Below are 72,089 nucleotides of genomic sequence, written 5' to 3'. Positions count from 1 at the left end.
TACTCGCATCGGAGATAATCAATTGTTTCAAGATTTAGGAATTAAGAATTTCTATGAATCCTTTTGTTAGAGTGATATACTCATACATGACAGAAGTTTGACGAAGTTTCTAATTAAGGCTTTTTTACTATACTTGATGCTTATTTTGTACGGTTACAAGTTCTTCAACTACAATAATGTTATCACCTTTTTGTGTTAAATCATTTGCTCACATGTTTGGATATATTTCCAATTAAATATTTTTTGTCGTACTTGATGTTTATTTTGTACCGCTAGAAGTGTGATGTTCTCACCTTGTTGTGTTAGAGTAGTTGCTCACACTTCTAGGAAGATAAGTAGTGATCAATACAAATTGTTTTTACCAATGTGATTTGTGAACAATCATGATAATGTAGCTACAATCCAAAATTGATCGTTGGTAACCATTCTATTGAGTTAGGGTATTATGCTCACACTTTGAGATGATTCGATGCGACAAAATATTGTTTAGGGTACGATTCTTATCATTTGTAGATGTAAAGTATCCAAAATTTATTCCAAATACCTAAACAGTGAATTATATTCTCTTTTTGAATATGTGTATATAATGCAAAACTGTTGTTGGATATGACTGACTATGTACTTTTAATTTTTTGGCATAATCAATTCATAAATTGTATACTTCACGTGTGAATAATAAAAGGGCCAATTTACAAATTACAATTGTCTATTTTTTATAGATCTCTTTTGTGCAACATGGTTCGTGGTCATGAGTGGACGTGCGTGCATGAAATAGTGTCAGGAGGAGCTGCATCTCGCTGGAAGTGCACGGTCACCATGTGTTTAGTGGCAATGCTACGAGGATCAAAGAGCATTTGCTCAAAGTGCCAGGCAATGTCATGTCTTGTACCTTGCCTCCACGAGACATATATGAAATATTTTAGGATTATGTACGAAAAGTAAAGGGGTAAGCAAAAGCGTTCATACTCTCAGAAGAGCAGATCCAATGGGTGAAGAAGGACCTGTTACACATCGAGGAGAAGGATTTGATGTGCATACTTAGAATAGAGATCATAATTCCTTTAATCCTTGTTTCCAGAGTGAAGTGTAGAGTACAACATCCGTCAAAGTAGGTTCATCTAGTAATGCATCTAATTCAAAGAGAAATTGTACTCATGGTATTAGAAGAGGGTTATCTATGAATCAAACACTCCATCAAGATTTTTTATAAACAGTGGTTATACATGTTGCATTTGAAGTGGACCCAAGCATTTCTCACATGTGGTATTCCATTGAATGTAGTGTGCAACCCTATCTTCAAAGATGCATTGATGAGCACCACCAAAAAAGGATTTATGATGTTAGATTATTAAAAAAAATGCACACAAAGTATGTTGATAGTCAAAGATAAGGTAGAAAGCACGCTTAAACGTGCAGTGTTGGAATATGTTCCTAATTTTGGATGTACTATAGCTTTGGATGAATGGACCAATTGTCAGAAGAAGCCTTTAATCAATGTGATGTTGATTTATCCCCGAGGGTCAATATTTTTATAAGCCATTGACACGTCCTTGAAAAACAAAACCATTCCTTTTATTTCAGAGATCTATGAACTTGTCATATTAAAAGTTGGAGGGCCAAGGAATGTAACAACCATCATCGCCGACAATGCTACAAATTACAAAGGTGCAGAACTTGCAATTCAAGCAAAGTACACAGAATTAACATGGGTACCATGCAGTGCACATACTATCAACGTGCTTCTGAAAGACATTGTCAAACTTGACAAAAATAAAGACTACTTTGTTGGAAGCAAACACAATAGTAAAGTTCATTAGAGAGCATCAATTTCATATGCTTTGTTCAAAACAAAATCGCCCAACAAGGCAGTACAAATCTTTTGTGCGACTCTATTTGCTACTGCATATTATGTATCATGAACACTAAAAGTTGGAGCTAGTTGCCGACAGGTGATGGCACGCATGGCTTAGGAAATATCCCAGCTACCAAGCTACAACATTAAGGGTTCATCAACTCGTCAATTCTCCAATGTTTTAGAGAAATGTGGAAAATGTTGTCAATGTTACTAAACCCTTTGTGGACTTGCTGCACTTGGTGGATAAAGACTCTTTGTCTTTGGAAATCTATATTAGTATATGTCAGAAGCCATTAAAAAGCTCAAGGACTTTCAAGGCTACACTCATAGAGATAAAACATTTCTAGTTTCATGTGCAGAATCTCGATGGGCATAAATTGCACACATCATTACACAATGCAGCATTTGCTTTGGATCCAAAAATTTCAGCTCCATGAACAATCCTCCAATTTAGAAGTGATGTGTGGTTTCAAAGCTGTGTGCATGCAACTTGTAGGGTCAAAAGAGGGGAGAGATGCATTTCATCAACATGTTGACTATGCAAATAGGGTTGGTATGTTTGGTGATCCTTGGCACATTGACGCCATCAAAAAAGTGAGTGCACCTATGTGGTGAAAAGAATATGGTGGAGAAAAGATAGAATTGCAACACGTAGCTATCAGAGTATTACCGGTTGTTGCTTCAAGTAGTACTTGCAAGAGAAATTGGTCTACATTTGAATTCCTACACACTAAAAAGAGAAATAGATTAAATCCAAAACGAGTCGAGGCTTTGGTATATGTGTTTTGTAATATGATATTGTTGCATGCTCCAACTAACATTGCGATGAGAGTAGCTAAACATTGCTTTGGTATAAAGAAAACACATGAGGCAGTTGTTGCTGCTGAGGTGCAAAGTGACGGTGAGGTTTGATGTTCCTTACCATCTCCGATACTTGGATTTCCTTTGGTTTCTTTTCCCTAAGAGTGCAGTTTCTCATCATCATCATCATCATACTCAAATGAGCTAGATTGCTTGATAGATATTCCAGATTTAGGTTTAGGGTCATATAATAAAATCATATCAGATTTCGGATGACTTAGTACCAAATTTTAAACACGTAAATGAATAGAAATGACAAACTTCAAATTATAAAACATGGAAGGAGACAACTGAGACTATGTATTCAGATTTAGAGTGAGGTTCAAATTACAATGGTTTAGAGTCAGAAATATGGAATGAGTGACTAAAAGGTATAAATGATACAACAATTGGCATTGAGTGCTTCTGAGCTCTCTCAAGTACAAAATACAAATTATTAGAGTAGCATAGTGTCCCAAAATAGGATACATGGGTCATATTTATAGGTATTTGTACTAGACTCTGAATGGTCAAAGCAATCTTACAGTATAACAAAATTGATGGTAACTTCAAGGACTTAGTCAATCAAACAAGCATGTGTCTTTTATGCTTCTGAAGTCATTTGTTTTAAATTGAATACTTCAAGCCTTAGTCAATCAAGCATGGAAAGTTCATGCCGCTTGAGAATTTATCTTTGAATTCAGCGTTTCAAAAACCTTAGTCATTTAAACATAAAAATCATCTCAAGCTTTAGGCAAGGTTCCCACAACCACTCTAAGCATCTTAGCACCTCATGCTTGGGTAGGATTCCCACCTCGAGGTTAGACCTAGCTTGCGTAAGGTCAATGGAATTTTTAACACTAACTTTTGAAGCTAACCCTAAGGTCTTTTAAGCTCCATTAGATGCATGTTGCTCTTTGATGTAACAATCTCTCCTCTTGATCCCTTGCTGAGGTAAATCTAGAAGCACTTATTGCACATTGCTCTTGAGATGTAACAATCTCTCCTCTTGGTCCCTTGCTGAGGTAAATCTAGAAGCACTTATTGCACATTGCTTTTTGGTAGACCGTCTCCTTTTGGACCCCTATTGAGATGCAACCATTTCTCCTTTTGGTCCCTTGTTGAGATAGGCCTAGAAGCACATATATATATCATAACTCTTGTTCCCCTTTTATCTTCCCATATTAAGTGATCAGTTTAATATGAGAAAATCATTTGGTAGAGTTAGATATTATATTTTATGACATTATCTCTCTCTTGAAATCATAGTTGTCCTCGACTATGAGGTACAGAAGATGAAGCCTAGTCATTAGTCCATGTTTCTTAGCGGGTAGAGGATCTCTTTTTACCCTATGACATCATTCCAGAATGGATGACTAATCCATTTGGTGCTCGGGCGACTTAGCTGCCGCAAGCATGTCTTCTCTTTAGTCCATATCATACTTCCAAAGTAGAGTGGCAAGTTCTACTTGGTGTTTGGGAGACGATGTCACCACAAATGTCCTAAGCATGCATACTTCTTAAATTTTGTACACAATAAAAGAAAGAGAATGAGTCTCATAAGACAAAAACATTGTTCATTTAAAATGCATTTTCATTTGCTTATTCTAGTGTAGCATTGTAAGTATTGACAAGGTTCAAATTATGCTTAAGCTAGGTTCCCTGCCCATCTAGTATTTTTAAAAGGATAATACTTAAACATAACAAGATATCATTTTATAATCTTATCGTTTCTTAGTACCTTGTCTTCGTGTGTCGAAGAATCAATTCGGGTTGCAACACCTCTTCTTGATCTTCAATCTCTAGCGGGTCCTCCATTATTGGTTCTTTTTGTGGCTCTCCTTTGTAAGGCTTGAGTAGGCTCACATGGTTAGCATTTTGAATGAGTGAATGGTTGGGCAACTTTAATTGATAAGCCATCTCATTGAATGGCTTAAGAATTTAAAAAGGACAATAGTATCTTTTTGCTAGTTTAGCATAATATTCTTGGTGGCCCATAGGAATCTTACCCGTAGTATGCCTTAGATGAGCCTTGAGAAACTTTAGCAAGACCCAATCATTTTTCTTAAAGGCTAAGTCTCTTCTGTGCTTATTAGCAGCAGCCCTTTTTGCCTTTGCTGTAAGATAGATATAACCATTTTTAATCTTTGGAAAAGATTCTTGTAAGTCTCGGCTATATCATTAACAGCGAAGATCTTCCCATGTATTTTAAGTAGTAAGGGACTTTTGGATCTTCGCTCTTTAACCGCGAAAGGTGCTTTTCGCATAGAAGTATGTACAATGTCATTGTACGCATACTCTATAAGAGGTAGGTACTTCTCTCATTGAGAATGCTGATCTACTTCCATGACATAGACTTTTAGTAGATTCAAAAATCATTAGATTATTTATTTCACTTTTGATCATCCGTTTGTGGATGATAGGCCGAAAGAGAGATTTAATCTACTTCCTAGCTTCTCAAAGAGACCCTTCTAGAAATTACTAGTCATTCTAGGATCTTTGTCCGACACTATGGATGTTGGCAATCCATGATACTTTAAAATTTGAGATCTAGAGAGGGTTACCATTTGATGTGTCTCAATAGTCTTTTTGACAGGCATAGAGTGTTTTTTCTTGCTAAGCATGTCGACTGAAACAATCTAATTTTCTTCCCTCGATCAAATTTCAATTTTTGGTATACCACGCATTTTGAAACATACTCTTGTATGTTTAATTTTCATGGTAGACCAACAAAAATACATTTCTACCCCTTGAAGAGTAGATTATGGAATCCCTTATTACCCCGCATAAGGAGAAGCATGGGATTTGTACATGACTTTCTTAGTGTATTGGTGAGTAACACATAGCCTATTGCTATTTGGAAGATAACCAACCTCCGAGGTGAATTGTTCTTTTTTTCTTCCCTAATGCAAAGGCTGTAATTACCTACTTAAAGTCTTGGTCAGTAGCATACTCATCTATCATAAAAGATAGATCATTGTGAGTTGCTAAAGACACCACATTTACCCTTGGCCGTTGTGAAAGTGCATTGATCACTTGATTGTGCTTGCCAGCAATGTGAGAATATAAAATTTAAATTGCGAAAGAAAATTTGCCCACCTCATTTGTTTGTCGGAGAGCTTGGTTTGCGTCATGAATTTCTTGAGGCTTTGTGATCCATTCGTAGGATGAATGGAGCCCCCAAGAGATAGTGCTTCCATGTGTCTAGGGCATGTAGAACAGCTAAAAGCTCTTTTCCATATATTGTTACCATATACATGTGGTAGTGATGTGTGTGAACACACTAGGACCGCCGGGGCATTTTTTCCCTCTTTAGAAGGTTTTTTTCCTCGTGCATTGTATATATGCCCATCAGTCTAGGGCTATCTATCTTTCCATTGCACACTCAGTAATACACTCTCAGTTGTGTGCTTTGAGCTCCCTTCATCTTCTCCAAGTTGTGTGCATTTCTCTGCAACCCTACTTCCAACAATTGGTATCAGAGCAGGTGTCGTCCTCTTGGGCTTAGTCGCTAGCAGCTCCAGCACACACCTACTCGCTTTCTCTAATTTTTGTGATTCGGGCTCATTTGTGCCTCCGTTTCCACTACAGGAAATTTCATCATTTTGTGCAAAATTTCTGTCAGTGTCGTTTTTTGCATAACACGTCCTATACAGTCTACTACAGGTTGTGTTATATAGCACGTGCTAGTCTCACTCAGTTTCTCCTCATTTCGGGCAGTTTTCACATCAAGTGCAGACATTTTCCATGGCTGACAACAACACAGATGTGTTCAAGATGATTGCTGTTGAGAACAGGTTGGATGGGGACAATTACCCTATGTGGGCTTACATGATGCAACATGTTCTTGTGTCAAAGGGTGTCTAGAATATTGTGCAGGGCATTGATGTACGTCCTGGTTCTGAGGATGTAGGCGATGTTGAGGATGTTGCAGGTCTTGCTATAAATTTCTGCTATTAGAGTTGTTTTGCCTATGGTAAACCAAGTTCGTTGGGATGTAAAAGATGTGCAGGCTCATGCATTGATTGTGTTGTTTGTGAAGTGCACCATTACTCCTCACATTCATTCAACGAAATCTGCAAAATAGGCTTGGGATATTCTAGCAGGTCTTTATGCAAGCCGCAATGAGGCTAAAATTGTTTTGCTGCATAAAGAGCTCGAATCGAAGATTATGCATGAGGAAGATGATATGGATACTTTCCTTGTTGGTGTTAAGGATATCAATGAGAATCTTATTTCTGTAGGTGAAGTCATTTCAGACAGTTCCCTTGTGCAGACTGTTCTTGATGCCTTACCAGATTCTTACCAGACTTTTCCTAGTACTTGGAGACTTATGACCCAAGGAAATCCTAAAGTTGTCAAGTTTGATGCATTATGCACATTGCTATTGCAAGAGTCACTTTCCAGAAAAAACAGGACTAGGCAGTGTGCAGTTGAACAGGCTTTTATTGCTTCTAAAAGAAAGGGTGGTAACAACAATGCAGCCACTTCTTATGGTTTTGCCTACGAGTGGGAAAAATTCTGTTCCTAACGCTTCTGTTGGTAGCAATTTGTCTAGAAATTCTCGTGATAAGGGCAAAAAGAAGATGTGTTACCATTTTTGTAAAGCAAATAATCACTTGATCAAGCAGTGTCCTAAGTTGAATGCCAAAGAGGCTAAGAAGAAAGAGGGTGGTTCCACTGTAAATGCTCGTTCCACTACAAATGCAGCCAAAGAGGCTAAGAAGAAAGAGGGTGGTTCCACTGTAAATGCTCGTTCCAAAGAGGCTAAGAGTCTTCCTAAAAGGAGACTGTGATGCTGATGTTGATGCAGAATGGGCTTTTAGTGCAGAGTGCACTTACAATCCTATTGTCCATGATGCATGCATGTCAGTTCCTGCAGATTCACATGTGTGGTATTTCGATAGTGGTGCTACAAAGCACATTACCTCACATCGTGAATTGTTCACCTCTCTCGAGTCGTTCCCTCATGGGAATTCAATCACTTGTGTCAACAATACCTCTTATCCTATTCAGGGAGTTGGAAAGATTGTGCTTACTGGTGCAAATGGTAGTTCTTTCACACTTTTTGATGCACTTTATGTACCTGAGATCAAGAAGAATCTTTTGTCTATATCTGCACTTGTTAGACTTGGACTTGTGGTCAATTTGTGGATGACAGATGTACAGTTCACGATCTTAGTTTTGGTGATGAAATTGTTGCATCTGGCCTTTTGTGTCGTGTGCTGTATAAGCTCACTTTGTATGACAAGTGTGGAAAAAATTTTGCAAATGCAGTTGCAGATTCAAGGGATGTTTCAAATGTAAAAATGTGGCATGCACGTTTTGGGCATCTGAATTTTGCCAGCTTGCTGCGTTTGCAAAAATCTGATATGGTTGCTTCTTTGTCGTCTCTTGAAGCACCTGTCAAACATGTTTGTAAAGGCTGTATTTTGGGTAAAATGCAACGTTCTAAGTTTCCAAAGGATGGTTCAATCAGGGCCACATGCAGGTTGCAGCTTGTGTGTAGTGATGTTTGTGGGCCCATGCAAACTCTGTCCTTAGGCAATTACCTGTACTTCGTGACTTTCATTGATGATTACTCCAGGCATGCATGGATATTTTCGCTTAAAGCGAAGTCCAAATCTTTTATGTGCTTCAAACAGTTTTTGGCTATGGCTGAAAATGTCTCAAAATGTACTATGGGCACCCTCCGTTCCGATCGAGGGGGGGAGTGTATGTCTCATGAATTTAATGCATTTCTGGCTAGTCGTGGGATAAAACACCAATGTACAGTGCCTTATATGCCTCAGCAAAATGGTGTAGCTGAGAGGAAAAACAGGTCACTTACGGAAATGGCACGATGTATGGTCAAAAATCAAGCTTTGTCGCATTCTTTTAGGCTTGAGGCCATCATGTGTGCCACTTATGTACTTAACTGGTGTCCTACAAAAGCTTTGCAGTCTATTACTCCATATGAAGCATGGCATGATAGAAAGCCTTCTATTGAACACATGCATGTTTTTGGTTGTTTGGCATATGCTTTGGTGCCACAAACACAACGCAAAAAATTGGATGATAAGGCTGTGAAATGTATTTTTGTTGGTTATAGTGTTAAAATCAAAGGCTACAGATTGTATCATCCGCAAACAAAGCATATTTTGGTTTCACGGGATGTAGTGTTTGTGGAAGATTCTGTTCAGCGCCATTTGCTGTCATGTACTAGAGACTGTAATGTAAGCTCACAAGACATTTATGACACTTTGTTGCCTCTTTTCAGTGGTGGAAGTTCAAATGTAAATTCCAATGAGGCAAATGTACAGCCTATGGGGGTTTCTGAAAATGTTACAGATCCGCCTATTACTGATGCAGATGTACATGATGTACTTGATGAGGAAAGGGCTAAAAATGAGCAGGCTAGAGGTATGCCAAAATGGTTGGTGCATACATTGCATGACAGTAAATTGGATGCACCTGTGTCTAGTCGTACTCGTTCAGGCTCTGGCCATGCATCTTATGCATCAGATTGTTATGCTTTGGATGTGTCTAGCTTACATGATTTTGAGGAACCTCAGAGGTCTTTTGATGAAGCATAGAATTCAAAAAATTGGATGGCTGCCATGCAATCAGAATATGATGCACTTATAAAAAATGACACATGGACTTTATGTGATTTGCCTCATGGAAAAAAGGCTATTGTTATGAAGTGGGTTTTCAAGTTGAAATGCAAGCCGGATGGTGAGATCGATCACCATAAGGCTCACCTTGTTGCAAGGGGCTATGCACAGGCAGAAGGCATAGATTATGAAGAGAATTGTGCTCCCACTTGTCATATGACTACTATGAATTTTCTATGTGCATTGGTAGCTCATTTTGGTTGTGATGTATATCAATCAGACATTGTTACTGCTTTCTTGAATAGTGACATATTTGAGGAAGTTTATGTAACGCAGCCTCATGGTTTTGTCAAGAAAGGACAAGAGGACAAAGTGTGCAGATGTAAAAAGGTTTTGTATGGGTTGAAGCAATCACCTCATGCTTAGTATGAGAAAGCTGACACTCACTTGGTCAAACGAGGCTTTCATAACAGTCCAACAGAAAGCACATTGTATGTAAATGTGAGGGTGATGTACTTCTCATTGTGGTTCTTTATGTAGATGATTTGCTGATCAGTGGACCAAATGAGAGACGTATTGCTGAATTTAAGGCTGATTTGAATGCTACTTTCAAGATGAAATATTTGGGGTTGTTGCATCATTACTTGGACATACAGTTTAAGAAGTGTGTGGTATTGCCTTGTGTCAAAAAAGTTACATAGAGACATTGCTATGTAAGTTTGGACTTGGCGATTCCAAACTATTGCCACTCCCATGGAAATAGGTTTAAAATTGAGTCTTCATGATTTTGGTGATCCTGCAGACGTCACTCTTTACCAAACTCTTGTTGGATGCCTCATTTATGTATGCAACACGAGGCCGGATATTCAGTTTGCAGTCTCACAGGCCATTAGATTTATGCATAGCCCATGCTCTAAGCATTGGCAGGCTGTCAAGAGGATTTTTTGCTACCTTAGTGGCACTTTACATCTTGGCTTGTTTAATCCCAAGGGGGGGTCATTGCCGCCAGACTTACATGCTTTTTCAGACTCAGATTGGGCTGGTTGTTTCAACACGCGAGTGTCCACAAGTGGTTTTTGTTTCATGCTTGGCAGTTCATGTATATCATGGTTGAGCAAGAAGAAACTGATTGTGGCCACTTCTAGTTGTGAGGCTCAGTACATGGTAGTCTTCACAGCTACGGTTGAGTGTGTATGGCTCAGACGCCTTATGCTTGATTTGGGTGTTGGACAAGACACTGCCAACACTATCTACACTGACAATCAGAACGCATTGGCAATTGCGAGGAACCCAGTTTTTCATGCTCACACAAAGCACATTGAGGTGCATTACCACTATGTCCGGGGAGAGGCTCTCAGCAGGAGAGATCAACTTGGCTTATGTGCCAACACAGGACAACCTTGCAGATCTTTTCACAAAGCCATTGTCTCGTGAGAAGCTCGAAGCTTTTTGCAAAGCTTTGGGCTTACTCCCCTTTGTGAACTGATCATGTCCTCAGGGCATGGCACTGTCCTTTACTGATGTGCCAGCTCTCGTTCACCGCATCACTCCAGGGGAGGTTTGTTACCATATACATGTAGTAGTGATGTGCGTGAACACACTAGGATCACCGAGGCATTTTTTTCCTCTTTAGGAGGTTTCTTCCCTCGTGCATTGTATATACGTCTATCACTCAAGGGCTATCTATCTTTCCATTGCACACTAAGTAATACACTCTCAGTTGTGTGCCTTGAGCTTCCTTTGTCTTCTCCAAGCTGTGTGCGTGTCTATGCAACCCTAATTCCAACATATATGCCCAAGACCCGTTCCTCGGCATTGAGCCTTCGGCTCTTGTATGCTATGGCATGCCCTTCTTGAACCAAAACTGCTCCGAATCAATCACCACAAGCATCACATTGGACCTCAAATGGCTTCGAGAGATCCAGAAGCATAAGGAATGGTTGGGAGGTAAGCTTCTCTTTGATCTTGTCAAAAGCATTTTGTTCTTTAGCAGTCCATGAGTACTTAACATTCTTCCTTGTTAAGTCATGCAATGGGCCTGCTATTTGAGAGAAGTTTGCTATGAAGCGTCTATAGTATGCACACATACCAATAATGTTTCTTAGCTCAAATAGATTCCTTGGATTAGGCCATGCTTTTATTACCACCAACTTTGATGGATTCATACATATACCATCTTGAGAGATAATGTGACTTAAATATTGAATCTCTTGTAGGAAAATTTCACTTTTCTTTTTATTAATGAAAAGCGTATTCTCTCTCACAACTTGAAAGATTACCTAGAGGTGTCACTTGTACTCCTCAAGAGAATTTGAGTGGCCTGAAGATTTTTGTCCATTGTGAGTCTGAATGTTGCCGGAGCATTTGTCAGGCCAAAACTTGCAAATAGATCTTCTACCCGCGACACGGGAAATCTTTTTTTAATAGTGATCCTATTTAGTGTTTTATAGTCCACACACATGTGATATCTTCCATCTTTATTTTGCACTAAAAGTACTAGTGAACAAAATGGAGAGGAGAAAGGCCTCACCATTCCTTTTTTCACCAATTCATGCACTTGCTTCATGATCTCCTCTTGTTGAGCTTGTGAAACTCAATAAGGAGGTTTATTAGGTGGTGAGCTTCCTAGTAGAAGCTCTATTGCATGGCCATCATCCCCTCATTTTGGAGGTAGCTCACTAGGATGTCATCAATGAAAACATCTTGGAATCAATTTAGGAAATTAGACAACTCTAATTCCTCTTGATTCCCATTATTGATACTTGTGAAAACATTAGAATCATTTACATACTCTCTAACAAAAGTCATATAGCAAAAATAGAGCTTTTTATTGGCATCATGCTCCCTTACTTTTCCCCAAGCATAGAAGAGGAATGAGCCTTTGCAATGAGTATCCTTTTTTGGAGCTTCAACCATGGAAGCTTCAGGAGTGTCATTGAGTACATGTCTTTTGGGGCAAGAACGATAACCATGTCCTTGCTCCCCACACTTAAAGTATTTACAGTCTTTAAGAAAGGCCTCCAATTCTTTAGGAGAGAGCTTATTTTTACCTTTGTAAGCTCCTTTCTTCTTGGCCTTGTTGTTGTTGTTGGTGGTGTTTTTGTTGCCTTGGGAAGAGTTTTGAGCATTGCTCTTCCCTTTAGCTTCATTTCGATCCTTGTTTTCCATGGGCTTGAAATTTCTTCTTGCCCCTTGTTGGAAATCGATCCTTGAAGCAACCATAGTCTGGTGGATGACTTCAGTGATAGTGCTAGGCAGTTGTGAGTTGACATACTCGGCCATTTCTTCAGGTAATACCGCACAAAATTGTTGCTTTTGTTCGATGAAGTCTATCCTTTGAAAGACTATAGCTTTGAGATGTAAATTCCAAAACTTGTTTACGTATTTTTGGATAGACTCGTTCAAGAGTAGCTTCAAACTCCACCATTTGGTAAGCACTTTGTCCTTTGCATCGCTTGCAAGGGATTGCTTCATGAAGGAAACTCGTAGAGTTTTCCATGTCTTTGGGCCTCGCCGTTGCCATGAAGGCTAGCCCACCATTGATGAGTAGATTTCTAGGAGTGCATAGCTACATGGCGTAACTTGGAGGACTCCGTGAAGCCCTTGTCTCCAAAGGTCTCATCAAATTGTTGGATGAAGGCCAATACTTTGTTGGTGGCACCAAAGGTGCCATCATAGGTGAGAAAAGAGATACTCTTTCCTCCCCCTTTGAATTTTTTGAGCTTTTGGGACCTTCGCCATGCAGGGTAAGTTTTGCAATGTCCTCTCCTCTTGTATTCTCTAGGAGAATAACTATTGCTTTCGTCGGAAGAGAAGGAAGGTGAAGAAGAAGGAGAAGAGGGTGACCGCTTTCTTGCCTTTTTCTTCCTTTTTTTCCTCTCTTCCCTTTCGGAATGACGAGGAGAATGACTATGGGTTGACCGTTTCCTCTTGGGAGGAGTTGACAATAGTCTAGACCGCTATCTTCATGGAGCCACATCTTTAGAGGAACTTAGGGATTCACTTCTTTCTCATTCTTTGGATTCCTCCTCTCTTATGGGAGAGAGTCTTCTTTTGGGAGTCTCATAAAGAGACCTCCTAAACTCTCTCTCCTCTTGGAGAGGAAGAGAAATCCCATAAGCACGAAGTTGTTAGGTAACTTCGGCTTGTAAAGTAGAGTTTCCCATAGCTTGATGCAACCTAGTAACAAGATAATTTATAAACATGGGGGAATCATCATTAGCACCTTCATGTGCAAAATCAAAGTTATCAATGTTCATTCTACTCTCTTGGTTATTGTCAGCCACACTAATTATACTTATGTGTTTACTTAGTGTATTTTTTGGCAATTCAAAACCTTAGTTGCTACTTCTCTTAGCCTTTGAAAATAAGCACTTAAGTATCTACACCCACGGCTCGAATTGGTTAATTATAGAGAGTAGTGGGGTGGGTCTAACATAGCAGAATTGATGAGGGATACCTCCTTTTGGCCTTCTTATGGCTCAATAATGGTAAATCCATAAGAAAGTCTAAAAAGACCCCAGTATTAAGACCAAAGCTCCCGAGGTGTACACCATATCCCACATAGTGGACTCAACAAAATCGATAATAGATCCCAGTCCCACTTACCCTAATATAATTAACAAAATCAACCATTTATAGGCTACTTAAGGATCCATTCCCACTTATCCTAATAAAATTAACAAAATCAACCATTTATAGACTACTTAAGGACCTCTCTTCTTAAGCAAGAAAAGAGAAACCAAATCCTCTGATACCAATGTAATGAAAATGGCCTATGAATTTTGGGAATAGCGGAATTAAGAGAATTAGAGTGAGCATTTTTGGGAGATTACTTTGAGAACATGGAGGGTGAACTTAATTGATGGTATCAACATAAACATAGTACTTAATTAACTTGACATGAACAATACTTTTGCAAGAGAGAGTATTAGAGAACATGATAATAGTTGAGGACCGGATTTACTTGGAGCCGGTCCCCCCTCCAAAAGGTGTTTGTATTATAGATTCTCCCATCAAGAGAGACTTGTTACAATACAATCTTTGTGTTCCTTGTGACCTTGGTGATGCTATGAAGATGGAAAGCTTTGTGCATCACAAGCATAACATAAACTTTGCAAAAAGCATTAACTATCCCAAGCCTCAGTCCCAAGGCCTCAAACACCTTCGAAGGTGGACAGAGCTAGCGGGGAATGAGGGTACATAAGAGGAAGAAGAATCATTCATAGGTGAAAGAATTAGTTCCTCACTCATCATCACTCTTCTTGCTTAGCATAGCATAATAGCATAGTAATGAAGATTGTTAAGAAATAAGACGTAGCTAAATAGATAATTGAGTAGATTACTTAATGGAGAGAGACAGGTTTACATACACGAGATATAGAGTAGAGAGAGAGAGAGAGAGAGAGTACACACGATATACGTGGTTCACCCAATGTGGGCTACGTCCACGGGAAAGCAGCCACTCAATGGCTTTAGTACTTCAAAACAAGAAGTAATTTACAAAGGGATTATACCCTTAATAGAGCTCCCGCCTTGCTTCACTCTCACCACCTCACACCCACCTTGTTGCATCAACTTCACACTCTAAAATGTGTGTAGAAATGGCCTCCTTTTATAGGCCAAAGGGGTTGTCCTCTCTCATGAGAGGCAGCCATGTGTAGCCGTCCTTGTGAAAATAAGTCCAAATCGGACCCTCCAATCCGCCCATGTGTGACCGCCCTTGTGTAGACAAATCCGCTTTTGAATTCGGCCACCGGCCATTGAATTTGGCCACCGGCCACCGGCCATTGACTTCCGACCACCAGCCACCGGCCATTGACTACCAGCCAACCGACCGGTCGATTTCCGACCACTTTCCGGCCGCCATCCGGCCATAATATTTCGGCGAAAAGAAATATTCCGACGAGGGAAAAAAAGTCTCGGGGGCTTCGCGGAAGCCCCCGAGGCCCCTAAAGTTGCCCCTGAATTTTGGCCGTGAAAATTTTGGTTTCCGGCGAGTGATTTTCCTTCACGCACGATGGCTTCTCCTCATAATGGGGGCCTTACAAATGTGCACTTTTACCAAAGAAAATTACAAGGGGTAAATCAGGCTCCATACTTAACAATCTCCCACTTGGAGACTGATCTCCAAACCAAACCTGTGACTGCTTTCCATCCTGGCTTCTTATCCTTGAATGCCGATTGAAGATGCGCAAAAGCTCAACTTCTCCTTGTTGACCACCTTTGTAAACATGTCTGCAGGATTTTCACTTGTATGCATCTTTCTTAGCTTTAGCTGTCCCTCTTCCAAAAGAGTGCGTATGAAGTGATATCTCACCTCAATGTGCTTTGTCCTTGAATGAAAATCTGAGTTCTTCGCAAGATGAATAGTGCTTTGGCTATCACTGTACAAGACACAATTGTCTTGTTTGAATCCAAGCTCTTCTAAGAATCTGTGAAGCCACAGAATTTCTTTGCTTTCCTCCGTCATTGCTACATACTCTGTTTCCGTGGTAGAAAGTGAGACCACTTTCTGCAACTTTGAAGCCCAGCTTATTGTTGTGCCTCCAACTGTGAATACATAGCCCATAGTGCTCCTTCAAGTATCTTTGTCACCTGCCATATCTGCATCAGCATGCCCTTGAAGAAAAATATCAGTTCCTCCAAAATACAAAGCATTTGTTGTTGTCCCTTTTAGATACTTAAGTATCCACTTCACAACTTGCCAATGCTCTTTACCTGGGTTGTCCATGAACCTACTCACAACTCCCACTGCATGTGCAATGTCTGGCCTTGTCCAGACCATAGCATACATTAGAGAACCTACCGCCGCAGCATATGGAACTTTAGACATATAGGCTATCTCCTCTTGTGTCTTTGGACACATATCCTTCGTTAGTTTAAAGTGACCAGCCAAAGGTGTAGAAACTGGTTTTGCATTTTGCATTGCAAACCTTTCTAGTACCTTCTTGATGTAATCCTCTTGAGATAGCTTTATTGTCTTCTTCGTCCTGTCCCTTGATATTTTCATATCCAGTATCCTCTTTGCAGCACCTAAATCTTTCATTGAAAAAGATTTAGACAGCTCCTCTTTTAGGTCTTTGATATCCTGCATGTTAGCACTTGCAATCAACATGTCATCAACATACAGCATTACGATGATGAATTTCCCATCTCCCAAATTCTTCGTGTAGATACAGTGATCTGAGTTGCATCTTGTGAATCCATGATCCAACATCCATCGATCAAACTTCAAGTACCATTGTCTTTATGCTTGCTTTAAACCATACAAGCTCTTCTTTAATCTGCAAACCATTTTCTCCTTACCTTTTACTTCATACCCCTTTGGTTGAAGCATGTAGATTTCCTCCTCTAAGTCACCATGAGGGAATGCCGTATTTACATCCATTTGCTCGAGATTTAGATCATGAGCAGCCACAAGGCTTAGGACAAGCCTAATTGAGTTCATTTTTACAACAGGAGAAAATATTTCATTGAAGTCAATACCTTTCTTTTGAGAAAAACCTTTTACCACAAGCTTAGACTTGTACCTTTTCTTCCCACCTTCTTCTTCCTTCACCTTGTACACCCATTTGTTTTGAAGTGCCCGCTTACCTTTAGGCAACTCAACCAACTCCCATGTTTGGTTGCGATGTAGTGAGTCCATCTCCTGATGCATGCTCTTCGTCCATTCTTCTTTGGATTCATGTTGCATAGCTTCTTCGTATGATTCTGGCTCTCCGGAATCTGAGATCAAAAGATGGTTGAAGGAAGGCATAAACCACTCTAGAGGTCTACTTGCTCTTGTAGATCTTCAGGGAATAGGTTGAGGCTCCTCATTTGGTTGACGTTGTTGCACATTGTCACCGTTTGCAGTCCTTGAGTCTTTACCGTCCTCAAGCTCCATGTACGCATCACCTGTTTCTTTTGTTTGTTTTCTTTCCAAGTAATCTTTGTACATATTTTGTTCATTAAAAATCACATCCTTACTCCTTAAGATTTTACCATCTTCAGGATTCCATAGACGATATCCAAAGTCACCTTCTCCATAGCCAATGAAGAAACACTTTTTGGACTTTGCATCTATCTTTGATCTTAAGCTTCTATCTATGTGCATAAAAGCCTCACACCCAAACACTTTGAGAAATGCATAATTCACCGGTTTACCTGTCCATGCCTCTTCTGGAACTCCCCCATCCAATGTCGTTGAGGGTGACCGGTTGATTAAGTACAGAGACGTACTTACAGCTTCAGCCCAAAGCTCAAGCGATAGCTCTGCATGTAGCCGCATGCTTCGTGCTCGCTCCATGATTGTCTTGTTCATCCTTTCTGAAATCCCATTTTGTTGAGGTGTCCTTAGGGTTGTCCTTTGTCTCCGAATGCCATTGCTAGCACAAAAGCTTTCAAAAGCTTGGTTGCAATATTCGCCTCCATTGTCGGACCTGAGGCATTTAACCTTGGTACCTGTTTCATTCTCCACAAAGGCTTTCCACCTTTGAAATATGGAAAATACATCGGATTTATTCTTCATGACATAAACCCATGTTTTTCTAGTCGCATCGTCTATGAATGTTACATAGTACAATGATCCACCAAGTGATGGTGTACTTGCAGAACCCCAAACATCAGAATGAACCAACTCAAGTTTTTTATTTTTTCTTTCATTTCCTGTTTTTTGAAATTTTACCCTCTTTTGTTTACCATAAACATAATCTTCACAGAACTCTAAGTCCACTTCTTTCAAACCTGGTAGAAGCTTCTTTGTTTGAAGGATTTGCATTCCTTTGGCACTCATATGCCCAAGCCGTTGGTGCCACACCGCACTGTCAACTTCTGTAGTTGTTGCACAAGCTGAAGGTTGCGTGCTAACAGTACACAAGTAAAGTGTACCAACCTTTTCTCCCTTGGCAACCACCAAAGATCCCTTTGAGATCTTCCACCGTTTGTTTCCGAATGCAATGTTGTGACCTTCATCGTCCAATTGTCCTGTAGAAATCAAATTTTTGCGAAGAGAAGGAACATGCCTAACATCTTTAAGCTTCCATTCATTTCCGTTAGCAGTTTTGACAGAAACTGTACCTTTGCCGACAATCTCACAAGCTTCATCATCTCCTAAGCATACATACCCAAAATTACCTTTGGTGTAGTCTTGGAAATGTTGCTTGTGTGGTGTCGCATGGAATGAAACCTCGGAATCTACTATCCAGGAATTAGACACATTGTCTAATGAGAGAATTAGAGCATCTTGCTCTACTTTACCTGCCACATTGGCCTCCGATGTTGGCTTGTTGTCTTGAGACTCTGTCTCCTTCTTCTTCTTGGACCAGCAATCCTTCTTGACGTGGTCCTTTTTGCCGTAGTTCCAACATTCAAGAACTGACTTTGTGCGTGACTTGCTCCGCCTTGAGCGATCACGACCCTTTTGGTTTTTGAACCTCTCCTTAGGCCTTCCTCTTGTTTCCACTGATAGTGCAGCACTTGATGATTCTCCTGTGCTTCTCCTTCGTATTTCCTCGCTTAGGAGAACACCCACAACATCATCAAACTTAAGAGTATTTGTGTCAGAAATAGAATTACTTACAGCCATCACAAGGCTCTCCCAACTATCCGGTAGAGATGATAGTATAAGAAGAGCTCGCACTTCGTCATCAAAATTGATTTTCACCGATCGAAGTTGACTTATGTTTGTGTTAAAGTCATTTAGGTGTTCTGCAACTGAACCAGTCTCTGTCATCTTTATATTGAACAATTTCTTCATAAGAAATACCTTATTGGATGCCGATGGTTTCTAGTAGAAGTCCTCAAGTGACTTCATGAAGTCCTCCGTGGTCTTCATCTCCGAAACATTGAAAGCCATCGTTGACGCCAAGCTTAACCGGATTGTTCCCAGTGCCTTTCGATCAAGGACAATCCATGCTTCATCTGCCATTGTTGCGGGCTTCTTCGCAAGACCGCCTAGTGGCAAATAGAGGTCCTTCTGGTAGAGATAGTTTTCAATCTGCATCTTCCAATGTTGGTAGTTTTTGTCGTTGAACCTTGAGATAATTTAGCTACGAGCAAACCTTGCTCTGATACCAGTTGTTAGAAAATAAGACGTAGCTAAATAGATAATTGAGTAGATTACTTAATGGAGAGAGACAGGTTTACATACACGAGATATAGAGTAGAGAGAGAGAGAGAGAGAGAGAGTACACACGATATACGTGGTTCACCCAATGTGGGCTACGTCCACGGGAAAGCAGCCACTCAATGGCTTTAGTACTTCAAAACAAGAAGTAATTTACAAAGGGATTATACCCTTAATAGAGCTCCCGCTTTGCTTCACTCTCACCACCTCACACCCACCTTGTTACATCAACTTCACACTCTAAAATGTGTGTAGAAATGGCCTCCTTTTATAGGCCAAAAGGGTTGCCCTCTCTCATGAAAGGCAGTCATGTGTAGCCGTCCTTGTGTGAATAAGTCCAAATCGGACCCTCCAATCCGTCCATGTGTGGCCGCCTTTGTGTAGACAAATCCACCGGCCATTGAATTCGGCCACCGGCCATTGACTTCCGACCACCGGCCACCGGCCAACCGACCGGTTGATTTCCGACCACTTTCCGGCCGCCGTCCAGCCATAATATTCTAGCGAAAAGGAATATTCCGGTGAGGGAAAAAAGGTCCGAGGCCCCTAAAGTTGCCCCTGAATTTTGACCGTGAAAATTTTGGTTTTCGACGAGTGATTTTCCTTCACGCACGATGGCTTCTCTTCATAATGGGGGCCTTACAAATGTGCACTTTTAGCAAAGAAAATTACAAGGGGTAAATCAGGCTCCATACTTAACAAAGATGAGGAGGATGGCAAGCTTAAGCATTGAAGCATGGCTCTTGGTTGGATTTACATTTCATAGCCAAGAGTGTTGGTGTAGGCTCTCCACTTCTCAACAAGCTTGAAAAAGGAGATGGAGATCTTGCACTCCACACAATGAGAGAATGTGTGTGTGTGTGTGTGTGTGTGTGTGTGTGTGTGTGTGAGAGAGAGAGAGAGAGAGAGAGAGAGAGAGAGAATATACCCCCCTCTCGTGCTTGGTCCACCTCTCTCTCTCTCTCTCTCTCTCTCTCTCTCTCTTATTATTTTATTATTTCATTTAGATATGTGTCTTCTTTTTCCTCTTTGAAAGAAAGAACTTAATTATTTATTTTTATGTATTTAAATTCTCATTGGACCCATTGAAAACCTATCCAATAGCATTCAAGCACATCATGAGGGCTACATGTGGAGGATCATTTGAACATGTGTCTTTTATGCTTATTAAGTTATTTGGTTGAATTGAATACTTCAAGGACTTAGTCAATCAAACAAGCATGTGTCTTTTATGCTTCTTAAGTCATTTGTTTTGAATTGAATACTTCAAGCATTAGTCAATCAAGCATGGAAACGTTCATGCCTCTTAAGAATTTATCTTTGAATTTAGCATTTCAAAAACCTTAGTCATTTAAACATAAAAATCACCTCAAGCTTTGGGCAAGGTTCCCACAACCACTTTAAGCATCTTAGCACCTCATGCTTGGGTAGAATTCCCACTTCGAGGTTAGCCCTTGCTTGCGTAAGGTCAAAGGACTTTTTAACACTTAACTTTTGGAGGTCTTTAATGAAGCTAACCCTAAGGTCTTTTAAGCTCCATTAGATGCACGTTGCTGTTTGATAAACTACCTCTGTTTGAAACCCTTTTGAGATGTGACAATCTCTCCTTTGTCCCTTACTGAAGTAAATCTAAAAGCACTTATTGCACATTGCTCTTTGTAGACCGTTTCCTTTTGGACCCCTATTAAGATGCAACCATTTCTCCTTTTGGTCCCCTGTTGAGATATGAGAAAATCATTTCTACTCTTGTTCTCCTTTTATCTTCCCATATTAAGTGATCAGTTTAATATGAGAAAATCATTTGGTAAAGTTAGATATTATATTTTATGACACTTTATTCACCGCAATCTCCACAAATAGAAGAGAAAGAACCGTAAAAATTTGCAGTCGTCATGGGAGCTTACCCCTTCCCAATATGTTCTCATACATGAAAAAGTTAAAAAAAGACATCACTTGTGTGTATGCACGTGAATTTCCATGCACACTCAACTATTTAACATGGCTTTGATACCAATGAAACATAGGTGTCATACACCTCTCATAAAGAAGAGCTCTCTAACAAAAGAACACTACTTAGAACTGTCCACCCAACCATATGAGTCTCATGCATTAAAGACTAAGTTTTATCCGTTCACACTTGACTGAACAAGACCCAAGTCTAAGGTATACCAAGCTGCTCTCTCTCTCTCTCTCTCACTCACACACACACACACACACACACACACACACACCGTTTAGGCCTCCGGAAATCCACCATGGACCCCAGCTCTATGCACCTATCTATGCATGCCATGTGTGCTCGTTGATCTCGATAATATAGATAACGTGTCAAAAACAAAAGAAAAAGTTGTGTCATCATTAGCTTGCCGTATGGTACTAATCTACAACCTATATCTAATGGTCCACAATTGCTCCCAAGAATTCCATGGTTTGATAAGACCTTATCTAAGCCAAAAAGAGAATGAAGCCACAACCCCCACAAGCATGCACTTGCACATGGAGACCAGTGACAATTCTGAGAACGAGCACAACACCCTCACAATTAGCAGCAAAGGTTAAGAGAAGCATTCTATACTTTTTCCCATGATAATTGTTTTGTGAAGTCGCATTATCAAAATTGCTCTTTTAATTCATTTTGTAAGATAACATAATAATACTACATACATACTGGGTCTATTTTAAAAGAAGGTTAATTACCTAGAAGATTCTCTCCGAGGCTTTCAAGGTGGCACTCCCACTCGACACCGTCCTCTAACATCCCCTCGTCAACATCATGCCACAAACCTTCAAGGGGAAAGAAAACACTTTCCTTCCCATCTAATTGAAACAACGCAAAGCTTCCCTTCATCTGCTGAAAACAACGCAGAGCTTCCCTTTGCATGTGCTGAAAATAACGCAAACCTTCCCTTCATCTCGTGGAGTTGCTGCCGCTTACATTTTAAAAAAGTGGACTCCCTACGACTGCCAATTGTGCCACCCGCATGCGTTTATTCTAATTGAATCTCCCAAGATTCCATTACAAAAACAATTCTCAAATTATGGCTACATAGTAGACAAATTTTCAAATTGTCAATAGTAGACATTCTAAAATTGTGGCTACATAGAACACAAATTTTCATTTTTTCGTCTTTTCAAACGATTGCTTTTGTAAGAAGTCTTTTAAATGCAACCGTAGAAAGCAATGCATCTGAATCATCCTGCCTGGAAAAGCTCATGAACAGAGGAGGAAGGGGGGGGGAGAGAGAGAGAGAGAGAGAGATGAAAAGTAACTTTGCATCTAAAAGGTTATTTAGCTTGTATCAATAACCAGATGTTATTTCTCATTGGGATTTTTCACCGATTAGCGGCCTTATTAACACTTGCTTGAGAGATAGCGAAGAAAGCTTCCAGCCATGGCATGTCCTCCGAGGGATACGCTGAAGAGGGAGGAGATGGGCACTCCCATACGCACGGCGTGCGCTTTCTCATTTTCCTTTTCTATCACTACAAAGAATTTGGCGTTACAAAAATCGAATGGAGCTGAACAGAAATCTAATTGAGCCACGGTAGAAATAATGTCTGTACAGCATCTACAGCACCGGGCAGCATCTCCGTCTCGTGTAATAACGGGAGGTGACTAATCAACAAGGCCTGCTCTCGTCTCTTCTTGATCGGCTTCAGAGGCACAGAAGACACCTCAGCATGCTCTCCCTTCAGGATCCAACCCATTTCGCCCAAGAAAAGAACCTTGCCAATCTGGGAGGAAGGCAGTAATCCTTGGCAGCTGCTACATCATTCCGGATAGTTGCTGGCTTTGACCAAATATAGGTGCCCCTCTCTTGCCGACTTCCAGCAACAGTATTGTCAAGAAAAAATGCGACAAGAAACGCAATCGCCATGCTCATGGAAAGCATTGTATTGAGAAAGAAATCAAGCTGCAAAATGGTACAAAAGCCATGAGACTCTCTCTCTCTCTCTCTCTCTCTCTCTGGAGTTTAGAGGGAACAACAAACGCATGTATTGAATGAAGTGGGTGGAGGAAAACCTCCCAGCCATAGAGCGGACCTGGCTTACCCCTAAGACCTAAGAGCTTGCAACTACTCAAGCGTAGTGCCAAACGTTTGTACTGTTACCCTTAATAATATATATATCGATTATTGCTTCCACTTTATACAATACCCTAAGACGTTTGTACAGTGTACGGAGAGTATGACCCGGGACCAACTCGGGATTTCAAGTGGAACATAGAAAGTAGTACTCAACTCTCCAATGCGAAAACATATATGAGCTTGCATTGTGACAGGCCTACAATCAGTGCTTTAAGATTGCGAAAATGGCTTATGTAACAACAACAAAGGGATCATGTTCAAGAAATAAAGGTTTTGTTTTGATAGATGCAAGAATTCGCTGGATCACTTTCTGATGTGCAAACACTCCGACGACCACAAAATTATATGTAACAACAATAAAGGTGTAATGTTCAAGAGGCCAAGGTTTTGTATCATTAGATGCAAGACCCATGGAGCCGAGCAACAAAGCATGATCGTGTATCTACAGCAAAGCATACATGATGCATAATGACAAACGCAAATCGAACAAACATGGAAAATCAAAGCTTGGCAATCAGCGTTAGCTTGCAAGGGTTGTTTTTAATGAGAAATTGTCACCTGCATATGGGATCAATCACCAATGTGCCTTATGGTCATGCTGCTACAACCCAAAGCCAACTCATAAACTAGGCAAGCCTAGAGGATTATGTGCAAGCATCTCTCTGCATAGAGCCTATCCACAAGGCCTGCATGTCCAGATAGATCCATTATATCAGTTTGGAACGCCTGCAGAACCCTCTTTGCAAAAATGCTTGTACATGGCTTAGTCGGGCAACCTGCAGTGCTGCCTAGTAGTCTAGACTAGTAGTACACGTGTTGGCAGTCACATACAGCCGGAATCATATAGCATGATGTGCATGTGCATGTGCATGTCATATGGAGGGTGTCTTTGCAGGCACACTAGGTGTTGAAGGTGTTGATCAAATGGAAGGACACTCCATCTTACCACCATACTCGCTGAAAGTCAACTTCTCAGTGACGGGATTGTTGGAGTCATGGTCTCTACCTGTCCTACGTGATGACTCGCCGGCCTCCTTGAATGGATCGCTCTTTGAGGAGAGCACTTGCAGGACCAAGTCTTGCATGTGTTGGCCTCGTAGCGCGTCATGCTCGAGCTACATAGCTACCCTCTTTTCTTCAACGGTTATGCGTTTAGCTTCGCGTGCCTGCTCCATGGCGGCTCGCTGAGCCTCTTGTTGTAGCATCATCGCCATCATAGACTTTACCAAAGCCTCCATAGAATTTGGTGCAATCCGTGGCGTAGATGGGGACGGAGGAGGATCTTGAAACGGTCCTCCTTGTCTAGGGACTTCTTCTTCTTCTTCAACTCCACTTTTATCATCTTCATGCAAAGTATACATCCCCCTTCTGGTGATGACCATGCACTGAGTACTAGAGATGAAGACGGGAACGTGCCCGATGCACAATGGACTAAGGGTGGGTGTGGCTAATCAGTCCGGGTCACGGACACGAAGATTCTTCAAAGAAAAAATTTGAGAGAGATTCTTTAGGGTCTTTTCTTGAGTGATGCTACCGAACACTACCAAAGAGCTCTGATACCAATGTAATGTGCAGCGGGAGTGATTGATCGTGAATGCTCAGGATGAGTGCTCAATATGTACACAAGGTTCCTTTTACTCGATAAGAGAGTTCCTTTTACTACATGAGAGATGTGCAAAACAGAGAGGATGATAAGGTGAAAGAAGGTTCTGAGAGAGAGAGAGAGAGAGAGAGAGAGAGATGAAATGAAATGAAATGAAATGTTATATTAAAATGACCTATGAGTCCAAACTGATACAATCCTTGTGGATCTAATCCAATCTCCGAGTACAAAAATGAAATGAAGTTAAGTGAAAGACTAAACTAAAAGACTAAAATCATCAGACTGAAATCATCATCATCATCATCTTTGATGCCCGAGGATGCCAAATGTCCCAAACCCCCCTCTAAGGGCCCCCCCATGCTAGTCAACAGCTGTGGTCCTCACTCAGCCTAGTACAGAGTTCAATCTGGATCGTCCCATTCATTATGCAAGCAGGTTGCTTACTAAAGCTGAGCACAATTACAGCACTATCGAGAGGGAAGGTTTGGCCATTGTTTATGCTCTTCAAACAATTCATCACTATTTATTGGGGGTTCACTTTACAGTTATTACTGATCGTCATGCTCTGTGTTATCTGCTAAATAAACCACAAGTTGCAGGCAGGGTTTGGCGGTAGCTCCTTCTGCTCCAAGAGTTCGATTTTAAAGTGGTACTTCGTCCTGGCAAACGTCATGTCATGGACGACCATCTCTCTCGCATTCAAACAGGTGAGGGAGCTATAGTATTGAGGACGATTTTCTAGATAGCAATCTCTTTAAGGTCGATACCACTCCAGAGTGGTATGGCGATATTTTGTATTTGTTATCCATTGGCATGTTCCCAGAAAATGCTTCTCTATTGCAGAAGAGAAGGTTACTGTTCAAATCTTGACCCTTCACTTTGATTGGCGGTCAGCTCTATAAGGCTGGACCAGATGGTGTTCTAAGAAGATGTGTCTCTCCTCATGAAGTGGAGCATATCTTAGAGGATGCCCACAATGGTCCCAATGGTGGCCATTATCCTCGTCACATCACGACTAAGAAAATTCTACATAGTGGCTTGTGGTGGCCATATGTGTTTCGGGATGCCATTGCTCATGTAAGAGTGTGATGTATGTCAGCGATGTGTCCCTAAACCGATTAAGCACTCAAACCGTCCCCTCCAGGTATCCATGGCATGGTTGCCATTTGAAAGATGGGATTTGGACTTTGTGGGTCCCATTTCTCTGCCGGCTCAACCAGGTAATCGAAAGTATCTCCTAGTGGCTACGGATTATGCAACCAAGTGGGTAGAAGTACTGGCATCAACAGATTCCACTAGCTCGACAGTAGCAAAGTTCTTGTATGAGAATATACTTTGCAGGTTTGGGTGCCCCTTGGAGATCACCAATAATAGAGGCAGTCATTTTGTCTTGATCACCACATTACTCGGCACCTACAAACTCTTCCATTGCAAGTCATGCTCTTATTATCCCAGAGCAAATGGCCAGACAGAGAGCACCAACAAAGTTCTCATTGCTCTACTTCGCAAAGCTTGTCATCTGCATCCGGCTTCGTGGGCTCGGGCAATCATCGGCATTGTCTAACATATCGCACTTCCTACAAAGCAACAGCGCTCTACACTCCTTTTCAACTGGCTTTTGGTTTGGAAGCTATTGCTCCTTTTGAATTCAACTTTGGATCCTCTAGGGTGGGCAGCCTCAGGGTCACATCTGAGACTCCCTCGGCCAACCTCTCTCGGCTCTCCCTGTTGGAAGAAAACCGCAGACTTGCTTCTTAAGCTTTGCAAGCAGAGCAACTTCGTCGAAAAGCATGGCATGATCGCCACCTTTGCAAGCCGAAAATAGAGCAAAGATCACTCATGCTACTGTATCAAGCTAGATATCATAAAAAAGCAAAGAAGTTGGTCCCAACATGCCAAGGACCATACATGGTACAACATGGTGCGGTCCACCTAGCGACTCTGGAAGGTGTTTCTTTGCCGTTGGTAAATAGCTCCAAGATCAAACGCTACCACCTCTCACCATAAACAATCCCAGATCATACGGCGACACTCTCTCAGTGACACTCTCCCCAACCTGCAGCGTGTCTTCTTCTTCGTTTAGTCTAGCAATAGCTGCAAAGTGCTCCCTACCAACCTGCTAACAATTCACCTCACCTCTCTCATTGTCTTCATCACTATCTTTGCCTCACTTTTCTCCTGGCCAACTGTTTCAGCAACGTTCTTCTAATGTCTACATCTGTCTTTTGCCTTGCAAGTTTTTCAATTGATTCCCGCTCTGTTTAATAGACACATTGTTCTCTCATGCAACATTCTCCCTTTTTGATACTGGATTTGTACCTTTAATCAGTGGCACTTAGGTCTCTATCTGTTTAATTGGCTACTTCTCTCTTTTTTCGTCAAGCCTTCTCATCTTCAACTGCTACACCACTTCCATTCCCTGCTGTCACTTTTTAAGCAATATGCCTAACCGCTGTTGTACTGTTCTTTTCCAGATTGTGGTCTTCACTTCACATGCGAATTATGTTTCTGTTTGTTCCCCTTGTGCACGGCGTCTAATTCATTTGCCAAATGTTGTACCACCCCATCTATCTCTCTAAGCCACATTAAGTCTGATATTCACTTCTATGCTCATCTCCTCACCCTCAACTGTTGGGGCCTTCCAGATTGCTGAGTATACCAGTTCTACTACGTATGGGTGGTGCCTGAAATCCCTTCCCCTTCCTCCCTATCTAACTTCGTAGCCCCCTAATCTTACCCCTCGCCCCTCTCCAATCTCCCTCGCCCTTACCCCAACCCACTCGTCCATGCCCTCTCTTTTGCGCCCCTCCCCCAACCCACTCGTCCATGCCCTCTCTTTTGCGCCCCTCCCCCAACCCTCTCGCCCATACCCTACATACTCGCCCCTACCCTAACCCCCTCGCCCCTACCCTTGCCCACTTGCCCCTCTCCAATCTCCCTTGCCCCTACCCTAACCCCCTCACCCCTACACTCACTACTCGCCCCTACCCTAACTCCCTCGTCCCTACCCTAACCCTCTCGCCTATACCCTACCTACTCGCCCCTACCCTAGCCCCCTTGCCCCTACCCTAACCCCCTGGCCCTCTCCAATCGCCCTCGCCTCCCCAGCAACAATTCACCCCTACCCTCTACAGCCTCTCGACCCTACCCTTTTCCCTCGCCTTGCCCAATTCCGACCTACCCTTTTCCCATCGCCCCTACCCAACCACGGCACCCCTTCATCATTAGTATAGCCCTGCCACTCTACCCTCTTCCGCCTCGCCCCGCAAGCCCCTTGCCTTACCTTTAACCCTACACTTTCCCTCTCTCTCGGTTGATATGGCTGGTACCAGCAAGCAATTGCGAAGGGCAGCTCTGTGCAGAAAGCCAATTGTGGCTGCTTGGGTCAAGGTCAGGGTCAGTGAGCGATGTCGACTCAATAAACAGTAGCAACGGCCTCGACGACATCACTTTCGGTGATGAAAGTTACAATGCCTAACCAAAAGACTCAACGTCTGATTCTGAAGCTAACTATGACTCGGATGCTTCCAGCGATCGAGAAAAACATCCGAAGGGAAGTCAAAAGAAAGGAAAAAATCAAGTCATCACTCATGAGATCAGGAGGCCTTCAACATCTAAAAGTCGCTCAACATTCTCCTTGGATTTTTTCCTACAGCCACCTCGTCCATCTCTGAGCGAGGTCCTTTCCAATGCTTAGCTACAGACTCTAGGTCTCACAGCACTCGCTGCTAGCGATCTACCAATCATAGTTATTGTTGAGATGATCCATGAGTTTTTTTTAAAAATTCCCAAGGTAAGGGGCCACAAACTCACTCCTACACGGCTTGGCCATGCCATGGGTATGATCAGCTTTCCATCTGTGAAGTCTGCGTACGGATAGTATGTCTCCGGGCTTGCCACCCATAGTCTAGGTTGTACCTGGTCTGGCTGCCCGAGTTTGGGGCCGACCGCCCACCTTGTTTGGGCGCCCTCATATATATTTCTTTTCTTGTTGGGTCGTGGGGGTTTTTATCTGGCATTGCCCTACCTCCCCTTGGGCACCTATTTATGGGGCCTTTTCTCAGTTGTCCAAGGATGCAACAAATTAGGCATGTCAAGAGATGCTCAGTGCGGATCATCCCGAGTACGAAAGGAACAAACAGCTCCTCGCAATCTTTAGGTACTATTTTCTGGTCAGAGATGCGAAAGCACATAAGGGGTAGTGTGACCTACCCACTACATTCTCCCACTTGGATGGCCTCTACTGTTTGATCAACACCTTACCCTATGGATTCCACCACATTCTCTTTACATCGAACACCCGTACCGGTGTGGGTTCGGTGGTATGGGACATCAGCCCTTGTGGCAGAGGCAAGCCCACTTGGCTGTAGGCTCAAGGGTGAGCCCGTATTGGCTCTATGGCTCAGAGGTGAGCTTGATGTCCGCTCGCTATGTATGTCTAGGTGTGAGTTTGGCTTGTGTCATGTCATGTGTGCAGGATGGATCCGGCTTGGGACTAACCCGCTCTGTTGCCGTCAAGGAAGAGGCACTGCTGACGTGTCAAAACGCACTCGAAAAACAGGGCGTCGTTGGAAGCAACGTTTTAAAACGCTTGCGGGAATGGGGTTCTGCGATGCCATCAGGTGCAAAGACGGCTAGCGTTTTAAAATGCAGCGGGTGGGGAGGTCAAGTGGACCGCGGTGCCGTCTAGAGTCTACCCTACAGCGTTTTAAACGCTAGGGCTTACTTCGACAGCATGCAAAGGGGGGAGGAGTTAAGCAACGCCGAGTGGGTACGTTGGCCCAGCGTTTTAAAACGCTACCAGTAGAGGTGTGGGAGGAGGGAGACGGCGGCGAGGGTGAGAGATGATAGATCACCTTGGGTTCTCTTCACAGTTGCTTCTCTTCTCAACTTGCTCTTCTCCACGCCAAGGGCTGTGATACCATGTCAAAGTCGACAATGCAAAAGCGTAGAGACCAAGGAGAGTGAGCACGAGAGAGAGAGAGAGAGAGAGAGAGAGAGAGAGAGAGAGAGAGAGAGAGAGAGAGAGAGAATGAAATGAAATGAAATGTTATATTAACGTCTTCAAAAGGCCAAAATGACCTATGAGACCAATCAGTTACAAAATAGTGAATCTAATACCATGTCTGGGTACAAAAGAACTAGAAAAGAACTAGAAGTGGAACAAAATACTACTACTACTACTACAATCTAAAACTACGTGGGTGTAGCAGCTGATACAATAGGTACCCGGTAAACTGGATGTAATAGTGTGTGAAACAAAGATGGAAGAAATGGTGAGGATCCATCCTCATCTGCACTCTGGATGTCGAGAGAGTATGGCTCGAATCTTCTGTTGTAGTCTCCGTCGATGCTGTGTAGCTCCTCTCCTCAGTCGCGGTCGTCTGTATCTCTGTAGCTCCAATGCTCGGTCGATGAGAGTGCCAGTAGTGGTCGAATGAGTGTGGGACGAGCTCTGCAATGGTGGCTGCTCCTCTGGCTGTCCCATATCTAGTGAAAAGAAATCTGTAATGTGTCTCTGGGACTGCCTCTCTCTAGCTCTCCCCAGTAAAGTGTCTCTACACCTGTGTAACTCAAGTAGAGATAGTCCAAGACATCTCTGATCCTCATAACTCATGACCCTAGATAGAGGACCAAAACCCTCTCTGAATAAGCAGTAGAAACGCCCCCGTATCTCATAGAACACTGTGCAATGACATATGTAGTGCAACTCTGTCTCTGGCTCTCTCTGGCATAATCGGCATATCCTGCTGTCTGCTGGTATCCCTCTGAATCTACCAGTCTCAATCTCGAGCTGATGTGAGGATGTGCGTATCTGACCAATGGCACAACGCAAACCATGAGACATATGTGTGTCCATGTAGCTGGGTCGAATCACAAACCCATCTCCTGTGAGGTGGAGAAGATGCTCTCTATAGAAAGCCATCTTCGTGCTCAACTCCTGAGGCGTCTCCTGAACCAATCAACCTTGGCAATGAATATACCCAGATGAATTCAGGATAAGCCCAGATTCACTCTTAAAAGGAAAGTCACATGGTAGTCACACACAAGACAATATAACCATCAGCTTCATCGTGCATAGTATTGACTAAATACCACGACATCCCCACTAACGTCGTCAGTGCCCAATAGTGGGTGTAGAACTAGGTACTAACATATGTTCCCAAACACAACACACACCACACACACACACAAGCATACATCAACACAAAGTTCAACGTACTAAGTTTCTGTCATGACTCCGGAGATCAAGGGCAGACTCAGCCATAATGAAGCCTAGCACTAAAAGAAGCATTAAATCGAAAAAATTTGCACAAAAATAAGGTAGTTGATAGGGCCTACGCACCACAAAAGATAGAAAGAATTAGCACAATATCAACTGGTCGGAACTCGGACGAAAACTTCACAATGTGAAGTTTGCATGTCCGCTATACGACTAAAAAATATACCTAGATGAATTCAGGATAAACCCAGATTCACCCTTAAAAGGAAAGTGGAAGGTATAGACCCATGGTAGTCACCCACAAGACAATATAACCATCAGCTTCATCATGCATAGTATTGACTATATACCACGACATCCCCACTAACGTCGTCAGTGCCCAATAGTGGGTGTAGAACTAGGTACTAACATATGCTCCCAAACACAACACACACCACACGCACATACACACGAGCATACATCAACACAAAGTTCAACGTACTGAGTTTCTATCATGACTCCGGAGATCAAGGGCAGACTCAGCCATAATGAAGCCTAGCACTAAAAGAAACATTAAATCGGAAAAATTAGCACAAAAATAAGGTAGTTGATAGGCCATACGCACCACAAAAGATAGAAAGAATTAGCACAATATCAACTGGTCGTAACTCGGACGAAAACTTCACAATGTGAAGTTTACATGTCCGCTATACGACTAAAAAATAACCTTGGCAATGAATAATTGATTGTGTAATACAATGGAGGCAAGGGGTTGCATATATACCAACCTCAGTAAATTGCCCTACCCAGACTTTGACAAATAAGTAAAATAAATACCTAAAAGCCAAAATAAATAATGGGATCACATTGGGCAGTTCACTTGAGATGCCAAGACTCTTAACACCTCATGCATTGTACCTTGCGAAGCATAATAATAAAGAAATACCGAGAATGGGCGCCAGTCTTTTGGGCCAGTACTTGTGGGCACATAACTCCATTGTGCCGTGTCGTCTCTCTCTCAGTTTTGTTCAATTCTTTCAGTTTATCTCCGGTGTGTTGTACTAGATCTTTGGCTTGGAGTGTCCGAGTCTATTACAGTGGTATCAGAGCTCAGATGACTCTTCTTTAAGGAGGATCCGATCCCTTTACCTGCAGCAAACATGGATTCAATCAACGAATCTGATCAAGAGGAAACTATTGCACTCGACCACTCTGGTACAAAAGAAAACAATGGAGACTCGAATGGACATCGACACCTTCCGATGATTTGGGAGAAGAGTCCATCTCCACCCACAGAATACGAAAGAATGGAGATGCAGCGTCAAAAGCAAGTCGACACCTGTGCTCGACAAATGCTTCAGTACTCCAAGGATCCCCAATATGCGAAATTTTTGGCGAAACACCCACTTGATGAGGTGCACTCTCGATGGCATGCCGCCCTTCGTTCGCCTCTCAAGGTAGCTTTGAGGAAGAAATCTACATTGGCAGTACCAAGACAAAGGGTGTACTCAGTGGATGAAGCTATAGAGCGACGAGTCAACAGACTCATGACCAAGAGGCAGATGTGGAAGAAGAGTCCGGCAGCAGACTATCCTAGCTACTTGGGTCAAAAATCTACCTTTGAGGCCGCAAGTATGCCAAAGAAATGTGTTCGATTTGAGGGTGTTCCAAGTTCATCCTCGTCCTCTTCCTCTGACTCCAACGATGAGGATAGAAAGAACAAGAAGAGGAGAAAGACTTAGAGGCATAACAAAGGCAAGAAGAGCAAATCCCGCAGAAGATCTTGGAAGCACTTTGACAATTCCAGTGAGGACTCCTCGTCCTCTAAGAGCTCGGATTCCGATGAGCCGATGTACACAATGAAGAGAGCTAGATCCTATACTGAGTCAACCAGTACCACTACCTGGAGGACAAGGCCAAGAAGCTCAAGGATCTCAAGGAGTGTAGGCAGGCTTTAAAGCTTGATACGTTTTCCCGCTTTAAGGATACCCACAGAGCCCTCGCTTTTATCCAACATTTTGACATCGCTTATTTGGGAGGATGCTACTCAGAGCACTCCAAGGTACAAAGAGTGGTGTCCTATCTCAAAGGGAATGCCCAGACATGGTGGTCTACCCTACTGCTACGCAGGGAAGCACTAGTACCACAACAAGGAAGGGTGGATGAGTGTGGCATCTGATCTCTATGCACCTGACATATACTTTTCACAGGGCTTGCGTCATTCTTGTTAACTTGAAGCCATCACAAGAGTAGTCTATGGGCAAAGGACCACAATAAACGGAAACATGCACATGCATGCTTGACACTTACCTCTTTCGAGGCACACCTCCTCTGTTGATGATGGTTTTCGAGTTAGAAGGTGGCTCTTCTTCTGTTAAATTGCAGCTTGACAAAAATCCCCGAATTGGATATGCCTTCAACACACACGCGGGCTGTATTTTTGAGCTCCCACTTTCTGGAAGCATTACTTTTCAAAGGTGAGCCCTTCAAACCATTATAAATGTATGAAAAAGGCTCGCACACTTCAAACATGTGAGTTAGCTATATCTGCTCCCCAGTGCTTTTTTTCTAACGAAAGAAAAGAAATACCGCAATGTGAGCTAGTTTTGGGGCCATTACTCTCTCAAGGGAAACTACCCTCTCCTATGCAAAGGGTTGGTGATTCTACATTTTTTGCAGACTGTCTAGTAACCTATTTTCCAAATTTGGTTGCACCAGACCAGTTACACAAGAAATCTAGCCATTAGCATTTACGACATCTTGCAAAGGAAGAGCAAGATATCTCCATCAAAAGCCTATTATGCTCCTGAGGCATCACTTCTTGAAGAGAAATCAAAGCTTCAGTGGAGCTCCTACACCTTCCAATATTTCTGGGCATTAGCAAAGTGCTCAGTCAGGCATTCTTCTCTTGTTGCTTACATCTTTTCCACATCAGCACCGTAACTGTTTACTTTGTAGAAGCAATTTTCATCTGTAACCTATTTTGATACCTTGAAAACAATTTCACAGCTCCTCGCTGCACCCATGCTGCCTGCCTCCCGCACTTACACCTATGGCTTGCTTCTACCTCACCTCGTGCTCATGCTTATGGGTCATACACGTCCAAATAAACAATAAAGCCCTCTCTCTAACTTAAGGTGCACTATTGTACCCTCAGCTTTACCCACTGCATGCTGTCAACACTGATTCACTCAGAAGTTCTCTTTGCACAAGCAAGATGGTGGGAGGGAAAGCAAGGAAGCAAGCCACACAACGCGCACATGCGCCTCCCAATGCACGTGCATGCATTCGCACATGTGCATACTAACCCACAAAATTAAAGGCTATCTCTGCCTACATTTTCCAAGTCATTAAGACCTAAAATTTTGGACTGGCACTACCAAAAAGTTCATCAATAAGCTATCAGAGCTAACAAACCTCAAAAATCAACTCTATTCATCACATCAATGCATGCACGCTTGCCCATTTCAGATTTTTATACGACGAGTTGAAAATCCTGAAAAGGAACCATTGTTGCAGGTGTGTAGATAGCACTTACCCCTTGAAAACCTGTTCGTATTGGACCATGTGCAGCAACTGTATATGGCAGAAAATAGCTTGGCACTGTGGTCACCCTTGAACCTAAGGCATACTGCTGGAAGTACACAGGAACGGACAAGGATAAAAACAGAGACAACCCCACAATTATGACATTCCGTGAGCTCCCCGTCTCACTGTATCGCAGATTTGACAAGCCGAATGCTGTTATCATTGTCCACATGACTAATAGAAGAGCTGCAACAATTACCGAAGGAATTGATGCGATAAGAGCACCAATCTTACCTGTAAAGATAGAAGATGCGAAGATAATTACATTTTAGTCAATTAATAGCCTCAATGCCACTTTGCCAGCAAGAATAACACTGAACTAACCAAAAAGAGACATGATCACGAGTGTACATGCCCCGACTTGTATGACTCTGCGACTCCCCATTTTCGTTACTGCAATAGTGTGAACATTTTCTGTTAGAGTACTTGCACCTGTGCCAATACCCCAAAGACCAGCCAAGATGCTGGTCAATCCCTCGAGCCCAATAGCTCTGCTAACAATTCCAGGAGTTGGAGCTCTTGCTGCCACAAGCAAGGATGATGCATGATATGACCCAACCTGACATCCGATTGTACTTTTGAACATAGAGTTACTGACAAAACATAGCTGTGGTGTGCAAGAACAGCATAAAAACAGCAGAACTCACCGAGTCTACACATCCAATAACATTGGCCACCATCATGATACTTGCAGTTTTCCACTGAAAAGTTGGTATACCCCACTGAAATGGGTAAGGAAACCACACCCAGGCAGCTGTTTTCAGGGCGGTAGACATATCTGTACGGCAATGCAACATGGTAAATGCATGCTTCTTGCATGCTTTAGAGACGATGTTAGATACAGGTACATGAGGATTGCAGCCACTGTAGTTATAGGCGCCCCCTGCTGTGAGAAGGAAGGCATATGCCCACACAATTGCAAGTCCCAGTGGTATCTGCCATAAGATTTGGTTTAAGTTGATCTTCATCGTGCATTAAAACAAAGAAATATTAAACTTCCTGCTAATTTCACCGCGATTCTTTTTTTTCAACTTATACAAATAAAATCAAGTTACCTTGCAGCATCACTAGCAGCTGATAAGAATGTAACATCCAGCATTTACACTACTTGCTGACAACGGTTTAATGATTTTGGTGCAAAGCAGAGTTTAAAAATCAGTTTTTCGCGAAGATTTTAATTTGTCACATGAAAACTAGTCAGTTTACATGATGTTCAAGTCCTTTGCATTCACTCCAACTATCTTATTTGATCTCACAGCCATGAGCACCCACTCTCATCAGCTGCAGAGAGATTGATTGATCTACTTCGATACCTGTGGGGTAGTGGATATGCTATCTATGCGACTTGCCTAAGTTGGAGGAGCATTACACATGTCAGTGCCCACTATATTACAAGATACAATGGAGGTTTCATTGTCTCTTGAAAGAGGACTTCGAGCCTCTGTGTAGGGTGATGGATTACGCTGCACAGAGATGCCTTGGACTATTCTTGCTTCACCTACGCAGGCTCAGACATGTTTTATTATGGAGTTCTACATTCCCTAGCAGAGGACCCACTTGGAGGCAAGTGACAGTGTCAGGTGCAACGGAAGAGAATAAGGATTTTCTCAGATCTAGTACTCCGCGCACAAACACAAGGGACACTTTACTTCACTTGAAAGAACTGATCAAACTGAAAGAAACAGAGAGACAAGAGAGAGAGAGAGAGAGAGAAAAAAGACGACATAGGGATGTCGGGTCCCAACCCTCAAGGGCCCCCTTGTTCTGTTTCCAGAGCAAGTACTTTCTTTATTCTTGCACAATGCTACTACAATGACTGGATGTTGAGATGCTGATGTTAAGGGGTACTGATGCTGTGGTACTACGACGACTGTGACGATGACATCGTCAAGTCCGGGATCTGCGACGATGGCAATGAAGGTGTCGTCGTCAAGATAGGGATCTACGATGAAGATGACGAAGGTGTCGTCGTCAAGATAGGGACTGCGATGACGATGTCGACGAAGAAGATGGTGTCGACGAGGACGGCGTCAATGGCTGAAACTGAAAACGCTAGATGCTCTGCTGGAGGTCTACTACTATGGCGGCACTGCGGCTTGGATCTACAACTGCTTCACCGGACTAGGGCTGAAATGCAAAAACGCTGGCTGATCTGGCTGGAATCTGAAAATGCCAGGCTTATCTGCTGAAATCTGGAAACGCTAGGTTAGTCTGGTGCTAGATGGGGAATCAAGCGAGGATCTGCAACCAGAGGATGCGGGTTCTCGCGAGGCTAAGGCTGGGAATCAAAAACGCTGGTAGTAGTTGTCACAAGACGGGCACCACGTGCCAATAGAAAAGAACAGACTAAACAGACTTTTAGCACTTCAATAACAACTAAACTGAAAGAGAGAGAGAGAGAGAGAGAGAGAGAGAGAGAGAGAGAGAGAGAGAGACGACACGCGACACGGAGTGGCAGAATTCCACCCCAGAGAGTATTGGCCCCAAACCTTGGCACCCCTGTCGGTACTTCTTTATATTGCATCAACATAGTACAAGCCGGTACCTCCAAACTCTGCACCTTCTCCAAGAAGCATGCCAGAGAATGAGCCCTAACCTCATATTTAAAGGCCCTTGGCCTGAAAAGCAGTTACAATAAAAAGCCTTTAAAACTCAAAAGCTTCTGGTCCCAAAAGCAATGCCAAAAAGCTGTCAGCGTAAATCACGCAAATCCGTAAAGCATGCCACGTCATCAACCAACGTGATTTTCGGAGATCTGCCACGTCATCAGCCAGCTTCGCGATTTCTTGTGAGTGTGTGTGTCCCGCTTTATTTTAATTCTTTGTCACTTGGGGCCCCATCGGACGGGGTCCCCATAAGTTGGTAGGACTTCTTCTTCTTCTTCTGCTACTTGTTCTTCTTAGGGTTTAGGCCCCTCGGCCAGCATCTGTAAGTTGGCTCCATTCTTTAGGCTTTGACACGTCAACAGTTTGTGGCAGTAGTGGCTGAAAACGCTGATTGCTTGAGGCTGAAAACGCTGGGCTGATCTTGAGAAAACTTTTTGGGACCTGTGGGTGCTTGCCTGCTCTACTGCGGGTGCCTGCCCTTCTGTGTCCTGCTTCTACTGAGTGCCCAAAGGTTTCTTTTATAGCTCTTTAGCAATTTGCCCTATCTCTTTTCCAACAAAAGTCACTTATTAATAAATAAATAAAAAATGTTTACTTTGGCAAAAAGGGTTCAATGCTCTGAAAAATGCTCATGCTGCTAACTAATTGTGTAAGAGAGGGTATGCAACGGTGACCGGCCAGGGCATGCACTCCTGCTAGAAGCTCACAAAGTGCCAGGCTCAGTCCTAAGCTAGGCTATGACTGATGCTAAACCATGGCAGAAGCGTGTCCACGTGGCGCAAGTGAAAAATGTGTACTTTGGCAGAAAGGGTTCGATGCTTTGAAAAATGCTCATGCTAACTGACTGTGCAAGAGAGGGTATGCAACTATGACCGGCCTGGGCATGCACGTCCTGTTAGAGGCTCACAAAGTACCAGGCTCAGTCCTAAGCTAGGCTATGACAGATGCTAAACCATGGCAGAAGCGTGTCCACGTGGCGCAAGTGAAGTGCGCACGTGACACCCCCCCCCCCCCCCCCCCAGTTTCAAAGTGAGGCACAACTGCCGAACTTCTATATGTACTTCTGATGCTGACTGAAGAATGTTTCTGATGCTATGGATGCACAAACCAATGCAGGTTCCTCCGAAACCAGGGACTAATGGTACTGCAGGTGCTGTGGGTGTTGTGGGTACTGCTGGCGATGCAAACACCGTGTAAGGGTCACTGTCCAGCCTTACTACGATTGCCGAATATCACCCTGGGCCCTATACCAAATAGTGTTGACTCTGCCTGCTGTAGCAAGAACTACGCCCCGAACACTGACTGTGGTGAAAACATTTCCAGTGTTGATGGACTAAGGTTTAGTTCCAGAGTCCTTTCCAAAGGTTCAATGACGAGGGAAATGGATGCACGCTACATGCAAACGCGAATGCATAAGAGGTTAGGGATCCTGTCATCAACTCCTTCCATATCCGCATACAAAGCTAGGAGATCTATGTTTTCGTGTATCCGATGTCGATCTTCCTTTAAAGACATGTCAATGAATATGGAATCTGGTAAGTCCATGGTCGGGACTCAAAGATTCTTCAAGTAAAAAAAAATTGAGAGGTTCCTTGGGTTCTTGGTTCTTCTAGGGTTCTTCTTTAGGTTCTTCCCTTGAGTTCGCAAAGCCGAAGCAAGCACAAAGCTCTAATACCAATGTCAGGTGCAATGCACACAGAGCTCTAATACCAATGTCAGGTGCAGCGGAAAAGAATAAGAAATTGCTAGGATCTAGTACTTCGCACACAAACACAAGGGACACTTTACTTCACTTGAAAGAACTGAATCAAACTGAAAGAAAGAGAGAGACGAGAGAGAAAAGAGACGACACAGGGATGTCAGGTCCCAACCGTCAAGGGCCCCCTTGCTCTGTTGCAAGAGAAAGTACTTTCTTTATTCTTGCACAATGCTACTACAATGACTGGATGCTCAGATGCTGATGATAAGGGGTATTGATGTTGTGGTACTTGATGATGACTGTGTCGACGATGACGTTGATGTCGACGACGACGATGACATCGTCAAGTCCGGGATCTACGACGATGGCGACGAAGGTGTCGTCGTCAAGATAGGGATCTGCAATGACGATGACGAAGGTGTCGTCGTCAAGGTAGGGACTACGATAACGATGTCGACGAAGAAGATGGTGTCGGCACGACAGCGTCAATGGCTGAAAACTGAAAAGCTAGATGTTCTGCTGGGGATCTGCTACTGTGGCGGCACTGCGGCTTGGATCTGCAACTGCTTCGCCGGACTAGGGCTGAAATGCAAAAAAGTTGGCTGATCTGGATGGAATCTGAAAATGCCAAGCTGATCTGCTGAAATCTGGAAACGCTAGGCTGGTCTGGTGCTAGATGGGGAATCTGGCGAGGATCTGCAACTGGTGGATGCGGGTTCTCGCGAGGCTAAGGCTGGGAACTGAAAACGATGGTGGTAGGTAGTGGCTGAAAACGCTGATTGCTTGAGGCTGAAAACGCTGGGCTGATCTTGAGAAAACGCTAGGACCAGTGGATGTCTGTCTGCTCTACAGCAGGTGCCTGCCCTTCTGTGTCCTGCTTCTACTGAGTGCCCAATGGTTTCTTTTATAGCTCTTTAGCAATTTGCCCTACCTACTTTTCCAACAAAAGTCACTTATCAATAAATAAAAGAAAAATGTGTACTTTGGCAAAAAGGGTTCAATGCTCTGAAAAATGCTCATGCTAACAAATTGTGCAAGAGAGGGTATGCAATTGTGACCGGCCTGGACATGCACGTCCTGCTAGAGGCTCACAAAGTGCCAGGCTCACTCCTAAGCTAGGCTATGACTGATGCTAAACCATAGCAGAAGCGTGTCCACGTGGCGCAAGTGAAGTGCGCACATGACAGACAAATTTCTTCCAGGACAACAGCTCTGGAGCCTAGTACACTTCACTTTTCAGCTCGTGGGAGCCTCCTAGCAGAGCTACACAAATTAGGTACATCCTTATCTCTCTCAAATATCACGTTACCGATAAATTTACGATCACTGCATTCAGGCCATTATTAAGAGGCATAGAGCAGCTACTACGAGGTTCTTCACAAAGGAGGGGATTGATGCCATGGACCATGATGCAGAGGCCCATGAGAGAGTTTATATGATGGTACTTACAGTGGCTGCCTACTCTAGAAATCAGGCATTGGAAGATATGCTACTAGGTGGCTCTACTCATTCATTTATTTGTTTACATTTTTAGTAATTCTTACCTTGGGTCACATGATGATGATGTAATTCTATGGTCTCATAGGTCAATTTCTTATGAATAAACATTTCATTTCATTCCTGGGCGGCCTACTTGCATCGTGATGCATGGTGCCTTGGCTACGTGTTGTGCTGGTGGTCCCCCCCCCCTCCCCCCCCCCACCCCGGGCCCCCTTCTTTCTTCCACGTGCCCTCTCAACCCATACCTTGTCACACCCACCCCTCTCATCCCATCCATTGTTACACACGCCCCCTCTTGGCCCCTATCCCGCCACGCCAGGCCCCCCTTCAATCTCCAGCCACCCCACCTGCATGCTAAGCCTCACCCTCCCGTTGCTACCATCACGCTCACACACATGCTTCACCCATATACACACACCTCCTCATACACATCCACACACACACATATCACACATTTACACACACACTGTCACGAGGCTGTGACAATCACTATATATATTTGCTGGTTTCTTTCCCTTCATTTTTATTTAATTTTTGGGACCCTCTTGTTAAAATCACAAATGCCCGGACATTGCATGGCCAGTGTGAAACAGCCGTTGGCCGAGAGTTTCACCCGCAGTCAGGAAGGGCAAGTCGCCACGAGATGGTCGGGCCAATCGGCACTGAAATCCGAGCCATAAAAGGTTGGCTAGGCTCAATTCAAAGTCGTTTAGGCCGCTCGACAAGTGTTTTAATATAAATTGGAGGCCCTAAACAGAGATTTCAGCATACTGTAATTTCTCGCCAGATTTTGTTAAGTGTTTTAAAGTGCGTGGAAAGTCATTGTTTGCATTTTGTCCATGGAGACTTCTACCGTGGTTATGTTGTAGTAGGGGAATTTCAGTCTAATAAAAGTGGGATAGCTTGTAGAAGTTTACAAATTTTCTTAAGTGTAACAAGAATAAAGAATACCAAAAGAGGCGCCAGTCTTTGGGGCCAACAGGGTGTCGTTGTCTGCTTGGAAGCGCTCTAACTGCCAAGCCGTGGTTCGTTTGAAATGTGATTCCAGTCGCAGGCTTATACGTGAAGTTCCTCCGTGTCGTAAAGTTTAAAAGTATAAAAATCGGGTGAAAGCTAAAGTATATCGCCCCACGGGCCGGTTTCAAGGTTCCGTTGCCAGGGTAGAATCACTTTTTCCTCAAGAAGTGAGCCTTGGTGGGTTTCGGCGAAGACACAAAGCACAGGAACTTGGAATTGCACTATGGCTGACAGGACAAATGACGTGCTCAAAAGAGGGGTGACGATAGAGCTAGCACTTCACATGTACGTAAGGATTCAATGCAATAGAAGTGTACATTGCTTGACAAAAGTATGAAGATCTCGTAAGTCATTAGTACACATGTTTGAGTGTCTTTCTTGCGGATACATGCAATGATAAATGTCACGTGACACATCCAACCCTGTGTGTCCGTGGACAAGCTACAGCATGACAAGGGTTTAATTTAGTCCAGTTAGTCTAGCTTAGAAAGTTTTCTGGCACTTTTGTGAGTCTGTTCGCAGACCGTGCATGTTCAGTGTCACGTGACACATCCAACCCTATGTGTTCGTGGACAAGCTGTAGCACAACAAGGGTTCAGTCAGTTCAGTCAGTCTAGAATAGGAAGTGATCTTGCACTTTTGTGAGTCTGTTCGCAGATCGTGCATGCCCAGACACTTAGTGTAGATGCATAGCCTCTGGTTACACACAACATGATCATAAGCATTCCCATTAGAATCCATCAAAATCCTTCAGGGGAATTTTCCAGTGCATTTTCCCTATTTTTGACATTTTTCACTTATTATTTTTAAGTGACTTTTGTTGGAAAGTAGGTAGGCCAAATTGAGTAAGTTTGTATATAAGCAAACCTAGACTAGCACTAATTGGCAGAAGAGGCAGCAGGAGCACTCGCTCAACAGGAAACTTCTCAGCAGAACCCAAGAGGCCTAGCGTTTTTTGCATCAGCAGGACAACCCTAGCGTTTTTCATCTACAAGACCAGCCTTGGCGATTTGTGCACAACAGATCAGGCCGGCGTCGACACGACACAACAGATCAGCCTAGCGTTTTGCATTTGCAGGACATCCGACGACAGCAGAACAGTTTCAGCCCTTGAGTCGGTCTCGTCATCCCCGTCGTCGTCATCGATCTAGCCTAGATTTGCATCAGTCACATGCATCCACTTTGTACCAGTTTGTGCAATCAATAGTAGACCACTCTCGCCGACGAGAGCGGGGCCTTCGGAGGAGGGTTTTACAACATCTCTGGTGTCGTATTTCTCTTCTCTCTCTATCTCTCAATCTCATACACTTGCACGCACAGTGTCCATTCACTTTGTGTATGATCATTGCACTCTCTAACTAAAGGAACGGAAGGCTCTCCCTTTCGTAAGTAAAAGGAACCTTGATCACAGTTCGGAGCACTCATCTTGAGCAAAGTTCAAACATTCATTCCGCTGCACCTTACGTTGGTATCAAAGCTTTGGCAATGTTCTGTATCACTCACGGAAAGAACCACAAGAATCACGGAGTTTTTTTTGCTTGTTGCGGTCGCACGAACCCAAGTTCGCTTGGGCGTGTTGATTCCTAATCGTGTTTTTGAAGAGCGACAGGAATCCCAAGAAAGAAGGGCTTGTCCAGCCTCCCCTTGTGCCTCTTTTCATTCATTGAGAGCGGACCGTGCACTTAGCGGCCGGCCAATCGATGTGAGGTGGAAAAAAGCAACCTTGGTGTGAGCGCAAGGCCGCCAAAGGGGTGCGCCCGCGGAAAAGAGCAGAACTCGGGTGAAGAGAAGATCCTTCTCTAACACAGATTGCAAGCGAAAGAAGAACCTCAAGACCCGCAAGAACCCGAAGAACTCAAGAACCCCAAGAACCCAAGTTCCTCGTGAACTTAAGAACCCAAGACCACAAGAACCCACAACTTCAGAATGGTCATCACTCGAAGCGGAATGGATACTTCGCTTGGAGGTGATGAGCATGAGAGAGGCGAAGAAGAATTTTCCCTACCAGGAGGTTTTTCCGACCCTCCCTCTTCCCCATCTACGTCAAGGATTGCACTAGCTCCTATGGAGGCTTTCGACAAGATGGTGATGGACATGAAGTTAGACCGCAAAGCACGAAAAGCAAAAAGAGAAGCATACAAAAAGGCCTACGAAGAAGAAATGGCAGCCATAGAGCGTAAGTACGACCTGGAAGAAAAAGAAAGTCAAGCCAAATTTGATCGCGAGAACCAAGCAAGAAAAGAAAAGAGCGACCAACACATGAAAGAGTTCTTGCGACTCTTTTCTCAAGTGCAGGCACAGATGCAAGAGATTCAGGAGACGGAGACTCTCTCGGTCTCTTCTTCTCCAAAGCATGACACACATGATTTGCATGATGATGATTTGAATGACAATGATAAGCATGATGATTTGAATGATAATGATGAGCATGATGATTTGGATGACACTGACAAGCATGATGATTTGCATGAAGATGACGTGATTGTTCACAAGGATGATGAGTTAGTTGATGCTTTTTCTCGTAAAGCTAACCTCATTGCAGGTTCGATCAATCACGAAGAACCGATCTTGGCTCTCGAGTCGAGGTCCAAAGAACCCCTTCATGAAGTTTCGATCCCTCACGAAGAACCGATCTTGGCTCTCGAGCCTAGGTCCAAAGAGCCCTTACAGGACGTATTATGTGTTCGCATGATTATTCAGCACGCATTGTACGAGTGTTTCATTCATGATCGTTTCCTGTGTTTTCGTCAGCATCTTTATGTGATCCCTTTTCCTAGGCATGACATATTGTACGTTGAGCACGTTTCACTCATGAATGAGCATGAATGTATGCGGATTGTTCATGAAAAGCTAGAAAGTATGCAATCAAGGAAGTCACATTCCATGTCTCTTCCTTGGCATGGTACAGTTGTAGAAAGAGCACATGAAAGTATGAGCACCAAGCATGGGCATTTCCGTTGTGAATTGCCACAGTTGATTGCTTTAGATCAGCAAGACAAGATTCGATCTCATTGTTGGCGTGTGTGTGGTGAATGGTTTGGCACTCCATCTATTGGTTCATCTACATTGCATGCACAATCTTTTAGAAAGACAAGATTTTTTCCACTCACTTTACATGGAATAGGTATGTTCATGGTTTTGTGTTGGAAATGGTTTCAGGAATTTTCAGCCATGGAGATTCTTGAAGAAGAAAGAAGCATGACTCTCGACGAAGTTGAAGCATTGAAGGAGCCACAGAAGACTTTGTGTTGCTTTCGGAGCGGCCCAAAGAAGCAAGCGTTGCAGACCTTTATGAAGTTCCAAGTATCGCATGACCCAAGCATCAGAGTTGGCCGGCGAAGAGTCCTTTCCAGGATTCCGGATGCTATTGGCGATCTCCCTCGACGCCATACAGTTCGGTACCAGTACCTCACTTTGAAAAGGAGGGGATGTCACGTGACACATCCAACCCTATGTCTCCGTGGACAAGCTACAGCACGACAAGAGTTTAGTTAGTTCAGTCAGTCTAGAATAGGAAGTAATCTGGCACTTTTGTGAGTCTGTTCGCAGACCGTGCATACCCAGACACTTAGTGTGGATGCATATCCTCTGGTTGCACACAACATGATTATAAGCATTCCCATCAGAATCCTTCAAGGGAATTTTCTAGTGCATTTAGCCTATTTTCCCTATTTTTGACATTTTTCACTTATTATTTTTAAGTGACTTTTGTTGGAAAGTAGGTAGGGCAAATTGAGTAAGGTTGTATATAAGAAAACCTAGACTAGCACTAATTGGCAGAAGAGGCAGCAGGAGCACTCGCTCAACAGGCAATTTCTCAGCAGAACCCAAGAGGCCTAGCGTTTTTTGCATCAGTAGGACAACTCTAGCGTTTTTCATCTACAAGACAAGCCTTGGCGATTTGTGCACAGCACATCAGCCTGGCGTCAACACGACACAGCAGATCAGCCTAGCGTTTTGCATATGCAGGACATCCGGCGATAGCAGAAGAGTTTTCAGCCCTTGAGTCGGTCTCGTCATCCCCGTCGTCATCATCGATCTAGCATAGATTTACATCAGTCACGTGCATCCACTTCGTACCAGTTTGTGCAATCAATAGACCACTCTCGCCGACGAGAGTGGGGCCTTCGGAGGAGGGTTTTACGTCTCAGGTGTCGTATTTCTCTTCTCTCTCTATCTCTCAGTCTTATACACTTGCATGCACAGTGTCCATTCACTTTGTGTATGATCATTGCACTCTCTCATTCAGAACGGAAGGCTCTCCCTTCCATAAGAACAAAAGGAACCTTAAGCACAGTTCCGAGCACTCATCTTGAGCAAAGTTCAAACATTCATTCCGCTACACCTAACATTCAGACACTTAGATTAGATGCATATCCTCTGGTTGCACACAGATGACCATCAGATTTCCATCAAAACCCATCAGGAGCATTTTTACAGTGCATAGACCTATTTCCCTATTTTTGACATTTTTCACTTATTATTTTTTAATGACTTTTGTTGGGAACCGGGTAGGGCAAATTCCATAAGATAATATATAAGGAAACCAGGGCTAGCATTCCACAGCAGAAGAGGCAACAAGAGCATTGCTCAACAGGAAACTTCTCAAGTAAGAACTTCCAAGAACCCTGGCGTTTTCACCATTGAAGGCCTGGCGTTTTTCAGCTTTATGACCAGCCTTTTCATCAGCCACTTCCCTCGCCAGAAGCCCTCTCATTAGCGCCTGTTTCAACAGTAAGACAGCATGTCACGTGACACATCCAACCCTATGTGTCCATGGACAAGCTACAGCATGATCAGGGTTCAGTCAATCCAGTCAATCTAGATTTAGAAGTGATCTGGCACTTTTGTGAGTCTATTCGTAGACCGTGCATGCCCAGTCACTTAGTGTAGATGCATATCCTCTGGTTGCACACAGCATGATCATCAGTATTCCCTTCAGAATCCATCAAATTCAGTCAGGGGAATTTTCCAGTGCATTTAGCCTATTTTCCCTATTTTTGACATTTTTCACTTATTATTTTTAAGTGACTTTCCAACAAAAGTAGGTAGGGCAATTTTGCTAAGTTTGTATATAAGCAAACCCAAGTAAGCACTAAATGGCAGAAGAGGCAGCAGGAGCTCCCGGCTCAACAGGCATCTTCTCAGCAAGAACCCCGCAGTACCCCCAAGCCTTCACGATTTCCCTCTCCAAGCCCTAGCGTTTTTGGTCTTCATCAGCACCCCTTCGAGTCTTGGCGTTTTTCAACTTTGCTACCATCGCCAACCTCCCCAGTCAGCCAGTGTTTTTTCTAACGCCACCAGCCCTGCTAGCGTTTTCATTTTCAGCCTTAAGTGCAGCAAATGCAGCAGCGTTTTCAGCCTTAAGAACAGCAGCACATTCAGCCCTAAGCACCTGCAGATACCCCCATTTTCAGCCTCCCAAAAACGCAACAAACCAGCGTTCTTTAGCAGTTTGAATCAGCCCCGAAATTCAGCAGATAGAAGACCACAGATTTCAGCCCTAAAGTCGTCGTCGTCATCCCCGTCGTCGTCACCGGCATAGTCCCAAGTTGCATCGGTCCATTGCATCGTCATTGTACCACTTTGTGCAATCAATAAGTAGACCACTCTCGCCGACGAGAGTGGGGCCTTCGGAGGAGGGTTTTACGTCTCTGGTGTCGTATCTCTCTTCTCTCTCTCTATCTCTCAGTCTCATACACTTACACGCATAGTGTCCATTCACTTTGTTTGTAATCATAGCATTCTCTCATTAAGAACGGAAGGCTCTACCTTCCATAAGAATGAAAAGGAACCTTGAGCACAGTTCGGAGCACTCATCTTGAGCAAAGCGCAAACAATCATTCCGTTGCACCTAACATTGGTATAAAAGCTTTGCCAGTGTTCTGTATCACTCAAGGAAAGAACCACAAGAATTTTTTTTGCTTGTTGCGGTCGCACGAACCCAAGTTCGCTTGGGCATGTCGATTCCTAATCGTGTTTGTTGAAGAGTGACAGGAATCCCAGGAAAGAAGGGCTTGTCCAGCCTCCCCTTGTGTCTCTTTTCACTCATTGAGAGCGGACAGTGCACTTAGCGGCCGGCCAATCGACGTGAGGTGGGAAAAAGCAACCTTGGTGTGAGCGCAAGGCCGCCAAGGGGTGTGCCGCGGAAAAGAGTAGAACTCGAGTGAAGAGAAGATCCTTCTCAAACGCGATTTGCAAGCAAAAGAAAACCTCAAGATCCTCAAGAACCCAAGACCCTCAAGAACCCAAGTTCCTCGTGGACTCAAGGACCAAAGATCATAGTGCATGGTCGTCACCCGAAGCGGAATGGATACTTCGCATACAGGTGATGAGCATGAGAGAGGCGACGAAGAATTTTCCCCACCAGGAGACTTTTTCGACCCTCCCCCTTCGCCATCTACGCCACCAAGTGTACCAAACCCTATGGAGGCAATGGTCAAGCAGATGATGGCCATGATGGACAAACAAGAAGTAAATCGCCTTGTTAAGGACCGCGAGCAAGAAGTAAATCACCTTGCTTTAGAACACGAGCGCGACGCACGCAAAGAAAGAAAACAACAAAGAAAGGCGGAAGAGACAGCACGAAGCGCGGCCTTGGAGATTGAGCGTGAGGCTCAACGAGAACTACGCACTCAAGAATTGATTTGACAAGTACTTGCCTCGAAGACCAAACCACCCAAAGATCGTGGGAGTTCCTCAAGTGGTGCAAGCCACGATGCAGATTCCAACCATCCAGTCACAGAGAAGTTGACTTTCAGTAAGTATGACGGTAAGATGGATGCTACGGTTATTCATTCTTGGTTGCATCAATTTAATGCTTATTTTGCGACAACTAAGAAGACAGGAAATAGCAAAGTTTTGACGGCAGCTATGTACCTTGCCGGTGATGCCATCAATTGGTACCATGCATGGCAAGAGGCACAGCTAGCCGCGCACCTAGAGGAAGCCGACGAATTCACGCCCCTTTCCTTCAATTGGGCTGATTCCAAGACAAGCTCAAGGCGCGGTTTATGCCACCTTAGTACCTCGCACGATTGAAGGACGATTGGCACGCTCTCAAGCAAAATGGTATGCCTGTTATGTCTTTTTCTAATCGTGTTTTGCAGCTAGGTACTCAATTACGCAAGTCGGATGATGAACGCAAAGAGGCATTCCTTTATGGATTGGACGAGTATATCAAGTACGATGTTGAGGTGCTCGATTCAATCGATCTCAACAAGGCGGTAGCGATTGCTCTCGCACAGGAGATGAAGCACAACAAGGAAAAGCCTAAGGAGAACAAGACTTCCACAAGTACCTCGCAGACTTCTCAGAACCCTCATAACGGTAAGAACGGTAAGACTGGTAAGAATGGTAACTCTTCTAACCAATCTTCCAACAGTCTCTCAGAAAAGAATTCTTCCAATGAATCTAAGGGTAAGGCTAACACAATTGCTAAACCTAAGCTTACTCCAGATGAAAAGGTAGCACAAGGAATTGTAGGAGGATACATCACGTCGGAAGAGCAAAGCACTTATTCTAAGGAAGGTCGTTGTTTTCATTGTCACATTAAGGGTCACATAAAAAGAACATGTCCTAAGCTTGAATTGAATGAATCTAAAGAATCCACAGAACCCACTTCCTCTGTCAATGCAATTAGTGATAACACGAGTGTGCCCCAAGTTTCTCATGACCCTCCCATTGATGATTCTCTCATTAAATGTTATGGTCGTACGTCGGGGCAGCATTTTGTCATATTGTTTGACCCAGGTAGTATACATGATGTGATCAGTCCCTCTCTTGTTGAGAGAGCCCGCCTCGAAGTTAGTCAGAGATCTCCTATCGAGGTCTCTTGTTTTATTCCCGGTATGGACGCTCTCATCACGGAGGAGTGCCTTGATGTGTTATTTGCAATTCAAAAAGCTGCCTTCACTAGAAGATTTGTTGTTTCTCCTCTCTCAGGATGTGATATGATTTTGGGCATTCGATGGTTTCGTGATAATAACCCTCTCATTGATTTTGAGGCTAACACTTTCACTCTCAATGCCAAAAGTGATTCTCCCATTGTCATTCATGGAGAGGACATTGTTCCATTCTCCATCTCTCATTGCTAATATGCAGGACAAGATTGAAAGGATTCAGGAGAAGGAGACTCTCTCAGTCTCTTTTTCTCCAAAGCATGACACACAAGATTTGCATGATTGTGAAAAGCATGATGATTTGATTGACAATGGTCAGCATGATGATTTGGATGATAAAGACAAGTATGATGTTTTGCATGATCAAGATGTGATTTCTCACAAGCATGATGAGTTGCATGAAAAGAATGTGATTGTTCACAAGAAGGATAATGTGTTAGTTGATGCTTTTTCTAGCGTAGCTAACCTCGTTGTAGATTTGATCAATCACGAAGAACCGATTTTGGCTTTCGAGTCGAGGTCCAAAGAACCCCCACAGGACGATTCGATCAATCACGAAGGATCGATCTTGGCTCTCGAGCCTAGGTCCAACGAACCCTCACAGGGAGTATTATGTGTTCGCATGATTGATACGCACGCATTGTTCGAGTGTTTCATTCGTGATCGTTTCCTGTATTTTAGTCAGCATCTTTAAGTGATCCCTTTTTTTAGGCATGACATATTGTACGTTGAGCACGTTTCATCCATGAATGAGCACGAATGTATACAGATTGTTCATGAAAAGCTGAAAAGTATGCATTCAAGGAAGTCACATTCCATGTCTCTTCCTTGGCATGACACAGTTTCCGAACGAGCACATGAAAGTATGAGCACCAAGAATGGGCATTTCCGTTGTGAATTGCCACATTTGATTGCTTTAGATCATAAGAGAAAGATTCGATCTCATTGTTTGCATGTGTTTGATGAACGGGTTGTCACTCCGTCTCTATGTTCATCTACATTGCATACACAGTCTTTAGCGAAGACAAGATTTTTTCCACTCACTTTACATAGAATGGGTATGTTCATGGTTTTGTGTCGGAAATGGGTTCAGGAATTTTCAGCCATGAAGATTCTTGAAGAAGAAAGAAGCATGACTCTATACGAAGTTGAAGCATTGAAGAAGCCACACAAGACTTTGTGTCGCTTTCGACGCGGCCCAAAGAAGCAAGCGTTGCAGACCTTTATGAAGTTCAAGTATCGCACGACCCACACATCAGAGTGGGCCGGCGAAGAGTCCCTTCCAAGATTCCGGATGCTATTGGCGATCTCCCTCGACGCTATACAGTTCGGTACCAGTACCTCACTTTGAAAAGGAGGGGATGTCACGTGACACATCCAACCCTATGTGTTCGTGGACAAGCTACAGCATGATCAGGGTTCAGTCAGTCCAGTCAATCTAGATTTAGAAGTGATCTGGCACTTTTGTGAGTCTATTCGTAGACCGTGCATGCCCAGTCACTTAGTGTAGATGCATATCCTCTGGTTGCACACAGCATGATCATCAGTATTCCCTTCAGAATCCATCAGATTCAGTCAGAGGAATTTTCCAGTGCATTTAGCCTATTTTCCCTATTTTTGACATTTTTCACTTATTATTTTTAAGTGACTTTCCAACAAAAGTAGGTAGGGCAATTTTGCTAAGTTTGTATATAAGCAAACCCAAGTTAGCACTAAATGGCAGAAGAGGCAGCAAGAGCTCCCCGCTCAACAGGCATCTTCTCAGCAAGAACCCCACAGTACCCCCAAGCCTTCGCGATTTCCCTCTCCAAGCCCTAGCAATTTTGGTCTTCATCGGCACCCCTTTGAGCCTTGGCGTTTTTCAGCTTTGCTACCATCGCCAGCCTCCCCAGCCAGCCAGCATTTTTACTAACGCCACCAGCCCTGCCAGCGTTTTCATTTTCAGCCTTAAGTGCAGCAAATGCAGCAGTGTTTTCAGCCTTAAGAACAGCAGCAGATTCAGCCCTAAGCACCTGCAGATACCCCCATTTTCAGCCTCCCAAAAACGCAGCAAACCAGCATTTTTAGCAGTTTGAATCAGCTTCGAAATTCAGCAGATAAAAGACCACAAATTTCAGCCCTAAAGTCGTCGTCGTCACCGGCATAGTCCCAAGTTGCATCGGTCCATTGCATCGTCATTGTACCACTTTGTGCAATCAATAAGTAGACCACTCTCGCCGACGAGAGTGGGGCCTTTGGAGGAGGGTTTTACGTCTCTGGTGTCGTATCTCTCTTCTCTCTCTCTATCTCTCAGTCTCAAACAATCATTCCGCTGCACCTAACACAGCAACAAAGCCAGCTTTCAACAGATACGTCGTCGACACCGTCGTCTCCACGCATTGCATCATAGCCTCACGACTTGCATCGGCATCTTGTATCAGATTTGTGCAATCAATAGCATAGACTTCTCTCGCCACCGAGAGAAGGGCCTTCGGAGGAGGGTTTGACAACTTGTTTGGTGCCGTATTCTTCTCTCTCTATCTCTCAGACTCATGCACCTTCATTCACAGTGTTCACCACTTTGTTGGTGTCCATTGCACTCTCTCACTGAAGGAACGGAAGGCTCTAGCTTCCGTAAGTAAAAGGAAACCTTAAGCACAGTTCGGAGAACTCATCTTAAGCAAAGTTCAACATTCACTTCCACTGCACCTTACAATAAAAGGGTGCTTACCACACTAAATCATCTATGCCATGTATATATGGCATGCAATCGAGGACGGTTGCGATTTTAAGAGGGGGGTATGTCACGAGACTGTGATAACCATTATATATATTTGCTGGTTTCTTTCCCTTCATTTTTATCTAATTTCTGGGACCCTCTTGTTAAAATCACAAATGCCCGGACATTGCATGGCCAGTGTGAAACGATCGTTGGCCGAGAATTTCACCCGCAATAGGAAGGGCAAGTCGCCACTAGATAGTCGGGCCAGTCGGCACTAAAATCCGAGCCGTAAAAGGTTAGCCACGCTCAGTTCAAAGTCATTTAGGCCCCTCGATAGGACTTTTAAGTTGATGGATACTAGGAAATTAAACCAAAGGGAGTCAAAAGGACACTTGGCAGTAGGGGAGTTGCATGCAGGCCAACACACACTTTCCAGAAGCCTCATCCAAGAGGGGACGCCCATTTTTGAGTGGGGGCTGATTTTTGGACTTCATAAGTGTGCTACACAGTGTGGATGAGTAGTGAGTTCAAGTGCTCGCAGCTTTAAGGGAAATCTTGCCTTCTCCCTTGCTCTATGTAGCACGATCGTGTGGGTGAGTAGTGGGTGCAGGTGCTCACAGCTTTAAGGGAAAGCTTGCCTTCTCCCTTGCTCTATGTAGCGCGATGATTTTCTCTCACGCATCTCTCTCTCCCCTTTGCAAATATGGTAATGCCTCTCTAGTTGGGCTTCTCAGATGACCATGTATAGTTTTGGGGGTTTTATGCGTGTTTGCCAAGGCAAGAGCCTTCTATACAAGAACCGGATTAGCTAATTGGTAATCCCCTTCACGTACGTACAAACCCATCATGAAGGAATGCGAAAACGGAGAGTTTTCTCGCGTGAAAACTCGTCCAATTTACAAGGGAACTGTCCCATTGCATGCAGGAGCTTCTGAGACACGCGTAGACGTGTTTGCACCGCTGAAAATGATGCAAAACAAGGAATTACAGCCTACTATGTTTTTTTGCTGGTTTAGGGTTTTGCACCAAACTGCAAGGTAATGCCAGAGGAGCCTCGAGGAAGCCTTGGGTGCTTGTACAGGACAATTTAGAAAGATTTCTCGTTTAATTTAAGGGGCAAGTGACCCTACAGGTGCGGGAGCTCAAGGGCTACCTGTAGAAGTGATCAGCGCGCAATCGGAGCGCAAAACAGAGAATTACAGCTTGCTGCAATTTTTGCAAGTTTAGGGTTTTGGCTAGTTTTGATGATTACAGGTCCCAGGAGCTTCGAGGAAGCTACGAAATCACCACCAAACAGGTGTTTTGGTGCAAATTGGAGGCCAAAAACAGAGATTTCCGCGTGCTGCAATTTCTCGCCAAGTTTTGGAAAGTGCTCTAAAGTGCGTGGAAAGTCGCTATTTATTGGGATTTTGTCCGTGGAGACTTCTTCCGTAAAATCGGGTTAGAGTAGGGGAACTCCAACCCGATAAAAGTGGGACAGCTTGTAGAAGTTTGCAGGTTTTTCTAAAGTGTAATAAGAAAAAAGAAATACCGAATGTGTGTTTTATCCCCTTTCAAAACATGAGAGTGAGAGATTAATGACTCGGAAGGAATAATCTGCTCACAGCTCTCTCTCTAGCATGCTTCCGCGTGGAGATGTAGAGCAGTGATGCCACATTGTACTGAGTTTAAGCAATATAAAGAAAAACCGATGGTTTGGGGCCAGTACTCTCTTGGGGTGGAATTCCGCCACTCCTTGTCTCGTGTGCAATGTTTCTCTTTTAGTTTAGTTGTTTTGAAGCGTCTAAAGTATGTTCAGACTATGGAACGAGAAGAAGTTGGACAAATTAGAGAGATCGACATGCCCAAGTGGTCTAGGATTACGTACAATCTCAAAAAAGCAAAAAAAAATGTGGTTCTTTTATGGCGGCTTGATGGCCCTTAAGACATAGCGGTAGACGAGAGCCCGCCCGATGCGCAATGGACTAAGGTGAGAGTGTCTAATATCTGTAGGCAACAAGTATTAGTTTGGGGAAGAGACACAAAACTTCTTTGATAGAAATTTTAAGAGAGGCTCTTTAGGTTCTTTTCTTGATTGATGACACCGAACATTGCTAAAGAGCTCCAATATTAATGTAATGTGCAACGGTAGTGAGTTAAGGTGATAACTCAGGATGAGAGCTAAGTGCGTACTCAAGGTTTTTTTTACTTCATGAGAGAGATGTGCAATAGCCTATAGAGAGGAGAGGAAGATATTGCTAGTGAAGGTTTTGAGAGAGAGAGAGAGAGAGAGAGAGAGAGAGAGAGAGAGAAATGAAATGAAATATTAACGTCTTCAAAAAGCCAAAATGACCTACGAGACCAATCTGTTACAAAATAGTGAATCTGATACCATGTCTAGGTACAAAAAAACTAGAGACTAACGTTGGATGGGGTCCCAAACCCCCCTCCAAGGGCCCTCTCTCTATCGCTAGAGAGGTACAAAAGAGAGAGAGAGAGAGAGAGAGAGAGAGAGAGAGAGAGAAGACTAACGTTGGATGGGGTCCCAAACTCCCCTCCAAGGGCCCTCTCTCTATCGCTAGAAAGGTATTTGCTTTAGATCGCACAAATGCTGATACAATGGTCCTAGATGCTGAGATATTAATGGGATCTTGTTGTAGGTGCTTGGATCTGCAAGGCTAAGGATTGGAAATAGAAAACGCTAGGGTAACTGGCTTGGTTCTGCAACTTGACGAGGCTATGGGTTGATCTGCTATGGCTGATGTCGAGGATGGGCTGAAAACTGAAGACGCTGGCTGATTTGCTGCTTGGGCTGAAATCTGTTGTCGCTAGGGATGTCTAGGAACATGGCTCAAAACGCTGATGTACTTGCTGAAAAACACAAGGGATATGATAAGGTTCTGCTAGCAAAAACGCTTGAGGGCTAAGGGTATGATGGAAAAATGCCATGGCTGAAGTGCTAGTGAAAAACGCTAGGCGTGCTTTGCATCTTGCCTGAGATGCTAGTATTGGGTATTGACTGATGATTGAGAACGGTGACCCCCCGGGTCACCGTTATAGCTAATCAATGTTGGGTCGAGCGGAGTCACAAATGGAGCCCCACGACATTATACAATAATGCTAATATGTCACTTATTAATAAGTTCATGAACTACTAATAAGAGGTGCTTCGTATGCAGTGTCTACCTAGGCTTGGTAATAAGCTAAACTATGGAAACACTCCCAAGGGCCGCCCATACCTAGCAGACACTAGCGATGCCCATGTGCAACCAGAGGGTATGCAACTACTCTAGAGTGCTTAGATATGCATGTCTTGTGTACAAGCTCACAAGGGTGCCCATGTGCAACCAGAGGGTATGCAACTACTCTAGAGTGCTTAGATATGCATGTCTTGTGTACAAGCTCACAAGGGTGCCAGAACACTTCATAGGTTGTCCTAAACCCTAGAAGTAGGAGTTAGCTTGTCCACATGCACAAAGGTAGATCTGCACGTGACATCTCCCACATGCAAGCTTATTTACTCTACAAAAATTGTAAGAATGGAGATTATTGAAAAGTATCCCAAAAATTCCACATGCATACTTGTTTACTCTATGACAATTGTAAGAATGTAAAATATGGAAAAGTATGCTTTCTGCAATTGAAACAGCAGTTCAGATATATTTACACAAGGCGTAAAGATAAATCTTTTAGAATCTTTATAACTACCAAATCCTAATCCATTGACACACGCTTTATCCCACCAAAATCTAGGAAGTCATTATCTACTAATCAATAGCTTGTATGATCCATCCGCACAAAAAAGCTGCTATACTGAGACTTTTTATGGGTGCATTAATCTGTCAAGCAGCAGGGGGAATGACAGTGTACTTACAGCAAATATTTGAAAAAATCGCCGCCCATAAATTGATACTCTCCGCAAATACTGCAACATGACCGAGCACAAGATTCAGAAGGCCTGCTTATCTGGAAGCGTGCCTTCTTCAAACAGAAGGTGTGAACTTTAAAGACAACCTAAGCCAATTTTTTATAAAAACTAGTTTCAAAGACATGTCTGTAATATTCAAAATACTTATTTACATAAAGACATGCATTCTTCAATGAAAAAATAAAAATTTAACACACACATAAGTCATTTTAAAAGACATTCCTGTTGCAAGAAACATTTCTACATGGTTGTACAAGTATAGAATTACCAGAGCAAAGATTAAGACTACAAGCATCTGTGGTATGCCGATCTCCACACAAGATCCAATAACAGGAAACCCATAAGTGTAAAATGCCAAGCCAACAGCTGCTACGGTTGGTGTGACAACCACAGGGTTAATAAATCTGTGGAATCAAAACTATTCACGATGAGCAAGTTGAAGATACAAGCAATTGCTTCCTGAAAAGAAAAGTCAACAGAATTTCTCTAAAATGCTAAGAGAATATTATGAACCTGAGCACAAATGACATCAGACCACTGTATCCAAGAAAAGTTTGAAAGATGGAAGCAATGATGACAGCCCCTTGAAGCTCTCTCATCGTACGTTTAAATCTCTGCTAAAATTCGAATATGTCACCATAGCCCACGCAAAGAAATCACACATAACTACTCAGGAAATACTTTATGTGCATTCACAAACTAAAGCAAAGCAGTTTACATCTGTGCCTATACGTTGAAACTCTGTTGAGTTGATTATTGCTAGAGCAGGAGCTAGGTAGACAAAAGAAGCCCCTTGAATCAGAGGCAACCTTGAACCGAAGAAAGTATGCAATAAACTTGTTAGCCCGGTCACCATAAGGACTGTAGAGACCACACGAGCAGTATCTTCCTGCAAATTGAACATAATAAATGGCTGCTCTTACTGTAAGAAAGAACTCTACTAAACTTTAAATAACCTACATCAGTTCCACCCATTGCTGGGACTATTACTAGTGGAATGAGGACGATTGAACCAGCCATTGAAAGGTAATGTTGTGAGCCGTATAAGGTTGAGGTAACTGCACAAAGGAACAGCAGCACATGAACAAGCTTCAAACTTGGTAGCATCAAAATCAAAAGCTGAAGATACAGCACAGAGAAGTTGCAAGTTTTTCTAACGTACTACCGAGATCACTACCCTTTCCAACAAAAAAATAATAGGTACTAATTCCAAGTTTATCATCCTTTTGTTTTGGAAGTTGCAAAGGATGCATGGACTAGGAGTGAAAATACATGGTAAAAGCCACTTGTTGATGTTCCCACAGCCTATAGCACAACTTTTCCCGGTACTTTGTTGATATAACTAGACTATACATCAGGCATAGTTGAAGAGCATAATATATAGTCAAGAATGCTAATAAAGTCTGAAATGATACCCCCTGCTACTAATGCGCTTCTCTTCATAAATAGGCTCGAAAACTCTTAACTCTGTTCACAGGAGAAACAAGCTGCAAAGTCTAGCACCAGTTGACGTAATTGAAAACATGATGTTCAAAAACAGTAATGTTCAAAAAGAAACATAATATGAAAAGTGGATGCTAACCAAAGCCAGGATTCTCTCTTATCTCAAACTTCATGTGAGACTGCTTTGCCAGGAGCACATCCTCAGCATCTTGAGATGATGGCACAGCTTCTAGTTCAGTGATCCTCTGGATTTTGCGGGTCCCTCCATTAATATGCTGTGAATTGACAGGTTGGTGAGCACTGGGAGCCTTCTTGTCTATAGAAACTGCTACAGAAGGGGGAGGAGGAGGAGGAGGAGGTATGGCTACAAAGTCTGCAGGTTTCTGACTCGTGCTTTCTTTTGCCATGCTGACTTCTGAGCCAGCACCTGGTGGATTCTTGAGGCGAGTAAACTCAATCGAGCTGTGAAGACGTGTGTTTGCAGCATCGGGATTGTTAACATCCGCATCACTGGAAGAGCTATAGCCCTCACCAGAAACATAGCTCTTGTATCCTGTGCGCCTGGCCCATGATCTCAGTACTTTAGGGTTGTGGCCATGGTCTGGAGGTAAAGGTTCCATAACTAAGTGTTCGACTACAACTGTTCTGTTCTAATAGCGATTACATTGTTAAGCGCTCCAATAGCCATCTCTGTGTATCGGAATTGGATCTTTGAGTTGAAGAAAAACTTCTCCAAATTAAAAGCTCCCACAATTTGTCAGCTGCTGTTGCAAATAGGGAGAAAGGAACGTGACTGAGATGCTAGGCTCTCATAGAAAATCAGGAGGTAGCATACCGCTGTAATGTCGCTGTTTGGCTTGGAAAAATGCGCAAGTTGCATGAAAGCTTTGCAAGAAGCGATCTTTGAGCAGCGGCAGCTAAAAACCGGTTGAAATGAAGCCTGGCTATGGCGGGAAGATCTTCTGTAGAACGTGCAGGGTTTCCAAGTGCATCCGAGCTCGGGGCAGCAGTAGTTGCGACGGTAGGTAACGGGCCACCGAGAGATCTGCAGACTGCGGGAGTGTAATTTGTTTTTGTTCGACAGTTTCACACTCATCTCCGGACAGCCCAACCTCCAGCCATAATGTAGCATCAACACGTGAGCTACATCGATTGGTTACCACTCGCGATGTAACACACAAATGAAGAACTAAATGGGTGAAATATAGCCCATAATATATTCACATACAAATGTTTTTGACGGCTTTCATGCACCGATGGAGCATCTAAAAGCGAGCAATTGTTTTTTGTTATGAAGGGCCTTCTACATTTTAGAGGGTACTTCTAGAATGCCTATAGTAGCAAACAATGGCCCTCATGTGGATTTAGACATTGCTTTAGACTTTTGACAAGAGGACCTAGTTCTAGCTAGAGAGGTTATGGAGTCTCTCAGAGGGTTGATGGAACACCCCCAAATGCTCACCACCAAAAAATTGGTTGAAGGCCTTCTTTAACGGTGGTGGTCATATGCGTCGCCCCTGTAACGGGCTTTCTATTCCTTTTACTATGCTTGTTTCATACAAAGATAGCAATTGTTGTGTATACATGTGTGCAAAAGTCCTTCGTTTGTAAGGGGTTCACTGGGCCACCTTGCCAAATGGAGGAGGGGCATGTGTGCATTTGGTTTGACCTTTCTCCTTTGGAGACAGCTCATACCATAGCCTATTTTAACTTGTAGGCATTGTTTGTTGGGTTAGGATGAAGTCGATTCTTACCTGTAGCCTATATGTCAAATGTTAAAATCAAAGTTGATTGATAAGTAGTCCATATTCATTCTTTTTTTTTTTTTCTTTTGCAAAACTCTCTCAAAATAGAGAGTGAAATATCATATTAGATAAGATGGACCTTACAAACACACCATGCTCTGAGCGATCCATGGGATTGTTAAAGTAGTCCATATTCTCATTCGTAGAACTTCTCATCATGTCTAAACTCCTACCTTTACACTATAAGTTTCCATTGCCTAATTTCGTGATGACACATTGTCATCTTTAGAGCGCCAATCTCTAAGCCAAGGTCCCCATGGACAATTTCAACGACAAATGTTATTAAGATCGATTGTAGCTTGAGGTTCGCAAACAATGTACCTATAAATTAATAGTCTATGTAGAGGCTGATAATTTTTGTTTGGGTGCACATTGTCAAGAGTAAGGGGCCTGGTGGTTTTGATGGTCATCTTTGCTAAAGTGAATTTAAGGCCCCTACGAGAGGGCACTCTTAGTTGCCCTTAACCAATGTTCATTCCTGTAAATTTATATTTACTATTTTGTTCTAGATGTTGTGGGTATTTCCTTGAAAGCAATGGGCAAAACGATAGTTAATATGTGTGGTGTACCATAAGTCTAGGTTAGACGGGCCAACAGCTACTCGTAAAAGTCGAGTCACCACATCAGTCCTACAAGAGACTAGGAAAAGAAAGTAATGCCCCACTCGAGTTTCTTTGGGACCCCTCCATCCTCTTAGAATTGAGTTTTTATGCTCCAAAACATTGACATCGTGCCGCCAAACCCCTACTTCTACCGCAAGGACTTTCAGTAGGTCTCCTAGGCTAGCATGCCAACCATGATTCTCAAAAGAAGATTTCCCGAAAAACTACCACCTCACAAATGGCTAGATGGATGTTGAGTCTGTACCCTATGCAACTCACAGACACTCAACCAACTCAATTACTATTTGTAAGTGCCATTATTCTGAAAAGAACGAAGGTGCTCACATAAGCAAGGCTTGGAAGAATGAACTTATAAAAATGGCTTTGGAACTTTGTTCATCACTTTTTGAGAAGGTGAAAACCATTTTTGAAAAGGAAATTTCTACATAAATTTGAACTTTTCAACTAGAATCTTGAAAATTGAGCCAGTCTCAAATGTACTTTCAAAAATTTGAGGCACCCATTTTTTTGACTTGAACAGGTTCTGGATAACCTACTTTATCCTGAGCCTTACACATAAGTGCATTGGCTCTTCATTGACTTTTGCATGTATTTTCTTAAACATGTATTTTCTGGTATGACTTTGATGGTTTTCTCCATCACATCCATTTATTTTATATTCAGGGAATTGCAACAGGAATAGATGTATACTCTTTTTGGCTTTCTAGAAAAGGCCTCAAAGAAAAAGAGAGTTAGGCATATAGTAATATTTCCCGTAGTGAAAGACCTAACTTTTCATGTGAAAGCATTGAAATCTTCTTTTATTTTCAGTTTTTTAATGGGTCTTTTGAGTAGAAGGGTTCAATTTTGGATTTGGATTTATTGAGTTAAATCTCACCCAGATGCTTTTTGGAAAAGGGGAGAGCAAAGAAAGGAAAGGGAGAAAAGGAGGTCTGGCCAGATTGTAGGCATGATGAGGTGGGCACGACAGGGCAGGAGCAACAAGAAGAGGTGTGATGGCATCATGGCAGCATGAAGCTGCATGCAAGCATTTTTAGTTGAGAGGCTTGTAGTTCAAGGCTCCATGGGGGCATTCGTTTGATTGGCTTAGCCTAGCTCTTTTGCTAGATCTCATCTTGGTTCGAAAACCCAAAGGGCCTCCCATTTTGAAGGGAACCTTATTCCCCAAGAGAAGGGTCTAATAGAGAATGCAAAGTGGAGGGAGTAAGTGGGTAAGTACTATTTTGGGCAATTATTTTAATAGAGGGTATTCGGTTAGATACCCTCTTACAAACCAAAAGAAAAAGGAGTGGATGCACAAAAATTGGGAAAAGGCGGCCAAGTGGGTAGTGAATATGGCAGGTGAGGGGGGAAAGGGAGGGCACGCAGGGCTCCACCTATCACACGAGGGGCAAGGCAAAGGAAAACGTGTCTTTTTTAATGGGGAGTTGATGTGACTGACTCCAAGGAGGTATGGAGGGTCAAGTAATTACAATAGTGATTGCACTCCCCAATGGAAGGTGACAAGTTCGATCCTCAACAACTTCATAAGGATTTTGGTATATGACTGGCACCTCCATAGGGAATCTTGAAAGATTTCACCTAATGGATGCTATAGATAGTAGCGTGGCATGACTGCTACTATAAATACACCGAATAGCATATTATGAAGGATAGAATCAAGATTGGCATACCTAAAAGATTGTATACACACGTAATCCATAGCAAAATAGATATAAGAGAGATAGAGAGTGAGATAGAGCATGAGAGCACGTGTGGTGCACCTCTTGGAGTGGAGTGTTGCACATGCTCGAAGAGAAGAGAGGTGAGAAGAGAGAAGAGAAACACAAAGCATTGGGTGCAATCTCTCCCAATGCAAGAGTAAGCATTTTTCTCTTGCACGTATTTATTTATAGATTTCTTCAAAGCTTAAAAACTGTCCTTTTGGACCTAAGATTAGAGCTCTTCAATAATAAAATTTCCATAAACTTGCTATATTTTTACATAGTGCATAAACCAAGCATGCCTTTGCTACTTGCCAGTTGTAATAAATAAATGTTTATCAATTTTCATTACATATATCTCCATTAGGAAGCAATTGTCCTCACGGTTTGCTATGTTATGCATATGCAAATCATACTTGTCAAAATTAATGGTTGAAGTTATGTGTTAGAGATATCATGTATAAAAATAAAAACTCAAAACTATAATTTACTTATGCCGTCTATCATCCACGTACTACGTAGTCTAGTGTCCCATACCACGAGAAGAAGTTGTATATGTCATATCTTGATTACAATATCAGGATATGATTGGTCAAAGTCATCAAGAAAGCAAGCACAAGCCACAATGGGGCAGCTAGGGACCCCGCCCGGGCTAAATCTCTACCCTGCATGTCATATGCCTGCAACAAAGCTAGCTCATGCTTCCAAGATGAGACGATGCCCCCACCAATCTCCTCTCCTTTGAGCCTCCTCGCTTGTGAGGTGCAGGGCGGGCACCAACATACACATGTGCATGAGAAGCCCAACGCAATTCTAGCTTTTCCTTTTACACATCTACTCCCCTTTTTTTACCAAACTCACAAATGTGAGTGGACGCATGTATTAAAATCTTGAAGAACTATACAAAGCAACCTTAAGCTTGTACTGAGCCCTGAGGTGTCTCTTGACCATTCCAAATATTACAAAGGGCTAGCCCTAGACTAGCCAACATCCAGGATCACATACTCATCGAGGCAGAGAGAATAGCCCAATTCCACTTGTTTGAGTTCCTCCTTTTTCCAAGGGCAAAAAATCATATCCTTGATTTCTTGGATATAATCTTTGTGAAGCTAGCTATTGAACATTCATTTTCGAACACCCAATGGTTTCTAGCCTTCCAAACATACCGCAAGTAGCAAAATCTAACAATTTGTGTGCAAATTAGTAGCATTGATTTTTTGTCACCAATAACTCTTGTAGAACCCTATCTTCCAGGCCCTTTGGACCCATTTACATAGCTTTCTTTCTAGGCCACTAATCTCAAAGCACCCCTTGAACAAGTGGGAGATGTCCTCACTTGCCTTTTTGCAGTGGTCAAAATCTTCATGACTATCGGTAGAGCCTTCCAAAGCACCTTCCATAAGAATATCTTCATCGAAAATATCCACTGTGGATGCCAAATGTTATTTGTCGTCGTCGCCCATTTTGCTTCCGGCCATTGCAAGCCCCACTATTTGTTAAGGGGGAAGAACCAATCAGTCTTGAGCATTATATTGTGGTATATACTCTTGGTTTGTGGATCATAGAGATGGCTATGCTTAGGCCAATGCCAAGCTTTCCACTCGAGGTTCGACTGACAGATAGGCATCAAATGCTTTCCCAGCCCTTCAGCAATCTTGTTAACCAACAGTCTTTCAGTGCCATTTAGGTGAAATTGGGTAGCCAATGGGTCTGCTTTTTTCTAGCTCTTACTGTTATTGTCCCAAAAATGGACCAACCGCCGAAGATTTTTGTTATTTACCTTTGTGTCTATTTCTCTCCAAAAGGAGTTCAAGAGTATGTCTCGTCCTTTGGATAGCCAAGGGGACCAGTGTGTTATGGAGTCTTGGAAATATCTAGTTAACTCTCCCCACTCCACAGTCTTCGTTGCTTTGGTACACTTGTGCACTAGCTCACTTGTTGTGCCACCTGGTTGCAAGTTCTACCATCTAGGGGCCAATAGTTTTTCATGAGCTTCTTTCTCTTTCCACTGCCCCCCTTAGGAGAAAAGCTTAGCCTTGTCCATCATATCCTTTGTCGTAAACGCCCACGCTTGGTCTTGCTTTGTGACTGATACCACAAATTTGGCACATTGGGCTTCTAAATGAACAACAAGGTTAAGAATTTTGACACCTCCTTGCTCCATTGGCCTAGCAACCTTGGCCCACTGCCAGGGCAATGAGTCTTTGGTGTTCTTTTTAGCAATAATATTTTTGTCAATTTTAAGAATTCTTTCCAGTTGCACTTGGCTATCTTGAGAATCGGGTCATTGAAGTCTATATACAAAGCATGAATGGATATATCACTTAAACCATGCTCCAAAAGGGGAGCAACACATACTCCCACCTTCGTATCTTTCACCTTACTTTGTCTGAGACCCACTGAAATCTTTGCTTGTGTGTTATGTCAACCCCTAGTGGGACTCCCAAGTGTCTGAAAATCTTTCCTTTTGTCACAATTTCTCCCATCCACATAGAAGGGTCAAATGAGTTGTTGGCATAGATGGTCACTTCCCTGCTTTCTTGAATAATCTTTTTGAAACTGGCCATAGAGAGGTCTTTTCCAAAGATACATTGCTTCCTAGACTTCCGAGGTTTTCTAAAGTATGAGAAGCGAGCAACTTGTGTGTAGATTAGGATGGTTTCATTCTTCCAGACCTTGCCTACCAAGAGTAGGTCATTCTTGAAGAACACGATCTTCGAGGTCTTCTATATGCATTTACATAAATTTTTCACTAGTCTCTTGTAGTTGGATCAATTAAGGGGATCTTCTGTATCCATTTACATAATTTGCTTGTAGGTCTCTCGCTAGGTCTCTTATAGTTGGACAATTTTGAATAAGTGAAAGGGATCTTCACTAGCCACTTCATGCCCTGAGCATATATTAAAGCCTAGCCCTCTAGTTGCTATCTTGACTCCGGTTGGAATAGCCCCCCATAGCACCTTGCATAGGAAGATCTTCATAATTGGGGGCCACTAAGGGTCGCATATATTTCTTGCAACTGATGCCTATGACGATTTTGGCTAGTGCTTCTGCCATTGCTTATTGAGTGGGAAGAACCTATTTCAAACATACATTTGCGGTAAATTTCCCTAGCTTGTGGCTTGGTAAAGTTTTTGTTCACAGGCCAGTGCCAAGCTTTTGAATCAAATTTAGCTTCACAAAGTGGCATAAGCATAATGCTGATATCATTGCCAGCTTTGTTGATTAGTAGTCGTTTAGTTCCATTGAAACTGAATTGGGGTACAAGCTGATTTGCATCTTTTCATCCCATGCTATCCTGGTCCTCAAAATTAGGTCAAGTGAGTGAGACCTTAGTTATCGACTTTTTTGGCAACTTCTCTCCACAATGGATTCAACACTCCACTTTCCACTTTGGAGATCCAAGGGGACTGATGGGTTATGGAGTTCTTGAATATCTAGTTGCCTCTTCCCATTCTAGAGTCTCTACCACTTTGGTACATTTACATACCAGCTTGCCTGTGTTGTTGCCCAATTTTAAGCCAACCCAGCTGGGTGCGAGTAGTTTGTCATAAACCCCGACCTCTTTCCACGAGCCCCCGTGGAAGATAAGCTTTGCCTTGTCGATCATGTCCCATGTCATGAGGCCCATGGTTGGTCCTGTTTGGCAACTGTCACCATAAATTTGGCACACTGGGCTTTGGCATGCATTGTAGGGTCTATGATCCCAATACCACCCAACTCCTTGGGTATGGCAACACAATCTCATTTAGCTCATTACCAGGGTACTAAATCTTTGGTGTTATTCCTCCATAGGAAATTTTCACGGGTTTTAAGAATTCCTTCCAATTGCGTACTGCTATCTTGAGGACGGGCTGACAAAGGAAAAATACGGGATCATAAACGAATTGATCACCTTCACTCTACTGTGGAAGGGGAGGAGCACATATTCCCACCTTTGCATCTTGTTCCGAACTTTGTTCATGGCCCATTGAAACCTTTACTTGTGAAATGTTCCCACCCTAGTTGGGGGGCTCCAAGATGGTGGAAGATCTTTCTTTTTGAGACAATCTCACCTGACCATTTAAGGATTGCAAGCCAAGCCGAGTCTTTTATCCTAATGTCCTCTTCTAGAAATACCAAAACCCCCCCCCCCCCCCCCCCACCAAAAAAAAAAAAAAAAAAAGAACCGTCCGGAAAAAAAAGAAGAAGCCCCAAAACCACACACACACAAGCCCGAGTTCAAGTATGGAGTAGAAAAAAATTTGATTCGTTTTTTATTTGTTGACCATTCAAGTGACAACATCAGGATAAGTTGGTCCGTCGATTATGCTTCAAAGTTTTCTTTTTGGTTGCCATTCTACTATTTGATTCAACATAGATTCCTGCCATATTTCATGTATTCTTTCTCGGACGGGTGCTTTCCAAAATATTTTGAAGCTTTGATTGGTTACTAAACAATGGTGTTGTTTCGTTTGTAGTTCCTCTTTCTAGCTTTCCACCATCCATGAAAGAGAGGTTTAACCTATCATCAGCCATGGTGGTTCCCTCTTTCTCCTAAAGGAAAGGGAAATTCCACCTATCATTGGTATTTCCTTTTCAAAAACTAATAAATCTTTTGTGATAGTGTGGTTCCATGTAAGAAAAAGTTGCTTACGAAGGTTGTGAGGGTTCTTGAGGGTTCTCTGCAGGGGACGAGAGTGAGGCGGGGAGAGGCCTCCACTTTAGGGGTGCTCCCGAGGGGGAGCCATGGCCGAACAGGTCTCGCGTCACTGCAATGAAGCCTCAAACCCTCCTTTTTTGGGCCAAAGGCACCTCGGGGGCCTCCTGCCTTGTGCAGTGAACTATCTTTTCTCGCCGGCGGGTGGGAGATGAAGGGCTTTAGACAAAGCTCACCTTAGAAGAGGGGGGGGGAGCAGGCAAAGATGAAAAAGTTTGGTTGCTTCCATCTTCTTTGATGCATGTTCGCTTCTTGGGTGGACGGTATGTAGGGCCTACTAGATCTTGAAGAGGGGCTGCCGGATCCATCTTGTCGACATTATGCTACAGGTACGAGGTTGATTTTGCTATGTGCCCTTGTTTCTATGTGGAATTGTGGAGGTTTAGGATGTGAGGTTGGTCCGCAGTGCTTAGACGTCCTGTGGTCTTGCTGGCTTTATGTGGGAGTGATCGGGAACGTGATCTATAGTTCAAAGCTGACTGATGGTGGTCTTGCAATGTGGGGCAACTGGTGGTGCTTCATGGTACCTCATGTGGATCTTTGGTTCTGTTCTAGTTCTCTTGTCCCACGGTAGGCATGTAGGCTTGGAGTGGCAGTACTCCCTACGTGGTGGCACCCCTCGGGGCGGATCTCACCATGGGATGGTTGGTCTGATTTGTCTTTGGCTTTATATGGTTTGTTCGTCATCGGCATTATATGATGTTCTCGGCTTCTTTGCCCCTGTCCTACTTGGTCCTTTCGATCACTTGGTGGTGCTGCTATCTGCTCCGAGGGCATGTAGGGTTGGAGTGGCAGTCCACCCTGCATGGTGGCACCCCTCGCATGGGTTTTCTTCCTGTTATGGTTTGGTTGGTGTGTTTGGTTATGCCTCCTTGTAAAAGGCAACGAACTTGGTGTTTGAATGTATGGATGGCTATGCAGCTATGTCTATCTTTGATGGGTTTGGGGGTCCCTGTAAGACCTCGGGGATGCTTGTTTGTTGGTTGGTTTCAATTGGGATGTTTTGATGAAGTCTGTTATGCAACTGGGATGCCATGGCTTGTGTTGGGCATGGCTACTGGTATGATTCTTTTTGTTGAGCTAATATATATAACACTCACTATTGTGAGTACTACGGAGAAAAAAAGAAAAAGTTTCTCACTACAATACACACGCAACATTGATGCTTGCAAGCGCTTCCATAATGTGGATCACATACCACCATGTGGCATAGGGTCTTCAATGACAACCCATTGTGTAATTAACGTGTGAGAAAAATTTATCATTGCAGCCTAGGTCTCAAACCGAGCCCCTTATTGTTAACTATGAATGGCTTTACCACCATTCCTTCTTTTTTTTTTGAAAACTCACAAAAGTGAGTGATTGTTATATTGAAGATATCTAAAAATTACCTTGAGATATCAAGAAATTACAAGGTGAGCCCTGCTCACAATCTGAGCTAGGGATCCACAAGATCATAGAGATACACAAGATTTCAAAGTACAACCAAGAGACAAAGGTGCCATAGACTCAAGTTAGCTCTAGCCTGTTAGAACAACCTTGATGGCCTAATATCGTTTGTGTGGGTCCTTTATTTTACCAAATGATATGATCGATTCCTTGCTTTCTTGCACGATCTTTGAGAAATTGGCAAGAGAGAGACAATTCTCGAAGACCCTGCTCTTTCATATTTGCTTGAAGTAACTTTGCTTGAAGTAACAAAATCTAACAATTTGCGTGCAAATTAGTAACACTTTGATTTTCATCCCCATCCCTCCAAAGATTAGGTCGTTCTTGAAGGAACCAATCTTCCAGGTCTTTTGTACCCATTTGCACGTCTTTCTTGCCAGCCCACTTATAGCTGGACACTCCTTGAGCATGTGAACGAGGTCCTCGCTAGTCGTTTTGCAGTCGGAACATCTATCTAATCCAATCCCTCTAGCGAAAATCTTCACTCTTGATGGCAAGCCCCCCCATAGCACCTTCCAAAGAAAGATCTTCATCTCAGAGGCCATTGTATCTTCCAAATATTATTTGTTACCACCTTCCACCTAGCCTTTGGCCATTGCTTTCCCCAAAGCTTGGTGAGGGGATATAACCAATCCGACAAGACCATGAGACAGAGATAGATGTCTTTGGTGACGTCTTTGGTCTTTGATTTGCAGAAGTGCATGTCCTTGGGCCATCATCAAGCCTTCCATTCAAACACAGACTCACACACCGGCATACAGTAATTGTCCAACCCATCCAACACTCTGCTGACCAATAGTATTTTGATCTTGTTAAGGTGGAACTGGGTAGCCAAGTGGTCTGCATCTTTTGAGCTTCTACTGTTGTTGTCCCAAAAAAGGCCTAGATGTCTGAGCCCTTTGTTGTTTATCTTTCTAGCTATTTCTCTCTAGAAGGGGTTAAGTTGGAGGGTTCCCATGTTGGAGAGCCAAGGGGACCCATGAGTAATGGAGTTTTGGAAGTACCTTGCCACCTCTCGCCATTCAAGCGTCTCCGAATCTCTAAAACACTTTTGTACAATCTCGCCTATTATACCTCCCAGTCTTAAGCTGGGCCATTGAGGGGTATGCAGCGTGTCATGTACCTCTAGATTTTTCCACTGACCATCCTTATCAGTAAGTTTTGTCTTGTTAGTCAAGTTTTTCGCCATAATGGCCCATGCTTGGTCCTACATAGAGATTGACGTCAAAAACTTGGCACATCGAGCCCCTGATAGTAGGGTTTAAAATCTCGATGCCTCCGTGCTTCCACGAACTTGCGATAGTCTCCCAAATGGCCCATTGCCTGTTGGGATGCAAGGTTTCGTTGCATCTCTTATGTGAACAACCCCTTACATCTCATGTGTCAAGCCATGTGAAGGACCTCTTACAACCTTTGTGTAAAGCACAATCACTTCTATTTGTGCATATGAAGCCACATCTTGTGCTCATGTGTCAAAAGGTTGTCTATTTGTATATACCTATATAGAGGCATATTATGCTGAATAAAATGTAATTCTATCATTTGCAATTATACCCTATTGTATTGTGCAATAGTCTCTCTCTCAAGCTCTACACTAACCTCTCCAAAGCATGCCATTAGCATGAATGGCACACTAACCTATCCACCTTAACCCTACAACTGGTATCAGAGCATAGCTTAGATTAGCTTTTCTAATCTATTAGATCCTAAGCATTCTCTCTATGCTAAATTTTAGTGGGCCTCTCTCCCTTAGCCATTGCAATTGCTAATTCAATACCCCTTTTGCATTGCCTGTTAATATGGCGCTAATCACATCGTTAATTTTTCCTCTTTTGAAATCCTTTGGTAATGGGAAATGTACAATTCATGCCACTACCCATACTAATTGATTACAAAAAGAATTTAACAATTGTGTGCGTATTTTACGTATTTTGTGTGCGTATTTGGCTTCGATCTATCGCAAATTTTGAGAGGTCACTTTGATTGCTCAAGTGTGCATGCTCATAATGCATAATTTTGAGCCCTCAAGCTTTTGAATTATCAGAGGATAAGTTGCTTAATTGGCCTTCCATGTGTGTGTATGTGTGTATGACAGGGAAAGAAAGTAGTGTGTGTGTGTGTGTGTGTGACTTTTTCGTGGGAGCCACTCCTAAATAAGTAGTGTGTGTATTATTTTTAGTGGGGGCCACTTCTAAATAAAACAAAAGGAGTTTGTCTTTGCCATCACCTCGTTTTTGCCTCTCAGAACCAGCTATTGCAAAGTTGCTTGGCTCCTACCTCTACACACGGTTGTACCCGATTGCTCTCACGCTGCCTGCACTCGGCCCCATCACCCTCACACAACCACACTCCCAAGCCATTGGATCTTTGTTGTCCATCCTCATCACCATCGCGAGCCTTACTGAGCCTTGAATCGACACAGCCCTGAAGCCCAACATCACCTGCACCCGCCAAACCAACTACATCATCAACACCCTGAGGTAGCCCATCATAGCATCACGGCACCCTGAGACAGTCCGCCTTCGTTAAACCCTTAGTCTGCCGCTCTTTGCTCAGCCTTGTGCGGTCTAAATCAAGCTAGTCAATGCTCTTGTTTGTCCACTGCATACACCTGCTGCATATAGGGGTTCTGTCTTGCCTTCACCACAACCTTTGGAGGTGTTGTGCCAATCTCTTTGAAAGCCTGCACTCGGCTCAGGTCTATCCTCAATGGCCTACACTCGACTCAGCCTGCCTCCTCCTTGGCTCACCATCGTCCTCAAACACAGCCAATTGCTACACTGCCACTCGCCCCCCACTCGCCCGGCCTCTTGGCCCGTGCTCACTGTCTACAAAGCGACAGAGCACCCTTAGCTGGCTTCTTCCCGCTTCTCTGCACTGACCCGCCAAAGTTTGAGGTGCTTTGTCTACATTCAGAGTCTCAAAAGTTAAGGACACTTTCCCATTCGGTAGCAACTGCCAATATTTACCACTTAGGAACCCTTTCACACACTGTGGCAAAGCTCAAGAAGGCACCATTCCCACAAAAAAAAAAAAACATTGCCCTCCACAAGAGGATTTTTCCTGTGCATTATCCTTCCATGTGATGAAGCACATACGAACACCTGTTTATCTCATGAGGAGGCTTCACAAGAATGACACCAAGCACAACACATCTCTCATTGTAATGTATAAAGGTAACCATGTTTTGGCATCCATGCACGCTTTTGTAAACGGGTTAGACATTGCCTATATGCCAAGTATACGGTAAGACCGCCTGTCAACATGAACACACACCATATCAGTACCACAATTGCTATGTACATGTGTATTACACCATTATCCAAGATGGCTTCATCTCAAGAGGGGACCAACGACTACAACATGATGAACAAAGATCAACATCAACATGAAAATAATAAACACAACGTCGACACAAGATATCAACGACACTCACAACATCAAGACAAACGAAGGGCAATTGGGAAACATTCCCCAACATATTCAACATAATTTCAAAGTCCTTTTGCATAGCATAAATAATTTGAGGGCTTTTTCCCACGTGGTTTTTCCCTCTATTGTACATATATGTGCATTCATCTTCCTTTGCATTTTTAAAATCTGCATTTGATCAAAACATAAAAAACAATACCATTGGATCAAAACATCGACAACAACAAAAATCAAAATATGGCAAGGACAACGATGACATTACAACAAGTTCTACAGTATGTAAGGGAGAAAATCCTCCAACAAACAACAAATGACATGTGCTGAGCATTCTCTAAATTGTACCTTACCCTCTATTTGTGCCAGGGGAGGCTTGTGTGTGCCTACACCCTTTGTGTCTAGGGGAGGCCACTTTGTGTTCAAGGGGAGGCTTGTTAATTGTGTGTCTCACCCTAGTATGTTTTGAGGGGAGGATTGTGTGAGTGATATGTAACCACAACCCACATAGGGCAGGATTGTTGGGATGCAAGGTTTTGTTGCATCTCTTGTGTGAACAACCCCTTCCAGCTACGTGTCAAGCCATGTGAAGAACCTCTTACAACCTTTGTGTAAAGCACAACCACTTGTATTTGTGCATAAGCAGCCACATCTTGTGCTCATGTGTCAAAAGGCTGTCTATTTGTATATACCTATATAGAGACATATTATGCTGAATAAAATGTAAGTC

General features: G+C 43.1%; 1 protein-coding gene across 1 annotated transcript; it reads right to left on the bottom strand.

Annotated features, from left to right (window-relative positions):
- Positions 1-22,654: 22,654 nt before the first annotated feature.
- On the bottom strand, positions 22,655-58,802 carry LOC147425692 (nucleobase-ascorbate transporter 12-like). Its single transcript, XM_086499381.1, has 10 exons — positions 57,794-58,802; positions 57,172-57,269; positions 56,930-57,100; positions 56,725-56,825; positions 56,480-56,615; positions 56,158-56,208; positions 35,528-35,815; positions 35,205-35,439; positions 34,831-35,114; positions 22,655-23,313 (listed from the first exon to the last, which is right to left on the bottom strand). The coding sequence occupies exons 1-10, from the start codon at positions 58,272-58,274 to the stop codon at positions 23,092-23,094; spliced, it is 2,067 nt and encodes a 688-aa protein (XP_086355507.1). The 5' UTR covers positions 58,275-58,802; the 3' UTR covers positions 22,655-23,091.
- Between the last annotated feature and the right edge of the window lie 13,287 nt (positions 58,803-72,089).

This window comes from Adiantum capillus-veneris, chromosome 25 (assembly GCF_014529385.1).
Source record: "Adiantum capillus-veneris isolate H3 chromosome 25, ASM1452938v2, whole genome shotgun sequence".
Lineage (NCBI taxonomy): Eukaryota > Viridiplantae > Streptophyta > Polypodiopsida > Polypodiales > Pteridaceae > Adiantum > Adiantum capillus-veneris.
This window is presented reverse-complemented; position numbering and strand designations above follow the sequence as displayed.

Bases quoted from the DNA above. Each gene is read 5' to 3' on its own strand.
- LOC147425692 (XM_086499381.1), bottom strand. From the start codon at position 58,274: ATGGAACCTTTACCTCCAGACCATGGCCACAACCCTAAAGTACTGAGA. The intron at 57,270-57,793 runs GTTAGCATCCAC...TCCTTTGTGCAG, and splicing joins AAGAGAGAATCCTGGCTTTG to TTACCTCAACCTTATACGGC. The intron at 57,101-57,171 runs GTAGGTTATTTA...TTCAATTTGCAG, and splicing joins CAGCAATGGGTGGAACTGAT to GAAGATACTGCTCGTGTGGT.